Source organism: Cheilinus undulatus, linkage group 21 (genome assembly GCF_018320785.1).
Source record: "Cheilinus undulatus linkage group 21, ASM1832078v1, whole genome shotgun sequence".
In the NCBI taxonomy this organism is placed as follows: Eukaryota; Metazoa; Chordata; class Actinopteri; order Labriformes; family Labridae; genus Cheilinus; species Cheilinus undulatus.
In genome coordinates, this window is record NC_054885.1 from 39481182 (window position 1) to 39553270 (window position 72089).

A 72089-nucleotide genomic window follows, 5' to 3' on the forward strand; every position below is an offset into this window, starting at 1 on the left:
AGGGCATCCCTAATCTGTGTGTGTGGATTGTGTACACATAAAAATACTATCATGGTCTTTATATTTGTCAGAGAGTTAGAGCACGTTCTCTTCAGGCACCTCACTAAAGTCCCTCTGATTTCTCTTTGTTCCACAGATGACTGTCTGCATTTAAAGCCTTTAGAGTCCTGCAGCAGATTCTAACGTTTATCATTTACATTACCATGACACACCAGATTTCCTCCTGTTACACCTCTGTTAAAGTTAGCAGCATGCCACCATGCAGGCTGATTCAGTAGCAGTGCAGATCGCCTCCTAGTGTCTGTAAGTGTGCACAGCAGGACAGGAGGGGGCAGGGAGCAGAGCCATGTGAGGTGTGAAGTCTTTGACTCGGTGACAGCACTCAGAGAAGTCAAGAGGCTATCTCCTCACACACACGCTGACCCTCATATCACAGAGTCAGCCTGCAGCCATCAGAGCCACATCCATCCTGACAAACAGCATGACAAACATCAGTGGCACATTTTAAAAAAGCTTCAGCTATGTCCCACATCATTTAGAGGAGTTTTACTCTGTCAAAACTCCAATTTTATACCACCTTAGAAATAATAAATCATGCATTTTTCACACTAAAATCATGCCTGAAATAAAGTTTGCCTTCATCTAAAGTTGCTATTTAAACATGTATTTCTCAGTGTAGAGGCGTGATTGTATTTGCCACCATGGTAACAGCCTTGGTGTCTGTAAAAGGTGATTAATATGATTATGTAATTGTGTAAGTACCTCACACACTTTGCTCTTTTCTGAATTGATTCCTATGGAGTCTATCAAGCCAAGAATGTTCGTGAGTCATGAGTCTCTTTATGCCCCTGACTTTGGTTTACAGAAAAACAGCAGCAGTGTTTGGTCATACCATAGCTGTACATGCACAAGCAGCTATGTCAGGACCATGAGGCCGTGTGCAGGCACCATCCTGCAGCCTGCACACTGCCAGCCTTTAACAGACCTAGGAGACCAAAGACCAATCCTATCACTGATGCAGGCGATGCAGTGTATTTCAGGACGCCGGGTAGAGGATGCATCCATGTACAGAGGCTGTAGACCTCCTGCACTGGTCCCGGGATAGATTCCCAGTCTTGGGTCTGTTTGGTGGATGCCTCTCCCCCTCACACTCCCTCCTCATAATTCTTGTCTGTCTTCAGACATCCTATCCAAATAAAGGCAAAAATTGTCTGTATAATATTTCAGTTTTTCTCAAAGAGCCTGGCGACCACCAGAGATAATCTCACTGCCGTCATGGGGGTCAGGACCAGAGGTTGACAACCACTGCCTTAATCTACATGAATGCTGTTTATAATGTAGTCTTTCTTACTGCAGTGATCACATCCATCTAGACAGTCATTTCTTTTGATTATGTTAGGTTTTTAAATATAATCTAATTTATAAATAAAATACTCAAAATGAAGAAGCGAGTCGTGCTTTTACCCATGCTGAAATTATTCATCTACAGAATCTGTCTGTGAAGGGGAAAATTTAATCTTTATTACTCAATCCTTCAGCTTGTAATTAGTCTATTTATCTTCTGTTTTAAAGTTGTAATTTTTTATCAATATCAGTTAGATTTTTATTTATTTTGACAGTTCCTTTAGCTGCTGTATAAAGCGAACATTTCATAATCCTGAAAATGACATTTTTTATTTTAATTCATAATAAAGTATTTTTAATGTGCTTGGCACATATTCTTTTATCAAAGATGCAGGGAATATTAGTAACATCTAACTTCTGGTGGCATCCAGAGGAATTTAAAAATAAAATGTCTCTGTTATTCTAATCCTTCTGAGGTACTATAGAAACATTCAAAAAAATCCAAGATGGTGTAGTATTTTATGTCTATTTATAGTTGTTTTTATGTTAATTAAGATAACACAATTTTCTGGATATTAAGATGATAAAACATTAATTCAGATATTCCTTTTTATTCATATTAAGTTTCAATTTTACCAAATATATACCGCTAAGTGCTATGAGGCTAAATATTACAGAATGCACCTTTAACTAACAGGAATTATGTTGGATGAGCTTTTTACAAAGGTTCATTTCTGTCACTGTTTGAGGAACAATAAAGTTTTCTTGAGTTTTCAAAGAAAGAAAGAAAGAAAGAAAGAAAGAAAGAAAGAAAGAAGAGGTTCAGCCTTATCGATAGAATTCCTCGCTGTCTCACACACTTTAACCACACAGCCACACATACCCCGGGGTCTGTTTCCATGGCAACGCAGTGATGGAGAGAGTGCAGGGCCGATGTCAGGGTCACCGAGAGTGTGAAGAGAGGGAGGAGGAGGAGAGAGGCTGTGAACGGGAGGTTTCTGCTGAGCTGATCTGTCACTACCTCTTTGGAGGCTTTCCAAACACACACAGTGGACCGTCCCAGCGCTCTGAGAGGGTGTGTGCGTGTTTTAGTGTGTTAGTGTGTGTGTTAGTGTGTTTCAGTGTTAGCCGCTGCCATCAGGTTTTCATTAGGAGGTTAGTCAAACTGAGCTAACCTTGGTTTCCCTCCATGAAGAACATCACAGCCGTGTTATCACACCTCATACTGAACATGATCACTGCTGACGTGCTGCAGCTTTAAGACTTTTATGTTTTTATTTCATAATTTCATTGTTTGGATTCATTCAGAAGTTGTAGCAGTGTTATTGTTAATAATAGTAAAGAGTGAAGTAACCGTGTGAGTCTTTAGCTCTTTCATTCACAGACAGAGGAGATGAAGACATGTGAGGAGGAGAGGGAAAACCTTACACGCTGCACTGCCCCCTACTGGCGGACCATGGTATCAAAATCCACTGAGCTGCAGGCGTGCTGCATGCTCATGCATTTTTTTAAACCGCACACACTTCTGATAATCAAAAGGTTTTATCATATAAAAGTTTTTCACACTAACTCGTCATTTCTGTTATTGATAAGGATTCCTGAGGATCATTTTGGTGGTTTTCATCTTATTTTTAGGACTATAATGAAGCCTAACACAAGTCTATCTGTGATGTTTTTGCTGAGCTGTGTTTAACCTTTTCTATTATGTTTAGTACAGGATTCCGATTTAATTTCTCTTCAGTGATTACATGAAGTGATGCCTGGAGAAGATAGTTTACTCCAGCGATGATAACTGCAGAGTGTTGAAGCAAAGAGATGTACATCCATCTTCTATATTAAGTTCACCTAGAACTGGGTCTCTAGTTGTCACTGAACTCCTGCTGCTCTAGGAAGAGAGGCCCATTTTTAAATAAGCCATCAGCACTGACCCTCTGACTGCTTCATGATGATGCACTTTGAGTGAACTATATTCCTCGGCAGTGTGGAGGTTAATGCATTACAAAGCAATGCACTCATGTACTCAGATTACTTTTACCATTCTGGGGGAGTGGGGTTAGAGGTGGGCCTACTCTACAGAGAAGGATAAATGAGTGGTTATCAGGGATATGCTGATACTGACCAGTATCAGGTACTGGTGCAGATCCTCAGATGTGTAGAACACTGCAGGTACTGTACCTGGTATCTGTTTGCAGCATCATGCCAGCCTCTCATCACGTGAGTCTGGAGACAGCACAGCTAGATCATCAGGAGGAGGGTCGAGGACCATCTGGAAAAAAGAAAACATATTTTTAAGAGCTTAAACGGTGTTTGTATGAAGGAAGCATCAGTTTGAGATCTTATTGACCCTGCAGACAAACTGGCAAAATATGAGCAGATATCAGCAGCCAATGTTAATCTGTTGTGTCCATCAGATTTTCTCCTGCCATCTGGAATATCTAGCAGCTGAAACAATAAGAGATATCTTACAGAGCAGAGGGAGTGACCAGTCTGACCTGTTTCTGTAGAGTCTTACACCAAAACAAGAGACGAAATAAAAACCATCAGTATCTGCATCGGCCTAGACTCACAGTCATTTCATCTCTGATTTATATTTGTACCCAGCAGAGGTGACAACCTAAATGTAAGCACCTGTAAGAATAAAACTTGTATGGGAGCATAGTGAGTGTATGCTAGGGCTGGGAAATTAATCAAAAATTAGATTATATCGCAAATTTCCTACTGAAATTTTCAAACCCCAGTGGATGCAATATTTCTTTGACCATGTGTCTAAATACCAGATTAATACATTTTTGATGAAGACATGTAAATGCTCTATGAATCATGCAAACATTCAAGTGTCTGATTTTAGAATAGTTTGCCAAAAAAAATCACATTTTCCTTGACTGATAAAATGAAAAAGTCATCATTCAAAAAAGATTACAAAAAGATTGTTCAGCCTCAGTTTAATCTATCAAATACTGTCTTTGTTAGCACCTAGAATGGTTTATTGGTTGCATGTTGAGAAATACATAAAGAAAGGAACTTAAACACCTCTGATGTCTGATGGACATCTCTGGTTCTATGTGGAAAAGAGGAAGGAACTGACAAGGAGCAGATCTACCAACCTTTCCACATGCTGCTGGTGTTTGTGTCCAGACAGAGTTCTCTCTCTCTGACTGAAGCTCAGGAAGTTTGTGTACTTTCTGATACCACGGATCATTAAAATAAGGGAGATTTGATCATTTTGAAACACATGATATTTAAGAGGACAGAAACCTTTGACAACCTCATCATACTGAAACATCACTGGTGGTTTTGCATTTAGAAACTTAAGACAATGTGCAGGAGCTCATCTGCAATGTTGATGATTAAAAAAGAGCAATGTTCCCATATTGGGTTTCTGGGACTTCTTGTTTTTTTTCTGAAGTGTGAAATCGTTGTTAATGTGCTTCACATTTTTACATGTGGCGTAACACCTTTACTGTCCATACATTTTGTCTCATCTGGTAAATGTTTCAGTATTAGTTGTTGTATACTGGCCGCATGTAAAAAGGGAAACTGAAATCTTGTTTGGAATGACTTAAATGCCATTAAATATCTGTACAAAGTAGAATAATGTCCCTCTAACTCAGGGGTGTCAAACTCAATCACAGCAGGGGCCGGATTCTGGATTCAGGTCTAATCTGAGGGCCTACCAGGGTCAACATTTAACCAAAACTGTCATCCTCATTTTCACCAGTAATAAAATATTAAGACATATATATTATATATTAATTTAAAAAAACAGCACTGATGATAAATCATTTGGAAATTCAAAAAAGTTAAAATGATAAGTTTAAAGGCTCAAATCTGAGATTAAAAGTACAATTTATTAGTTCAAAAAATCAGAACACGATACAAAAAATAGAGAAATAATGTTTTTAAAGGGCAAATATATGAGAAGAAAGTTGAAATCATAAGTTTGAAAGGTGAAAATATGAAATAAATTTTGAAATCATGAGTTTAAGAGTCAAAATATGACTTGAAATATTAAATTGTGAGTCTGATAGTTCAAAATATGGGATTAAAAAGCCAAAAATTAGGAGTCAAAAAAGTCAAAATATGAGCTTGAATTCAAAATGATGACTTAAAAAATTAAAAGTCTGAATTAAATTCAAAACTAGGAGTGTAAAATGTCAAAATACAAAATAAAAGTAACATTTAGTAGTTGAAAATGTCAAAATATTAGAAAAAAAATTGAAATCATGTTTTTAAAGTCAAAATATGGGATTAAAAAGCCAAAGTAATGAGTTGAAAATGTAAAAAGATGATTTAAAGTTTAAAATTGGGAATCTAAAAGATAAACATGTGAAATAAAAATTTCAAATTATGAGCTGAAAAGGTCAAAGCATGAAATGGAAAGTCAAAATCATAATCTTAATCATCATAATCCGTCGTAATCTTGAGATACAAAATTAAAAATATGAAATAAAACACAAATTAATTTCTTTCCCCACATTCTTGACTTTTTATGAAATCTTTCTTACTCTATACTTTCTCAGATTTTTATGGCTTAACAAGAATATTTTAAATTATCAAGTTGAAGTTTACATTTTTATACTGGGGGAAATCAGCAGACCTCATACTGGTGGGACAGTTATGATACAAATATGATATGATCTTGTGGGCTGGATTTAATTGTTCCATGGGCCGGATTTGGCCCCCAGACCTTGAATTTGACACCTGTGCTCTAAATGGACTGACTGTGAGAGTCTTTGCAGAGGAAACCATGCACGGTCTCTCCAGTTGCAGCGGTGTGAACTTCAGTATGTCACAGAGCGGCCCGCTGCAAGCAGATGCAAGCTTGTGAACATCATGTTGCAAATCTTTGTTCTGAACTGGGACTGAAGAAGTGTGTAGCTGATGTGCAGTAGGTCTGTTGATCCGCCTAAAACTCCACTAACTTATTCATGCCAACATTTACAGCCCATAGATCAGCTGTGGTGCATCAGGAGAAATGTTCACACACACCCACATCATCCTGATAAAACTGTGCATCCCTACTTCTAACCAGAATCATTAAAATGTTTTAATCCTGGTATTTTAACATCCATTTGTCATTTCTTTACAGAAAACCCCCCGGATAAACTGTGTATCATCATTCTGCTTAAAAATATGGATATGTAATAAATATATTATGCTCTCTTTGATGCCTGTTTGTTCCCCGTTTAACAAAATCATCCCAAACGTGAAACCAGCGGCGTATTCACACAACAGAACTCTCCAAACACAGTTAGAGAACTGGGCGTGCAGGTGAAGACAGACGGGGATTTGTCCTCACGTACACAAAGTTTGAAGGTTTATTTAACTGCCTCTTGAAAAGAAAAGCAAACGATCACACCCTCCTTCTGTCTTTCATTCCCACAGTTTTTATTCTCTTTCTCCGTCTCTCATCGCTGTGATAACGAGGCCGTAAGAGCTCGTTAACCTCACACACACACACCACGGATCGACCCCAAACCACAGAGGCTCCTCGTGCCCCCCCTCTCTGTTTCTGTCAGCACCTGATTTGAAAATACTTAAGATGAAGTAATATTTGCCTGCAGACATTTGTGAGTGTTTGTGCAGGAGAGAGAGAGATGATTTCACGTTTGACTGTTTGACTCAGACCGGCTCGCTCTGTTTCCATTGGTCGGTTACATGTCAGAAAGTCAGCGACCAGGTGTAAAATGTTGCTTCCTCGGCAACGCTGTAACCAGGAAGAGACAAACACAGGCCGCAGCCAATCAGAGAGAGGCAGCGGTATCGCCTGAGTGTCAAATATTAAGCACACTCACACACTTTGACCTCATACATCTGTGAATATGTAAGAGGTCGTTTTGGTAAAATCTGCTTCCTGTGAGCTCTGAAATGATGTCCAACTCTGTTGGTCCCCTTTAGGACGTCCAGCTCTGATAGTAAAAGGAGTCACATTCTTTTTTGAATGTGCCAGAGAGGCAGTCTTCTTCTGTTCTGCAGCCAGTGCCTACATGTCCCAAGATGCATTGTACACAAACAGCCCTCAGAGTAGAACTCAGCAGTGTGGTTCCAGAGGTAAAAGTCACCTTCATGTTCTTCTACCTGAGTGTGAAACAACAGTACGTGCTACAGTAGAAGCTTGTGTGATATCAACCTCAACCTTGCTTTCTCTGCTGAAGAAACTACAGTACCCACAATCTTAGAGTGCCATAGAGACATCTCTGATTGGTGGAGCCTGCTGAAACCTCGGAAATGTTGTGAATGTCAGCTGTCAGCTGTTGATGACAATGCATGCTGCCATATACAAAGTCTGCAAAATATGTGTAAACTACAACATGTGAGAACTTTATTATTGAGAAATGACACACCAGATAGACTGTTTCATAGCTCTTTTGCATGGATCTATTTCACATTCATGCGGGAAAGCTCCCATTCATTTTCATTTGGGAAGGGCAGGACGTTTCAAGAAATTCTTGTTGGTGATTGGACGAGCATTCTGTCACATTCATGACGGGCCAATCAGAGCAAAACACAACATGAGGTAGTAGACGTGCAGCTCCAAAGGTACCCTGAGCTCTGCAGGGTCGTCGTTTATGAAAAGCAGAGCTTTTCAGTGGCTCAAATTCATGCTCAGGACTGGGAGACGTGCAAAAACATCTCAGTGTGGCTCTTCGCTCTTGTTTAAATAAAGAAATGTGGCCGAGGTCTGATTAAGCTGCCACTACACCACAGCTACCTCTGAGCTAATCGCTACAATAGTGGCTGCCATTGCTACCAGCCTCCAGTACAACTAAACCCCGCCTCTACTGCCTCGCTCTCCTCAGATGACGCTGATTGGTCCGAGATTGTTTTCAGTGTAGATTGGAGCGTTGCAAGATGGATTTACCTGACAGACCTGGACCCTGTGCAAACACTACAATAAGGATTAATTTAGAAAAAGGGTTCTTTTACGCTTTGGAAGTTTGATAAAGGTATCGCTGACACTAATTTAGGGGAATTGCAATGGATTGTGGGATGTGTAGTTCTTTTACTGTCATAGAGAATAAGCACACAACCTTGTGCCTTTGTGTTTTTCTCTGTTTTTAAAGCACCATATTAAATGTTTTATATTCACTAGCATTCATGTGGCTGGTTGGCTTGGTTCCTCTTATCAACATCAAGATTCTGCAAAAAGAGTGGAATGTAGAGGACTGATGAAGAAGAGTGTATGTTCTTCCTCTAACATGATCAGAGAATGGGAACAATTACTGATGAAGAAGGCAGGGTGAAGGTCAACTCTTTCCACTACAGAGCTCTGGGGGTTAAAGACTGCACAGTGAGTCTGACTGAGGCTGAGTAAGTCTTTTCAGGCTGAAAATAAATCACATTTCTGATGATTTTCCTCTTTAAGAGTTGAAACAAATGATGGAGGTTAAAGCCGAGGCCTGCAGGCTGAAGTCTGTCCATATTTCACCCAAACCGACATGTTCACACGTTTAAAAAACAGAAATATGATTCTTTCTGCTCCATGGATCATCTTCCATCAGCCTGAGGGCCGAACATCCCCGGACCAGGCTGCCCCTAGTGGCTGCCTCTCTGTGAGTCTGCTCGTACGTCTTCTGCTGCCACTGCTGGGGGTTTTTGGACGAATCGATCCATCTCATTTCTGAGTCTGGAGGGAGAGAGAACAGGCCCAGGGACGATTTATGACACACTCATGGTTTATCACACTGCAGCGCCTCCTTCAGGTCAAACACAGGAACTTCTACACATCACATCTGTTCTCTCTTCTTCCTTCTGACTGGTTGCTTCCTCTCCCAGCAGCCAATCAGGAGCCAGCATCATCCATGAGTCATGTATTTTTAGCCGTCTGCGGTGTGCTGCAGCTCTCCCATGCATCTGGTCGGGCTCTTGGACTGAAACGGGACCGGTTAGGGCCCGAGGTGGACGTGATTGTGTGTTTATGACTCACACCTTTGGAATTGGGTGGGGTGCTGCTCACTTAACCATGAAGGAGAGTGTGTATTTGTGTGTATTTGTGTGTGATTGACAGGTGAATGGGACTGTGAGTTTACCTTCTCCCTCTCTTCATTTTCCCACTCCCTTTTTACCCGACCCCCCACTTCTTTCTGCGTCTTATTCCTTTTCAGTCATGGGTTCCATTTCTGATCTCATCCTCAGCAAACTCCTGAGTACATTTCTGAAAATTTGGCTGAATAAATGTGATTGTGTGTTTTTCTGTCTCCAGCATCTGCTGCATGCAGAAATGCACACAGAAAATGCCCTCATGTATTCTTCTCTATATTGTTGAAACACTGACTAAACATTTAGCTGTTGAAGAAATGCATCCTGCAGCTCATTCATACAGTGATGTTTATTTTTAAGACCTTTAAATGCTTCATGGCGGCGGCTGGCAGCCTGGAGGGAAACATGCAGATTCCCTCTTAAAGATGTCTAATGAATTATAAAAAAGATGAAAACGTGGAAAAAATCTGCCATGAAAACATGAAAATCAGACGTTTTGCCACAATAGTAACTTTGATTTCTGGCACATGAAATTAGAAATACAATTGTTTTGTGACGATTTGTCATGAGGCGTTACTAAATGCTTTAGAAAAAAATTGAAATTTAAGTGAAATATATTTTAAAAACATGAAAATACTGCGCTTCTTGCACATTCAGATGGTGCTGAGAAATTCTTTCACTCTGGCTGTTTGTGACCAAAAGTGTCAGCTTAAAAAAAATAAAAAAAATAATATACATCAGTATTTTTTTAAACCTCTTTTGCATTACTTTTTTAATCAATATCAGACCTGATCATAAACATTAACCCCTTAAAGCCTGTTGCATCATATTTGATACAGACTTTTATGATACTTCTATCTAATCAATATGATCATGAATTACTAAAAAAACTTCTGAATACAATCTGATAAATGATAAAAATGCCCTCAAGTGGATTATCAGTTACCAAAAACACCTAATGTATCAAATGTTATACAAAAATATATGTAACAATATATAAAATATAAAATATATGTGAAATTTTATGTAAATTTGGATTTTTTGGGATTTCAGTAGAAAGTGAAATAAACAATTCAGTTCATAAAAAAAAACAAAATAGAATTTTTATGCTATAATTCATGTTTTCAGGCTTTAATGGGTTAAACATTGGTACATTTTGGGGGAATTTAACCCTTTCAATGCCAGTTTACCTGCATACTCCCTGATTTTTATAATGTCCAATAAAACAAATAAATACATATATATATATATATATTTATTTATATATTTCATACATGCAAACTAAAATTCCTTAAAGGGGATTATTACAGCCTTTAACATGTTAATAATGAGGAGCAACTTTATGTTTATTTATCATTATTTTCTTTTAATTTTCAGATTTTAATAATATTCTTACAAAAATAAAAAATACCAAAAATATTGATACATTTTGGGGAATGTAACCTTTTAAATGTCAGATTTTTGTCCTGTTTAAAAAAAAACTTAATAAATATTTCTAACTACATGCAAACTTAATTTCCTTTAAGGGGATTATTACAGCCTTTAACATGTTAATTTGAGCAACAACTTTGAATTTTATTCATCAATATTTTATATTTTAATTTGAAGATTTTAATCATATTCTTACACTCAGGATGGAAGAGACCAAAAATCATAAATTGCAATAAAAATACCACACTTTTTTCTTCTTTTAATCCACTGTTTTACATTATCTTTTAGTCAAGATCAGAACCGCCCATAAATATTTAATATTTGTACGTTTGAGGAACTTAACCCTTTACATTTCAGATTTTTGTCCTGTTTAAATAAAATATATATATTTTTAAAAACATGCAAATTGAATTTCCTTAAAGGGGATGACCACGGCCTTGAATGTGTTAATAATCAGTAACAACTTTGATTTTATTTCATCATTTTTTTCTTTTGATTTCAAGATTTTAATATTGTTTAAGAATTTAATATTGTTACAGTCAGGGTGGAAGTGACCAAAAATACATGAAATTTTAATAAAAATGCCACACTTTATTTTATTTATTTTTTAAATCCACTGTTTTGCATTATTTTTTTTAGACAAGATCAAAACCAACCATAAATATCAAATACTGGTAAATTTTGTAGAATTTAACCCTTTAAATGTCAGATTTTGTCATTTTTTTAAAAAACACTTTATGTATATATATATATATATATATATATATATATATATATATATATATATATATATGTATAATTTTTTAACAACCTGCAATTGAATTTCCTTAAAGGGGATGACCACAGCCTTGAATGTGTTAATAATCAGTAACAACTTCGATTATATATATATATATATAATTTTTTGTTATAAATTGTTACAACAATGCCCCTACAGGAAACCAGGAAAATAACATGTCATTTCCTCTCATGTCAAAAATGGAAAATGGCTGAAACTCGCTGACTAACATGAAAAACTACAAATTTATGGTGAGGACTCAGAATGAGGCCTTTTATCATAAATACATGTTTTTACTGTGGTGGCTGGAGGATCACAAATTGTGGTTTTCATGAGTTTCTGGTCACATTTTCGGTCACCAACAGTGAGTGGTACTAAAAGTCTACAGAAGTGGCCACTGACCAATTACAGGTTCTGATATTAACATCTAAAAATCATATTGAACAAATCCTACCCTCCATAATTTATGTTGTTGGTCAGAATAATCAAAAAATGACCAAAAAAGCCACAAAATGACCTGAACATGCTCTAAGGGTTAAAGATTGTGTAACCTAAGGTAAAAGATTGTGTGGGTCTTTAAATGATGGTATCTTAATAAATCTGAAAATGAAATAAAAACATTAGAGGAGTGTTTGTGTCACACTTTGCAGAAAGGACACACGCAGGCCTCCCCAGAATTAGGGATGTGTTTGGCTAGTGGGCTAAACTAAAGCTAGATCCCTCAGTAGTCAGGACCAGAACAACCAGTCAGCTTACCCAGTGATGATGCGTTCAGGCCCACAGTCCAATTCTCCTCCTAGACGATAACACAGCCACCCACCACTAGGAGGCACTGTAGCTGCTCTAAATAATGCTCTCTGATCAGATGTAAACAACGGTGACCTGACAGCATCGATAGCATCACATGAACATCAGACATCAGCTCTATAATGATCCAGAAAATGGGGATAAAGTTGTACAAAACTTCATGTTCTTAAATAAATAGAGCTTCATTCTGACTGTAGTCTGGACCTTGGTCCAGACTACAGTCAGAATGAGAAAGCCAAGAAAGCCTTCTTAAAATGAGTTCAAATATTGTTATAAACAAAAACAAAATGGGTTAAATAGGCTAGAATAGGTTAATAATGGCAAAAAATTGTGAAAAAGGTGGTGAAATTGGATTTTAAAAGTAGCAGAAACTGGTTAGAAGTGGAAAAAAATAAATAAAATTTGCAAAAAAATAAGCAAAAAGTGGCAAAAATTGGTTGAAGTGGCAAAAACGGTCAGAGATAGTGGTAAGAGGCATGAAAAAGTGGCTGAAATGACTTTAAATTGGCATTAATTGTTGGAAATCTTGGTGAAATGGGATGAAAAATTGATATAAACTGGAAAAAGGGTTAACTTAGAAAAATAGGCAGAAATTGGCAGAAATGGGTTTGACTTAGGGCTGGGCGATATATTGAGTACACTCGATGTATCGCGGCTTTGGCCACGATGTATAAAATGACTATATCGCAAACATCGAGTATAAATCATGTGGATAATGCTGCCGCCTCCAACTGAGCTGTTTCCCCCATGATCACCCAGGAGAGTTTCTTGAATAAGACACTCTCATGTCATGAACTCGTCAGGAACTTGTCCAGTGTTTATCAGCGCAGATACAGGAATAATGTAATCAAAGCTCTGAGCCTGAATGGTGGACTAGACTGTGGCCATCGGCTGCATGCAGGATTGGTGAGTTTGTGTAGGTTTGCTTCACCCTTAATGAGGAAAACAATCATTTTATAAACAGCAATAATAAACATAACAGAAGACATTTCAGGACTGTCCATACACTGTAAAAGACAGAGTATTTCACAATTTATGTATTTTTGATTTATTAGTAAAAGAAAATGAAGTCTTTTTTAAAATAAATCAGTGTGCTAAATTTGACTTTATATTGATTTTTACCCTTTCTGCATACTATTTAAAACAAAAATCCAATAAAATGGTCTATTTTAATCACCATACTGGTGTTATTTAAGGCTGAATTAAAAGTTATACAGCCACTTAGAGGATGTTTCAAAATATTGCAATTATATATCGTGTATCGGGATATAGCAAAAATATATTGGGATATCAATTTTAGGCAATATCGCCCAGGCCTAGTTTGACTGACAAAAATGAGCATATCAAAGAGTGAAATGTGGTTGAAATGGGTGTAAAATGAGGTAGAAGTGGTTAATAGAGGCAATAACGGGTCAACAGAGGCAACAATTGGTGTAAAGTGGCAAGACTTGGTTTAGAAGTGGCAAAAACAGGCCCCAAAAAAAAGTGGTGGAAAGGGTTTGAAATGGGATAAAAATGGGTAAAAAGTTGCAAAAATGTGTTAAAATTTAGCAAAACTGGTGTAAAGTGGTAACAGTGTAATTTAGAAAATATTTTTAGTTTTTTCAGGACATCTTGCGACCTCCTCTCAGTGTCTCACGACCCCCATGAGGGTCCTGATCCCAAGGTTGAGAACCGCTGGACTAATGGATGCCACAGGTACTGTTTAATAATCAGTAAATACAGTGGTATCAGTCCAAACTTCAACATGATCAAACATCTCTTTGACTTTATCTGACTCACAGTCTAAGAGCTGCTTCACTCTGTCAGAATAGATTTTCACATTTATTTTAAAATGAAACATAAATGCAGTTGATTATAATTTACAAAGTCCAAAAATGAGTCTTATTCTAACGAGAACTACTGCCTGTCGGTTTTCTACCAGACGGGGATGCACAGAAGAACAAATGTTATAAGCAAGGGATAACATGAGAAGCAATGACCTTGACCTTTGACCTTCAAAACCTGAATATATCATCACTGAGTCAACATTTTCCCAAAACTATTGAAGCATTTTTTATATATGGTGTTCACAAGAATGGCCTGGATGGACGAAAACCTCTGACCCTTTGTCCGTCTCCATGCAGACGATCGTCAGGGACGGGTTTGTCATATTTTCATCTCTATTGGACACTTGAGGGTGTTTTTCAACCTTTGCACAAATTTCCACTCTGACTCAAGGGTTAAACGATCTCGGAGGTCAACCGTCCAGCTCACTGGGCCTCATGTTCATGCATTTGAATGGAATATCTCAGAAACACTTGGAGTGATTTTCCTTAACTTTTGCACAAATGTCCCTTCTTGCATTCCTTAGACAGGTGTATGAGCGCCACGCAGCAGCTATCGTCTTCAATCAAACGTTTCCCTCATAAAGACAGAGCTCACTCCAGCCCACAGAGGACTCATTCATAGAAACTTGGCAGCTCTTTCTCCAGACTTTCCTGTTTCACTAACTTCATCATCCCTCATCTCATCCTCTCCTGTACATGCTCTCCTGCTTTCCCTCTCTTTTTCCCCTCCTTCCTCTCCACATGAATCCCCCGTACCTCTGAGTGTTTGCTCTCTAAACACGCCGCCGCCTGATTGGTAGAGAAACTCACTTTAACCACATTTTCCTTCCTGCCGCTGTGAACGCCGCCACCCTTACCTGCTGACACCAGAGAGGAGCGTTAATAGAGACCCAAACACACTTTCTATGTTAATGCGAGCGCTGACAGGCTTATGTTGTGTCAGCTAAATGAAGGCGTTAAAGCTGTTAGCTTTAGCTGCAGTAGATGCATAATGATTCCTGAGGAAATTAGCTGTTACACTGGCTTCTGCTAAGGTGAATGGAGTCGCTTTCTCTCCCTGTACCTCCTGATAGAGTTGAGAGGTTAAGATATCTTTAGGATTTAAGGAAGAAAAACACTTGAGGGTAAAAAAATCTCAAGGACTGCCGTTCTAATGTGCACTTCACCCCGTTTGGACGAGGCGTTTACAGTGATTTACATATGATTTGGGCATTCAGATACCAAGTGGCAATCTTTAATGGAAGACAGTCTGACAGCTCAGACTGCACACAGAGGTGGTCTGGGATTCCTTCATCAGTATTACTAGTACTGGATGTGATCTTCTTTATCCATGTCCATCCAGCCTTCCTTGGAGTGAAAACAGATCTTTGCAGATGACGTCAGAGATTCCCCTCTGGAGGCGAGAAGTGATTTCTGTTAACCCTATAGAACCCAGCGCTACGATTAGCATATTCATTTTTGATTGGCGGTAGATTTGAAAGCGGATAAGATAGATCGATCATTCTTTTTGCATATAAAATCTGGGGAATTAGACTAACATTTCACACGTTCACCATGTTTCAGAGCGCTTTTTTGCTGCAGTGATGGGTTTGTAGAAAGCGCACACGTCAAAAATCTATATAAACGAGCCCACGGTATTTGCAGCACTTCCTACATTGACATAAACGTCATCACATTGCGGACATGACCTGTCACATGATTCTTATGTGTCCCTACCTGATAGCCCCCCCCCCCCAACAACAGGAAGTGGCATTTTTTCCCAGGAATTGTACTTTTTTCTGCAAAATACACCGAAGAACAAAGCCTGCACACATACTCACCCTCACTCTCGTTTCACCCCTACTTTTTTACAAAAACACTCAGACACCCAACCCACACACACCAGACATCCATCACACACACCTTTGACACACTCTCACACATATGTAGTTATGAAGCCGCAAAAACCTGGTCACACCAAATGGTTTTACAGCCGGCACATAGCTTTCAGACTAATTACAGCATCAGATGAAGAGTCCGACTACTCATCTGCCTCAGTTTTACACAGGTTACAAAATTAACTATATCTCAGAAAGAAAGTTATGTACAGACTCCAAATAAAATCCCTGTGATTCCACGGGATATTGTGCAACTTTTTTAAATTTACAAATTTGAGGGATACAGTTGTGCAATTTCTCAATTTTTAAATATACGTGGAAAAAACAAAACAGTTTTCTTTTTTTAAGTTTATTGCACTTCTAAGCAATTTATCGTAGTAGTTAAGATATAAGTCAATACATATTACTAGATCAAATTTGCAATTTCAGCTGAAATTGCAAATTTGCAAATGAAAAAAGCTGAAAATAGTGGAAAAATAGCTGAAAATAGCATAAAAGCTGAAGAATGCAATAATAATAATAATAATAATGATAATAATAATAATGATTTGTGAAGAATGTGAAATATTGCTCAAAATATAGAATTTAGTAAACAAAAAAAATGTTTTAGAGGATTTAAAAAGCTGGCCCATCTGAAATAATGTTATTTTAGTTTTAGAAAAATAGTTTTTAAAAAAGTAAACAGCTGAAAAGATAGCCGAAAGTAAATATCTGAAAAGAGCACAAAAAGCTGAAGAGTATGATAGCATAATAGTGAAAATAACCCAAAGAATACCGACGTCATGAGGAGCTGAAGAAAGTGCAGATTTGTGAAATTTTGCCAGTCGTTTTATACTGTTAAAAAAAGTTAAATATTTTTAAAATTACAAAAGTTAGAAATGAGAAAAGATAAAGCAATCAAATGACGAAGAAACTGAATTTTTTAAAGTTTAAACGGTGTTGATACGTCAAAGTATGAAGGAGGAGATAGCCAGTGCGGAAGAAGAAGAAGAATAAACAAAATGGACGACGCAAATATCAACAATGTGGATGCTTACTCAGCATCCCCACTAATTAAAACTTGGGATATAAGGGTTATATTGATGTAAAGCAAATAAAAACACTCCCAAAAATTACACTACAGTATGTAAAAATGTAAGAATATGTCCTGGCAGACTTGCACAATGGTGGTTTTTAAAGAGTTAAAGGGGCTCAGCTTGTCTCTGGACTCTGGTCTCCCTTTATCTGACTAGACAAGGCTAGTCATAGGAGGTCTGCAGGACTGAGTAATTTGCAACATTATTAATCCCCTCCATGCCAGGTAAATCTTTTAAACTGTGGAAGAATATCCCTTTTTTGGGAAGTCGGTGTTTGTGGAAATGTTGTGATGATGGCTGCAGCGTACAGGTCCATTTAGAGCTGTATAGTACTAACTTTCCACTATTCCCATTCATTGCTAATGGCCGCCCCCACTTCCTGAAACCCAACAGATATTCTTGATCACATGATTGCAACTGTGACCCCTCTGTGAACTCTCTCTGACCCCGCTGTGACATCGACCCCGTCATGACCCATCTCCTTCTGAAATCACAGTGGATTAAAACACCCTCAACAAAAGCTCTTTTTTTAGTCCATGTCTGGCCACTCCCACTGTGGCCTACTGTCCAATCAGGAGCCTCGTTTATCATAATTGGTGCGCTGAGCGTTGGGACCGGCGGGTCTTTGATCTGAGCTCACTTCCTCCCAGCATTTCCTCCTTCCTCCACCTATGACCTCCTCCACACCTGCACTGTGAGCTCACTGCTTCCTCTGCTTTTTGATCCTGTTCTGATGAGTCATGTGACCTCGCCCTCGCCTCAGGGGCGGGAACACCGCCAGGTTTCCCACAAAGAAACTTATACTATGGCCCTAATGCTGTAAAAATATTCAGTCCTCAGATAATCATCAGAACTTTAACCAAATCTAAGTGAGGGGCTGCTGCACAAAAATATTCCAGTATGAAAAGGTTTCCAACATATTTGTGTTGCTGACTGCAGTTTTGAAGGATTGAAAGAAATCTATATGATATCACCATCAGCACTTAAAGAACCAAACATTATGCATGCAGAGTGTGAGTGTTTACTGCATGTCCACTGGGGATACAGCTGCCCTCACAGATACACCAGCATGATGCTCCAGGCAGACGCTCATTTCTAACAGTTTTTAATGCAGCTGATGCTGTTGATATTATTCTGCATGCATCCACAACAACACTCCTCACACAGGTCAGCTGTTGAAGCCATCTTTGAATGCAGACGGACACATCTGAAATCATAATCTCTGTTATGAACGACATTTACGGTTAAACGTGAGAGCAGGCACAGGTAAAGAGGAGCTGTAGGACGCAGAGCAGAGGTGCAGCTCATCATTGGTGTGAGCTTTGGCCCACTTTACAAAGCAAACAGAGGGGAAATACAGTGATTACTCACTGAATCATCTGAATCAGAACAAAGTAAACGAGCTGCAGGTGTGAAAGCACCTTAAACTCTGGACTCATGATGATCCTGTGAGTCTGTGCTGAGGGCTGTCAGGCTGTGGGAACCAAACGGCCATCACTGCTACCTGTACTTGCATGAACAGGCTCCACCCACCGCCTTTCTATAGATCCCAGAGCACAGTGTGTGTCTATGAAATGTGTGCTGGGGTGGATTTGTGTTTCTATACGTGTGTGTGCTCTGCTACGGTTGAGTGTGTCTGAAAGCTGCGGCGTCGTGGCATTCATGTGTCTGTCTGTTAGCCAATAGGGCGGTGTCTTCTTAACGGGATTATGGTTGCCATAGCATCTCTCTGTGTGGATGTATATGCGTCACGGCTCCATCAAACCGCCACGCCCCTCCCATCGCCAACCTGTCGCCACGTGAACACCGAAAGAGCCGACCAATGGGATGGCTTGGTTCCCTCTGGTTCACGCCATCCTTTAAGAAAACGCGGTGGGAGGGGTCTCCCAGGCTCCTGCCACTCCCTCTCCTGAACTTTCATCGTCTTGCTGGGCCCTCCTGCTCGTCTCAACACTGCCCCCTGGTGTCTGCTCTGCTCCTCCTCCTCTCCTTTGTTCTCCTCCGTCCTGTCATCGATCAACGTGAGCTTCCTCCTCTCTCGCCTGTTTCTCCCCCGCTCCCTTTGTCTGCCATGCTTCTTCTTCTTCTTCTTCCTCCTCCTCTTCCTCGTCCTCTCAGCGGTCACATAGAGGTCAGAGTTTGTTTTGAGTTCATCGTCTCCCCTCGACCAATGACGGATCACTTCCTATTTAGACCATGGAGACTAATGAGCGCCGTGTGCATGTGTGCATGTGAGCGCTGGAGTGTTTCTGTGGTGGAGAGCAGGCAGGTGATTGTGTCTGTGTGAAAAACAGAATAATGGGAGAGCAAAAAACGGAGGAAATCTAGGAAACAAGGCCAAAAAGATTAGAAAAGAACAAAGGTTACAAAATATTTTCCTTCTATCAATCATGACCCGATAAATAAACAAATGCTGCTAAAGAATGCTGAGTTGAAATCAAGGTGGTGGACTGATTTAGGATCAGCTTTGTGAATGATCAAAAATGCAAAACTGAAAGCTTAAAAATAGGAAGAAAAAATTACAAATCTGTGCTTTTAGCAGGGACAAACATTAATATTGAGTTATAATGAATAAAAAGCTTATTAAAGCATCATCTAGAGTCTAAATCATATCATAAATCAAATATGGAATAGCTCAGCAGAACCACAGCATGCATCTCAGTCCGTTTTAGCTCCATAATGATGCTTTCGTTTTTCTAATGTGGGCTTTTAATCTAAAATAAAGGGAACAGTCAATAAAAGCTCTCTCTATATTTAATATTAACCAATGGCTGCAGAGTTTGAATGCTAGAAAAAAGCTTTAATATTCTAGAAATAAGGAATTCAATTAACAGCTTTATTAAATTTAAATATGCATGTTTGATTGATTTGAATTAACTGTTTATGTTTTAAATCTTTATTTTGACTTTTATCGGAAGCATCAAATGTAGTTTTTTTTCATCATATTTTATGCGCACGTCCTAAATGTGCACCCTCGGTCTCTCACTCAATAGGACACGGATCGAGGCGTAGCTCTCTTTAAAAGCACCGCAATTCAACTCTTTTTATTGGATCATAACGATCACATTTACAGTTTAATGCCATAATCCCCCAATTCATCTTTTAGCAATAAAGATGCAGTTCATACTTTTGTGGTTTTATTAAAATACTGAATTTATTCTGAGCTATGTTCCAGTAATTTACTGGAATCACAATTAAGAAATTCCACGGGGTTATAGGGCGACACTGACCAAAAATCAGGCCTGGATATTTTTCAATCAATCAATCAAATTTATTTATAAAGCAGATTTTAAACAGCAACGGCTGACCAAAGAGCTGTAGGAGACAGGGAGTCTCACAGAAAAGTCAAGATGCACACACATAAAACTACAGACAGAGAGGATTATTTCAATGACGAAACAAACAAAACAAAAAGTAAAAAAATAAAATAAAATAAGAAATAGATTAAAAAAAAAGATTTGAAATTAATTTTAGTTTTTATTTTGTTGAATAAATATAAATGATATTATCTGGATTCTTTAGTTTAAAAAAATAACAAATAGCTGATGAATAGCAGAATAAAACACTTTGATAAAATTTAAGTAAAATCAGTCATTGACAGCCAATAATGGGAAATTAATTAATTAATTTTAATGTCCAAAAGCTGCAGAAAAACAAAGCTGAAGATTATAAATGTCCTGATTGATTGGGAAACAATAATAATCAATTAATGTTTAACCAATTAAAGCCTGAAAACACAAATTATAGCCAGAAAATTCTCATTTTTTTAACTGAAATTTTTTCAGATTGTATTCAGAAGTTTTTTTTTTGGTAACTTATGATCATATTGATTAGATAGAGGTATCATAAAAGTATGTATCAAATATCATACAACAGGCTTTAAGGGGTTAATAGAAATATGGCACACCAATTATGGAGTAATTTTATAACGATCAGAAATTCTAAATTTGTCTAAATTATGCAAAACACCGGCACGTTTCTGTAAATGGAGTAAAATTTGTATTCTCCCTTTAAATCTCTGTGTTTCAGAACGATGAAATCTCAATCATTATTTTGTGCAGTTTAGACATTCCTCTGTTTTCACTGAAGTCTGACTGAAGATCATGAATTTCTGCTCTTTTGGAGATCTGAAACACACGGGAGTTCATGGAAATGTTTGTGTGTAATTTAGACAGCATGCAGGAGTTTAGCTGCAACGTTTTTATTATTAGTGAGAATAAATCTGCCACTATGGGACTCCTACTTTTGTTGCTGCTAGACAAAAGATGTTTTAATATTGTTTAATTTTTAATTCTAATAAAATGTTACTAAAATAAATGAATACAATAATATTTTTATTTTTACACAGTTGTTGAATGGAGCATTTTTCCTAACATTGATTTATTTTCATAAACATTTAGGTATAAAGGGTATTGTCAGGATCTTGTCAAACACATACATATTTATTATAATAAACCTTAAAAACTGGAGGTATTGCCCGGCCCTAAATCAGAGCTCTGAATAAAAATAATCATTTAAAAAAAACACAATCGACACATTTCCCATCACAGAGCACAAACACTCCAAAGACGCCGGCGTCTGACGGCCTTTTTTCTTCTTCTGTGAAATAATAGGAGAGATTTTTCACCCTCACACACAGACAGGTGAGTTTTATAACAATGGTCACACACTCACAACCACATAATGTGGACCAGCACAGCCAGTGTGTGTTTACTGGTGTGTGGCGGGGCGGGCAGACCCCCGCTGACCTCTTTATGACCCAGTCAGCGGTTCAAGTTCAGTTCAGGGGTTCACGGCGTGTTCATCGTATGTTAGCCTGTATTTATCACCACAGACACAAACATGAAGAATTAAAACACAGCAGCAAATACTCCTTTCTTTGTTTTAAATACCGTAAAACTCCTAATAAAAGCTCATCCACTTCTAAGAGCCGCTCTCTCCTCCTGGCCTGATGCTGCTGCAGGTCTGAACAAATAAAGACGGCTCTCTGTCAGAGGCCCTCAGAGGAATTTAGCATAAAATAAGTTATGGAGAAAAAGCAGCAAGATTAGAAAATTTTGAGACATTTTAATTATATAATATCGTCCTGAAAAAGGCTCTTTTTCAAAATCTTCACCAAAACCTCCTGAGAACTGTCCCAATAAAAAATAAACATTAGAAACACGAGGACCAGACGCTGAAGGTGGAGGAGTTAAAAAACAGGAAGAACCTGATTTACCAGTGAGAAAAACAAAAATGTAAATGTAGAATTATAATGAAAGAGAAGAAATCTCTGGAGAAATAAAGAAAATGTACAAAAAATATGTATAAAATAACAGTGTTTTAAAGTTGTCAGTAATTAAATAATCAAAACAAATCTAATGATCAGAATTATTACAACAACAAATAACAGACAAAAAAGAGGGCAAAAATATTTCTATTGTTTGTTTACATGCTTTTTATTTGTTTGTATCTGAATTAATAATTAGAATTTATATTAAAAATAAATAAATAAAAAATTAAAAACACATTTCAGCACTTAAACTATATTATTTCAAAAAGGTAACAAATTATTCTATTTTATTTTAACTCTTGATAAAAATGTTTCACATAAATGACCTATGATTTGTGATGCACGTATATTTTCTATTTTATTTACAATAATATTTCATCAAAGAAAGGAGAATTATTAAAGATGTAAATGTGTGTTAGAAAGAACTGTCCAAACATTAAATGGATAAAACAATTATATCATTAGTATTACTTTTTATCATTTCATTGTAATATTTATTTCGTTAGGGAGATTTAATTTTCATGCTCATATATGTTTTAAACACATTTGTTCGATAAATTTATGTCTTTGAACTAAAATCATCAGGTTTTTATTTGGAATAAATCCAATATATTTCAATCATTTACAGCTACATAATCTAAGAGTCAAGTTTTTTTATTATCAATGCTATTATTGTTATTATTATTATTATTATTATGGTAATAATAAGAGTAGTGAAAATAGTAGTATCAGTATATTTTTTCAATCCCTTTAAAATCATTTCCTTTTTGTTCTATTTGAATTACAAATATTAAAATAATAATTTTATTATCAAAAATAATTACTTTAAATAATTAATTCACAAAAACAGAGGTAAAAAATAGAGAAATAAATAATTAAATAGATAAATAATTTGGATGAACAGTAGAAATATATAGAATATCTTATTTAATGAATCTTTATGTTATCTCAAACCTTTTAATTATCTAAAGTATCCAAAATAGAAATATTCTGTTTTTTCAGACTGGATTTGTAAATTTACCTGTTTCAGGTAAACAAATTTTTCATGAAGACTCAAAATAATAAGAACTTTACTTAATCATCCCTGCATCGACTAAAGCAATGATTCAGCACGGGGGGGGCAGAAGGAAACAAATGAAGGTGTCAGAAACAGGAAGAGAGAGAGAGAGGAAGGAGGAACGCAACAATAAAGGCCGAACGAAGGACAACAGAGAGAGAGAGAGAGAGAGGGTTAAACACAGTTCAAGGGTTCAGTTTATGTTCACACACACACACACACACACCCACACACACACTAATTCAAACATGATCTAATGTCATTAAACGATGTTAAATAACCAGTTTGTGGTCGAGTTTTTCCTGCTCAGAATACGTGTATAAAGTGTGTGTAGGTGTGTGTGTTATATGTGCAGTGTGTGTTATGAGTGTGTGTGTGTGCTGAGAGCTTGGCTAGGATTGTCTGATGTGTGTATTCACACTTTAACCCTGGGAGGTTGCAGCTCTTGTTGCTCTGCTTTATTCTAATAATGACTCCCGTGTGTGTGGTGTGTGTGTGTGTGTGTGTGTGTGTGTGTGTGGTGTGTGTACTGAGCCAATACCAGCTCCATCTGTTGGCTCGCTGGGTTACAGATTTGGTGTCAGTGCCCCGGTGGAGTCAGACTGGAACCTCAGACTCTGAGGTCTGTATGCTAATGTGAACTCTGTTTCACCCTAAAACTCAGCGTCTGACCTGACCGTGTACCCCTCCTCGCTCCCTCGCTCTGTCTCCATCGTCACCTCCTTACCTCCTCGTCTTTCTCCCTGGTTCTCCTCTGTGAAAAACCTCCTTAACCTCTGCTCTGCTCTGCTCCGGGCTGGTCCTGGTTTTGTCTGAAACAAAGAGACACGTTTAAATGTAAAATAAAAACCAGAGACAGGGTCTGTGTGCAGCGTCAGGCCCAGCTTCTGTCTCATGGTGACAGGATCCTGTTAGAGGACGGACAGGTCACAGATATAAATATTGTTCCTCTCCACCGTTCCCATCAGCTCTTATTTCTCTCTCTAACTCTGGACGAAGGTCAGCAATCAAACTGGGAAACTGCTGCTCTGATTTAGAGTCTGGGTTTCAATATCTGAATTAACTTGAAAAAAATCAAGGTGAAATCAAAGGTTTCATAGGTTATAATGCAATCCTAGCTCCAGACGGTGGTTGTAGGTCGTCTAAATGCTGTTTCTAGCTGCCATTAAACAACCACAGAAGAAGAAAGCATCACAACCAGGATACTAGGAAGCTAATTTTGCTTCTCTAAGGAAATCCTCTCTTTTACTAAACACTGTAAAATGAACTTAAGTCAAAATTACAGCAGATGAAATGCTGTTAGCCTGTTAATGTCAGCTTTAGGGTCGTTGAAAGATTAGATTTTAAATAGTGAATTATCTCAGAATTTCAGTAGTCAGTCTAATTGTTTGCATGCTTTAACTGCAGTTAAAATTCCCACAAATTTCATTCTGAACTAATTTGTGTCATTTTGGAGTTTTCTCTTTTTAACAGACCGGCTCTAATCAGTAAATCTAAGATGATGACGTGAACTTAACCTCAGAAAGAGGAGCTTGTTATGGACTGAAAAGGAAATAAGGGGGCAGTAAAAATGTAAATGTTTGATATCACATGGTTCAGATGACCTTTGACCTGTCTGTGAGGCTTTAAGGAGCAGAGGTGGGATTATTCTACATCGCTGTGGCTGCAGGGAAACACTGATGTGGCTCAAGTCTGCTGAAGAGGACGATAAATCATGATATTAAAGCTTTGATGAAATTTAACGCACTGATTGCGGACCTTGGATGCAGGATAATGGATTTTTGCTGATATCTGAAATTTCTAAACTCATTTCAGTCGATACTCAAACTGACATAAACACTGTTTCTGATTCAGAAATATTCCAGGTGTCTCCTGTCAAAGAGAGGCTGAGAGAGGAGAGGGAGGGTAGACAGTCCGGTAGTTGTTTAACAGTAGCGATGCACCGTCTTACTGGCATGATATCGGTGTTATTTCAGTGATATTTAGGACTATTTTGGCTGTAAATATCGGCCAAACAAATACGACTGTGGAGTTTTAGGCTGAACCAACAGACCTACACTGGAAAAAAGGCCGCTCCTAAAATAAGTTAAAAAGATTAAAACATTAGACCCTGAGACGGGGTCTCCAGATGCCCTAAAAAACTGGGGAGATTTTTCAAATCACACTGTCGCCAATTTTCACCAATCTTGCCACATTTCAACCCCTTTTCATCATTTTTTCCCATGTATTTTAACCATTTTTTATTATTTTAACCCTTTCCACCCCCTTTTTTCTGCCTGTTTTTGCCACTTGTAAACCAACCCCAGCCACCGAAGCCTAATGTCGCCTGTGTTGACCCATGATTGCCACTCTTTCCACTTTTTACGCCCAATTTACCCACATTTCACGATCTGATACGTCCATAGTTGCCGGTTTAACACGTTTATTCTTTCTGAGTTAACACTTTTTTGTCAGTTTATATCAATTTTTCATCCCATTTCACCAAATTTCCACCAATTTTTGCCAATTTAAAGCCACTTTAGCCACTTTTTAACCCCTTTTCACCACTATTTTTGTCCATTTTTTGCCCTCCTTAAATAATTACCACTAATGCATTAATGCTGATGTTTACTTTGGGGTAATTTATGCACATTTGAAGAGTTTATTCCTATTTTTCCTGGAAATATATTGTCCTGATGGTGTGTCCCATTACTCGTGTTGGTGCCATCTCCTGCCCTGGAGGGCTCACACACTCACACACTCACCCACTCACACACTTGATGCAGTAGAGTCCATGAGGGTTCAGTTCTTAGGCTCTAGGGTGGAGACTGGGTCTGGGCCTGACTTTAGATCAGCCTAAAAACAGACAGAGGCAAAGCTGAGGCGGGTCCTGTTTGTCATATCAGCCACACCTCTAATTCTGAAAAATTCCTTTAAATCCAAACAGATGAGTTCTAAAAACTTCAGCCCCCCCACAGTGTGCCCATAAAGATAAACTATTTTGACCCAAACCCTCTCTGAACCAGGCTGTAAACATGTTTATCGCCGCTGTAAAGATGGCCGTTTTAGAATAGGGCTAGCTGGGACTTCTGCCAGCATAGAGGAGCTCACTGTTCTGACTCATTATTCCTGACTGAATCCATGAACACGTCTTTATGAACTATTTTGCATCAATCTCAGAGTATTTTCCTCGTATGTATTTTGTCCCTAAATTCACCTCTTTCTGCATTTGACTGTTCTCTTCAACCAGAACGCTCACAAAGCAATCTTTTGCTAAGTGTCATGCAAACTGAACAATAGGTGCCAAATGCAAATCTGCAGTCTGCTGATTTGACTGGTCAGTGTGAACAGCCAGTGAGCTCTGAACTGCTGTAGAAACACTGATTTGAATGGAGCCGTGTTTGTCCTCGCCTTCTTCTGCAGCTGCTGCACTCTCAGAGACAGAGACAGAGTTACAGAATCAGACACGTAAAACAGTTTTAAACAGACATAAAACAAACAAAAACAGGAGAGTAGCAGACCAACAAGCACCGGCTGCATGTCGCCACAAGAGCAGCGCCGACTCGAGTTTGCCTCAAACTTAAGCTTAACTTTTCTAAGTTACAGGACTGAGAGGAAGGGGCGAAGGATTGGTATTTAGCCAGACTCTACCAGCATTAAGCACAGATAAGTTAGGCCAAAAATCTTTTTAAGGCAGGCTGCACCAGGGCTGGGCAATTAATCGCAAATTAGATTAAATCACAACATCGCCTGCTGCAATTCACAAATCACACAAGTTGCAATATTTCTTTAACATGAAATGTGTCAAAATACCAGTTTAATAAATCACATTTTTGCAGCTGCAGAGATTTTATGCACATGGTGGAAACATTCAAGTGTCACATTTTTTATAATGGTTTACAAAAATCCTCCTTTTCGAGTTTTATGTATGTTTTTCTTAATCTAAACAAGCGACATAAAAATGATAACTCCCTTCAATAAAGCAAATGACATCAAATTTGCAATTTGAGCAAAAATAAATAGTTCATGATGAAGCTTAGTGTTAGTTCACTAAAGTCATACCCCAGCTGTGATCAGCTGATAGCCAGCCTCACCTCCTCCACCCCAGCCGCCTCCTTTATAGCTTAAAGCTTGTTGCACCCTCTTACTCAGATTTGTGCTGCTATGGATTAATGGCTTCTGAATAATTTCATTGTTTTCAACACACATTGTCATAAATACATCTATCTGTATGGGAGTTTCCAGCCATGTGTTTCCTGCAAAGTCAAAGCAGCTGCAGACTAACCCAGGGAGCTTCTTTAGAGCAGAGCCTTCTCTGTAGTAGATCCATTTTGCAGTAAAATGGTTACATGTATGATGACTGTTCCTGGCTGAGTGTGGGCTAAAATATGGAATGATTGATTGCTTGAATTTGTTGGAAAATATATAAGATGAGGAACCCAAGAATAATTGCATATTAAATTGCGATTGCAATATTGGGGAAAAAAATTGCAATTAGATTATTTTTGCAAATCGTACAGCCCTAGGCTGCATGCTGCATAGATCTGAGGACAGTTTCAGCTGATTTTTAACTCTGTATTCCTCTGAACTCACACTAGACCAGGGGTTCTAAACTGGTCAGGCATCAGGACCCACTACCAGTGTTGGGGGTAACATGTTACAAAGTAATCCATTAGAGTACTCAGATTACTTTTTTGTTGTAACGAGTAACGTAACGCATTAGTTTTACAATTCTAGTTCTCCCGTTATTAGTTACATTTTCATAAAAGTAATCTGTTACTGAAAGAAAAATCCCAAATTTCCTCTTTCCTCTGTAACTTCAAAAAAGAGAGAAAGAAAAAAGGAAGCTCCTTGAAGCATCTGCTGTGTTTGTCCTTCTCTCTTCCTGTAGTCACGTTGGCACTGCTGTTTGTAGAAACAGTAAAACAGAGAAGACTTCACAGACATGAGATCTTACAGAAACTCGCAAGATCAAACGAGACTTTATAAGAAAACAAACATGGAGGACCATGGAAATCCTCCGCTAACTGTCCTGGCCCGTGTTTAGATACACGTTAAAAAGAGGAGAAGACTACGGTTGTGCTGTTAGCGTGCCGGTTCTTTAAACTGAGCTCCAGACAGCGAGAAGATACCTGAATGAAACTCAAAGTTTAATCACACATGAAGACACTAAGACAAGCACAGAGTCTTTAATGTTTAAATCAGCGGCTCTAAACTGGTCTAGTCAGGGACCTAACGCCACCTCTTTAACCCTTAGAGGTCCTCTGGCTATTTTGCCATTTTGTTCATTTTCTTTTGACGAATAAACCACTCAGAAATATAGACCATGCTCATGTTTGCTATAATCTTTCTCAGCACTACCTCAGCTTTATAAAATTGAGAACTATATTTTTTAAGTTTAATTTACTGTATGGCCTCCAAAAACACAACACCCCACAAAAAAAAAACTGATTTTTAAAAATTGTTATTTAAAATAATATACTGTCATTTTTAAAAAGAAATTACAAAATGCTGAAATTATGAAAAAATACCAGTGCTAGTCCTGCAGGGCATGGAGCACCGTCCTCTATTTGTAACATTAATTTTTATATCAAATCAAAATGATCATATTTTCTGTTTTACTCGGCCTATTGACATTAAACAAAAAACTGAAAGAACGCTTAAAGATCATGCTTTCCACACAAAATGTGGCTTCATTTCCATGCTGTCATGTGACAAAAGTAGCACATGATGAATTCATGCCGGCGTGATCATGCACCCCTAAGGCCTACCATGAAATCACTTCCCAAATTTCCAAAAATGTTTAACAACTAAAAAGCATTTAATAAAAATGATAAACATATAACTGAACAAAGACACACATGATACACGCAAACATGTCATTTTGCTCTGTTTTACCATGATAATTTCGATTTAGAGACATGAAGACATTATCATGGGGAAACCAACTTTGTTGATGATATTTCTGTCCATGATAACAGGATGAACAAGCCAGAGTCTCAAGAAAATAACAAGAATTTACTCCTTGTCTAGCAAAATAGAGTGAAGTACAATAAACAGAAATAAAACTGCCTAGAGTCTCCATACATCCATTTCTTTTTTTTACGAGGCACCAATTCGTGACCTAATGAAAGCAGCCTAGCGACCCACCTTTGGGTCCCAACCCACCAGCTGAGAACCCCTGATTTAAATCATACATCTCCAATGTCAACTTCTACCTTTTTTCATTTGCTCTGCAATAATTCAGCCCTGACACTTCACATCAATCTGTCTGATAGCGCTGGTAGACGAGTCTCTGGCTTTGACTACAGGTGAACTGATTGACCCGGGCATGCAAATCATGATGTCTGAATATCAGCAGCATGTTAGCATAGCAGTGATTGCTAACATAAAGACAGTATCAACATGAGAGCTTAATGATGCATAACAGTCCCACGAACAAACAGACATCAGCTGTTTCAGGATCATAACAGGATGAACCTGTGAGGCTCCTCATGATGATTTTATCAACAGACAGAAACACGACAGAGTGCTCATGTCTCAGAGTCTGCTCAGCTTTTATAAAATGTCTTTAAACCACCTAGGTTAGATTATCTATGGTTCTAACTCTCCAACAACACAGGTGGAACACTGACAGTACTGAGTTTATATGTCTGAAGGAGTTCAAGGCTTCAGAGATGGGAGAGACTCTGCAGACAACAACTGTTGGCCGGGTTCTTCACCAGTCAGAGCTTTATGGGAGAGTGACAAAGAGAAAGACACTGCTGAAGAAAACTCAGATTCAACCTGGACTAGAGTTCACCAAAAGGACTGTGGGAGACTCCATGGTCAAGAGGAAGAAAGTTCTTTGGTCTGATGAGACCAGAATGGAGCTTTGAGACCATCAGACAAGATGCCAAACACTGACATCACCACAAACACACCATCCCCACTGTGGAGCACGCTGGTGGCAGCATCATGCTGTGGGGATGCATCTCAGCAGCATCAAGCTGTGGGGATGCTTCTCAGCAGCATCATGCTGTGGGGATGCTTCTCAGCAGCATCATGCTGTGGGGATGCTTCTCAGCAGCATCACGCTGTGGGGATGCTTCTCAGCAGCATCACACTGTGGGGATGCTTCTCAGCATCATCATGCTGTGGGGATGCTTCTCAGCAGCATCACGCTGTGGGGATGCTTCTCAGCAGCCAGCCCTGGAAGGCTTGTAAAGGCAAAGGAATAAACTTAGGCTGCTTAGACCAACACAAGCTAGAGAGGAACAACAAAAACCAGCACAGCACCTTTATTATATCTTATAAAACTCATCATCCATGGACCGCCTGGGATCCACAAAACTCCCTTTCACAATTGATAAAGGGAGGAAGAGAGAGCTCAAAGTGATGTCACAGTGAACTTTGACCTCTGCTGTGTGTGGTTAAAGAGATGCTGAGCCAGACAAAATAAAGACTCAGTGATAGAGAAAAGGAAGAGTCTGCTGACCAGTGGCTGACCTCTGTCCGGCTGATCCTGGTGGTCACCGTGGTGATGGACACTGGGGTCATACTCTCAGACATACACACACAAACACACACACACACACACTCACTAGGGCAGCTTGATTATGGAAATATTCATAGTTTAAGTCATTTTAATTGATTTTGAGATCCCAACTATTAAAGATGAATGATTTTACAACATCAGCATTAATATTAAAATAATACATGAAATTGATAAACGGAAGTAAATTAACCACGTTTAATTTCAGCTAGCTTATTTTCATGATTGTGGCACACTAAGACTGAACCTGAGAGTGAAACCCAGCACTGACCCAGACTTTGCTCAGTGTTGTTGTCGTCTCAGGTGATCCTGATGGACACGCTGCTGCTTGTTACTCTGTATGTGTGGTCGATGCTGTGTGAGCTAATGATGGACAAGCTGCAGACTACGACACACACTTTCACTTCCTCTTTACTCTATCATTGATAGAAAGAAAGGATGGACCAGAATTAGAAACCTAAATCATTATTATTAATGGATTGTTGGTCAGAATGGTGTGTGAGTACAGCTCACTGTCCCTGGTTCACCTGAAACTTTTACCTAATGGTCGTTTTGGCGCCAAAGTGGGAGCCGTAACAATTACACAACTCTATTACCAGCATAAACATCAATTAGAGCTCTGAACAGGCAGCCAGGAATGTGCTGCTCTCACACACACAACCACAGAGTTAGACGCATCCACAACTCTCGGGTTTACAGGACAGGGGAGCTAATTGGATTAAATGGATGAGGGCCACAAAAACACACAAGCAGAGGGAGGAGACTGGATTATGCTATTCAGAGCACTGTAAGTGCCAACCTCATTTCACTAGTAATAAAATATGAAAAAAAAACTTTACAGTGATGATAAATGATTTTGAGGTTAAAGAAGTTAAAAAGTTTAAAGGCTCAAAATCTGAGAAAGTACATTTATTAGTTCAAAAAGCCCAAAACATGAAATTGAAATTGAAAATTTATGTTTTCTAATGGCAAATATATTAGAAAGAAAGTCAAAATCATGAATTTAAAAGGTCAAAATATGAAATAAAATTTGTTATCATGAAATTAAAAGTCAAAATATGATTCAAATCTTAAAATTGTGGGCCTAAAAGGTCAAACTATGGGATTATGAAATCAAAGTAAGGAGTCGAAAATATGAGATAAAATACAAAATAATTGGTTGAAAAGGTCAAAACATGACTTAAAGTTTTAAATCATTAATCTTAAAGCTCAAAATATTACATAAGAAGTCAAAATTCTGAACTGAAATGCCCAAAGTACGAAATAAAAAGTCAAAATCCCAAGTTTGAGTCCTTAATGTGAGATGCTAATTGAAAATATTTCCTACATGCCTGACTTTTTATCTCATTATTTTTACTTCTTACTTTTCAGATTTGTTGACTCTGAATGGATATCTTAAATCATCAAGGATTAGTTGACATTTTTATACTCGAGGAACTCTGCATACTGATGGAGCAGTTATAACAGAAATATCACATGATCTTGTGGGCCAGATTTTACTGTTCCACAGGCCGGATTTGGCCCTCAGACCTTGAGTTTGACACCCCTGATCTAGATCATCAACTTTGTAATGTTAGCATTTCCACAGAAAGCCAGAAAAGAAACGAGGCTTTCTGAAATCAAATATGTCAATTCAACAGAAAATCTGACATCACACTGGGTATAAAGTGCAAAGCTTCAACTGTCTTGACCTGTTACATTTGCCCATCTACAAATATGTGGTATTAAGTCCCTTTATCATCAGATTAAAATGCAGATGTTAGCGTTAGTGTTTGTCAGAGCAGAGGAGGGGAAAGATCATGCCTCCTGGCATTTAAAAGACCCAAGCTGCAGGCTCTTTTCTCACATCACCTCAGCATATCACTGGAGCTGGAACTGATCCCAACAATGGCAGATAAAGATCACAACGACAAGACACAACAACAAGACACAACAACAAGACACAACAAGACACAACGACAAGACACAACAACAACACACAACAACAAGACACAACAAGACACAACGACAAGACACAACGACAAGACACAACAAGACACAACGACAAGACACAACAACAACACACAACAACAAGACACAACAAGACACAACGACAAGACACAACGACAAGACACAACAAGACACAACGACAAGACACAACAACAACACACAACAACAACACACAACAACAAGACACGACAAGACACAACGAGAAGACACAACAACAAGACACAAAGACAAGACACAACAACAAGACACGACAAGACACAACGACAAGACCCAACGACAAGACAAAACAACAACACACAACAACAAGACACGACAAGACACAACGACAAGACCCAACGACAAGACACAACAAGACACAACAACAAGACACGACAAGACACAACGATCAGATACAACAACAAGACACAAAGACAAGACACAACAACAAGACAACAAGACACAACGAGAAGACACAACAACAAGACACAACAAGACACAACGACAAGACACAACAAGACACAACGACAAGACACAACAACAAGACACAACAAGACACAACGACAAGACACAACAAGACACAACGACAAGACACAACAACAAGACACAACAAGACACAACGACAAGACACAACAAGACACAACGACAAGAAACAACAACAAGACACATAGACAAGACACAACAACAAGACACAACAAGACACAACGATCAGATACAACAAGACACAACGACAACACACAACAACAACACACAACAAGACACAACAAGACACAAAGAGAAGACACAACAACAAGACACAAAGACAAGACACAACAACAAGACACAACAAGACAAAAAAACACACATAACAACATCACAGTGCAACAAGACACAACGACAAGAAACAATAACAACACAACAAGACACAACAAGACACAACATGACACAACAACAACACACGACAACAAGACACAACGACAAGACACAACGAGAAGACACAACAACAAGACACAACGACAAGACACAACAAGACACAACGACAAGAAACAACAACAAGACACATAGACAAGACACAACAACAAGACACAACAAGACACAACGATCAGATACAACAAGACACAACGACAACACACAACAACAACACACAACAAGACACAACAAGACACAAAGAGAAGACACAACAACAAGACACAAAGACAAGACACAACAACAAGACACAACAAGACAAAAAACACACATAACAACATCACAGTGCAACAAGACACAACGACAAGAAACAATAACAACACAACAAGACACAACAAGACACAACATGACACAACAACAACACACGACAACAAGACACAACGACAAGACACAACGACAAGACACAACAAGACACAACGAGATGACACAACAACAAGACAAAACGACAAGACACAACAACAACACACAAAAAGACACGAGAAGACACAAAGACAAGACACAACAACAACACACAACAACAACACACAATGACAAGACACAACAACAACACAACAAGACACAACAACAAGACACAACAACTACACACCAACAAGACACAACAACAACACACAAGGACAAGACACAACAACAACACACAACGACAAGACACAACAACAAGACACAATGACAAAACGCAACAACAAGACAAAACAAGACCCAACGACAAGACACAAAGACAAGACACAACAACAAGACACAAAGAGAAGACACAACAACAAGACACAACGACAAGACACAACAACAAGACACAACAACAAGACACAACAAGACACAACGAGAAGACACAACGACAAGACACAACAACAAGACACAACAAGACATAACAATAAGAAACAACAACAAGACACAACGAGAAAACACAACAACAAGACACAAAGACACGACACAACAACAAGACACAACAAGACACAATGACAAGACACAACAAGACACAACGACAAGACACAATGACAAGACACAACAACAAGACAAAACAAGACCCAACGACAAGACACAACGACAAGACACAAAGACAAGACACAACAACAAGACACAATGACAAGACACAATGACAAGACACAACAACAAGACAAAACAAGACCCAACGACAAGACACAACGACAAGACACAAAGACAAGACACAACAACAAGACACAACAACAAGACACAACGACAAGACACAACGACAAGACACAACAAGACACAACGACAAGACACAACAACAAGACACAACGACAAGACACAACAACAAGACACAACGACAAGACACAACAACAAGACACAACAACAAGACACAATAACAAGACACAACAACAAGACACAACGAGAAAACACAACAACAAGACACAAAGACATGACACAACGACAAGACACAACAAGACACAACCTCAAGTAACAACGACAAGACACAACAACAAGACACAACAACAAGACACAACGACAAGACACAACAAGACACAACATAACACAACAAGACACAACAACAAGACACAAAGACAAGACAAAATGACAAGACACAACGACATGACACAACAACAAGACACAACAAGACACAACAAGACACAACAAGACACAGCAAAACACAACAACAAAACACAACAAGACACAATGACAAGACACAACAACGAGACACGACAAGACCCAACAACAAGACACAACGACAAGACACAAAGACAAGACACAATGACAAGACACAACAACAAGACACAACAACATGACACAACAACAAGACACAAAGACATGACACAAAGACAAGACACAACAAGACACAACAACAACACACGACGACAAGGCACAACGACAAGACACAACGAGATGACACAACAACAAGACACAACGACAAGACACAACAAGACACAACGAGAAGACACAACGACAAGACACAAAGACAAGACACAACGACAAGACACAACAACAACAACACACAACAACAACACGACAAGACAAGACACAACACCAACACAACAAGACACAACAGCAAGACACAACAACCACACACCAACAAGACACAACAACAAGACACAACGACAAGACACAACAACAACACACAACAACAACACACAACAAGACACAATGACAAGACACAACAAGACCCAACGACAAGACACAACGACAAGACACAAAGACAAGACACAACAAGAAGACACAACGACAAGACACAACGACAAGACACAACAAGACACAACAACAAGACACAACAACAAGACACAACAAGACACAACGACAAGACACAACAACAAGACACAACGACAAGACACAACAACAAGACACAACAACAAGACACAACGAGAAGACACAACAACAAGACACAACAAGACACAAAGAGAAGACACAACAACACAGTGCAAGACACAACGACAAGACACAATGACAAGACACAACAACAAGACAACGACAAGACACAACAACAAGACACAACAAGTCACAACAAGACACAACATAACATGACAAGACACAACAACAAAACACAACAACAAGACACAAAGACATGACACAACGACAAGACACAACAAGACACAATGACAAGACACAACAACAAGACACAACAACAAGACACAACAAGTCACAACAAGACACAACATAACACGACAAGACACAACAACAAGACACAAAGACATGACACAACAACAAGACACAACGACACCAAATTTCCACCTATTTTTGCCACTTCTGAATCCCCTTTTACCACTAAATATGCCCATTCTTGGCCATTTGGGTTATTTTTTTGCCACTTTTATCTATTTTTTGGCATTTCTAACCCGTTTCTACTTCTAAAATCGATATTCACCACCTTTTCCAACATGTTTTGCCAATTTCTTTTTTTTTAAGATTTATTTTTGGGCCTTTTCATGCCTTTATTTGATAGAGGAAGGACAGTGGAAAGACTCGGAAACAGGGAAGAGAGTGGGGAGAGACATGCGGTAAAGGGCCTCAGGACGGAGTCAAACCCGGGCCGCCCGCGTACATGGGTAGCAACTTAAACCACTCAACCATCTGCGCTCCCTTGTCTTTGCCATTATTAACCAATTTTAGCTATTGTAAATGTGTTTTAATTCTGTTTTTAACAAAATGATTTACATTTTTCAGAGGGCTACCTACTACAAAAATGAATTAAAATGTGTTTCTTTAATAAGAGTGGTTATTATTCAGGTTAAATATAAAATACCACAGCTTCACTTTACAGTGGACCATGATTTTGCTGGCCTCCAGGTTGGTTGGGCCCTGGGGGACCCTGGTCACTGACACCTTTATTTTGGGGGTCGTGGGCTGAAAAATTTGAGAACCCTGGCATTAAATCATGCAAACTGCACACAGGAACGCCCTAGGATTCAAACCAGCAACCTCCTGTCTCTGAGCCCATGTGTGCATGAGTGACAGAGTATATTCAGAGAAATGCAAACATCTACAGCAGTAATACTCACTGTTTGCTCTGAATAACTTTGATGCATTTGAAATCATTGAGAGCGCATGTTTGTGTGTTTGCACACATGAGTGTCTGATGAGAAAATGAAGGAAATAAATACAACAAACCAGAGAGAGGAAATAAAGTTTATATTTATACTCTCTCTGAGGATCTTTTAATAATTCAGATTACAAACATGATTTTATTTCTGCTGCATGTGTAATTATGTTACTGTGTGAGGAAATGTGAGCTACAAATAATCCAACACAGATATGAGAACAGGAAACTCAGTTATCAAAATAAAATACAAACGCAGCCAGAGGCTGTTTATTAGCCTCCATAAAATATCCGGAAGTTACTTTATTAAAGATATTCTTATAATCAAGTTACATAAAAACTGATTCTGAATGACGAAAATAACACATCCATACATGAAGCTTTAAAGTCAAACAGGAAAATTATCAGGAAGTAAAACACACCAGCAGCATGCTGTAAATTATAACTCTGTATGCACAGATTGGCTGAGTGTGTTACTAATTTACAGCCTCTGACACATCAGGATGAGGAGGAAACTGAAGTCTAAGACCAGAAACCATCAATCCACACCCACAGAGCAGCTGTTGCTCTAATTAGCTCCACCATGCCGAACACACTAATCACCGCTCCCTCGCTCTGTCTGCTAATTCAAAGATCAATTTAATTTTATGGATTCTTTATTGGAATTATAACTCACTAAGCCCCGCCTCCTCACCATGATTGACAGGTTTTACCACCTGTTAGTGGTCTGCAAATTTCAGTCTCAATCATGTATTTGTCAGTTATGGTTTTTAGGGTTTTATGTGAGGAAGGGCTCACTGATATTTCATCAAATTTCACTTTTTCTGATGTTTTGATTTCTTTATCTAAAAGTTGAGATGACATTTATTCAAGTTTACCTATAATCTGATTTAGCAGTTACATGTTATGTTTGCTCTGCATTATGAAGGGATGCACCAGCGCATCAGCTCCACATCAGTACTGACAATATCAGCCCTGGTGACAAACATCAGCACACGAGCAAATACCACAGCATGGAGAGGTGTCATTAGCCGATGTTTAACTGTTGTGTATGGCGCCATGGACTGCACATAACTGCTGGTTTAGAGAAGAAGTGAGCCATTCTGTTTTTCAGGTAACATTAGAGCAAATGCCAGGGATGCACAGTAATGGATTTTTGCTGATATGTCAACATTTCCAAAGTCATTTTAGCCAATACAGATATATTCACACCTTTTATATTCTTAAGAAGACTGAGAGGAGTAAAACAGAGCTGGGAGAGGAGCATGGAAGTAGACTGCCTGGTAGTTGTTTTATGTTTGAGGCTTTATTCAAAGTGTCCCGGGCTCATGGTGGGCCTCCTTTAGCCCTAGGCAACCAGCGATGTCTGATGGCAGTTGTGTCTTATTTTACCTATATTTAAGGCTGATATGTAATTTGCAATGCTAATAATAATAATAATGTTATACTGCTAATATGTCCTGCCAAAACATCAGGTGTAAATTTGCCAGTGCTGATGTCTAACTTTTCACCAATATCATGACAATAATATTGTGTATCCATATATTTGGGAAGAGCTACACCCACAGAAGTGATGGAAAACAGCAGCATCAGCCCTGATCTTTAAACACGCCTCTTTGCTGTTTTTTATTATTATTTTATTTAGGTTGTTTCCATGTGAGTTGCTGCAACATGTTAAAGGGGACATATTTTAACCTTTAAGACAAGTTTATATCGGTCTCAGAGGTCCCAAAACATGCCTGTGAGGTCTGTTGCTAAAAACACTCCAGTATTGTATCTCTGCATGTCTAAAACCCCTCTGTTTCAGCCCTGCTCAGAACCAGCTGTTTCTGTGTCTGTGGCTTTAAATGCTAATGAGCTGTCTGACTCCGCCCCTGACCCCACCCCATTCCAGAAATGGATGTAGCTCCCTTGATCTTCATCTCAGCTGGTAGCTGAGAAGAGGATCAGGAGAGGAGGGTAGCACTTTCTTCCAATCAGGGAGGGCCAACCAAACCTGGGGGCGGGGCTAACTCCCCACATGACATCATGAGGGGAAGATCTGAGATCGGGTTGTTTCAGCATTGACCTGTTTGGTATTGTGCATAAGAACAGTACTCCCGTATCCCTTGGGGACAAAACTTGCCCATTTAAACCCATTATAACTGCTTATTTTGACTGCAAATTTGCAATACCCTGCATCACTGTTACCGCCATTCTCTGCGATGCAATTTTGAATGGGAACCTTAGACTTGCAAGTTTTACTACTAACCACTAGATGGCGCTGTTATCCTTTTTGGGTCAAGCATGTATCCATAGGGCACTTAAAAGACACACTTACAGTGGGATTTATTATCGCCCTGTGAAAAAAGGCATAAAAAAATGAAGTAAAAATGTCTGTGGGCGCTGATATGAATATAAACTTGGGTTTTACATGTTAGATATGAGAGCTGTCACTTCAGGCTTACTTGTGAAAATGAAGCTGTGACTCACTGTCAATGAGGCACTTTCAGTTAAATAAATTGGTTAAACAATTAATGATTTATTAAAATCCTGGAAATTACAAGGGGTGTAACGATTCATCGATCTGGATCGATATATCGATAGTTTGAGCAATGATTCAGTCAAATCGATTTAAAGTATAAACATCAATATTAATCGCCATTTTTACCTTACGCTTTTAATTTGAAAGTCTCGCCACATGCTTGGCTATGACAGTTTCCGCCCATCCACAAGTCACAACAGCGTAAGACGCGAATAGCAGGTAATGGCTAGCAGCCGTGAGAGTATCAATATTGTGTTTTTTTCCTTTATGTGAAAAGTAACAGATGGCGGTAAATGGGTTCACAATATCGTCTGATATCGATCGCAGGCCGCTAAATCGACTCGAATCGAAATCGAATTGTGGCAGACATGACATCGACCAAAGATTTGCTATGTCATGATTAAGGGCCGGGTATTGCTAAGAACCTCATGATTCAGTTCGATATCGATTCTTTAGGCTTTGATTCAATTCGATATCGATTCTTTAGGTTTTGATTTAATTCGATATCGATTCGGTATTGCTTTAAATGCTTTGATGTTGATTCAGTAAGAAGTAGAAATACACAAATGACCTGTTGACAATTTACAATAATTATTTTCATGCCCATGTGAACATATGTTGTGGGTCACCTTACATTTTTTAGCAATAAAACATCTAAAAATAAAAATTTGCACAACAATAACTTATTTGTGCATAAAGAGTACAAAAGTAAAAAACATGCCAGTTCTGTATAAACACTGAAAAAGTAAAGTGCATGTAAACTTTAATAATATTTCTTTCCTCTTGGAAATTGTGATAAACCTCACATAACATGGGTATGGTTGGTTGTTGTTCGGTCGAGTGCGGCCTCCGTCCATACAACGCGAATCACACACACAGCGACCCCCACTGGCCAGGAGGTGAATCAATTCAGAGGATTTGCTAAATTGATATTGAATTGAGGGGGGAGATATTGCGATGCACTGATTGATCGATATTTTTACCCACCCCTAGTCATGGTCAGAGCTGGAAGTGATAACAAGAAATAAAACCAAAAAAGAAACTGAAAATAATACAAATGATGATGTCTATCATTTTAAAGTAGGTACAGAAAATGTCCCCAAGGGATATATATGTGTAGTCGTTTAAAGGGAGTCCTAAGGGTTAAATACGGTCACTCTCAGCTCCAAATGTGAAGAAGTCAAAACAAAAGTCTGAAAGTGCATGATCTAACTATTCCATGGTCAGGAACCTGATTTGGATTCATGGTATGTTCAAGCAGAGCTAAGCATAGGAATGGTGAGGGAGAAAAAGCCGAGTTGAAAAGTTCAGCGGGCTCCCTGCGGGCATTAAACGGCTGGTACTGACACTGATTCTTTATCATATATTCATCTGCTCACTCGCTCTGTTTCCATTTAGAGCAGAGCGGCTCGCTTTCTGCCTCAAATTCACCCGCTTCACTTTATTCTCCTTTTTCTTTCCCTCCTTCTCCCTGTTCTGCTTCTTTCTGTCTTCCTTTCCTTCTTTTGTAGGAGCGCTCCCGCTCCCACAGCCTCTCTCAGAGCTCCCTCCATCTGTGCAGCAGCAGCAGATTAAAAAGAGCTGGATCCATTAAACACACATCACCTTCACGCTGCTGTGTGTGTCGTCATGTTCATACATACTGTATGTTTTATAGCACCTCCATGTGTGGGTGTGTGTGTGTGTGGTGGTGGTGGTGGTGGTGGGGGGGGGGGGGTGCAGCGATCAGAGGCTGGTTCATCAGGAGGTCACACACACTCACACACGCTGAGCGGCTGCAGAGAGAGATGGATGGCGGTCTGAGGCTCCCTGCTGCTTTGGTAGGGAAATGTACGGCACTGAGGTCGCTATGGCGACATGCACACACACTTACGTACAGTACACACACATGCACACACACACACTGGTGCTGCTTTTCCTAACGAGTGTAATGATTCATTTAAAACTGTTTAACACACTGCATAAACACACACACACACATGCAGATGATTCTCCTCCAACACTTTGATGGAAAATACATTTACATACAGCTCAGATATGTGCCCTTCTCCAGCTGATATCATATTATAAATATTACAGTCAAACTGCAGGGAACTGTGTATTTATCCTTCTGCCATGAAGCGTTTCTACTCTCTGATCAGCAGCACAAACATTCATTCTAATCTGTTTCAAAATGAAATCAGCAGTGAAGCTTTGGTGCTGCAGGCGTAAGCGTGCATGCATGTTTCTGCAGAAATGACACCAGGCTCTGATAGAAAATACCAGAACATATCAGTACAGGTCAGCAAGAGAGAGCATGAAAGTCATGTCTCAAGGGAAGAAAAAGGCAGAGCTGGTTCAAGCGGCTTTACAAATACAGACAAACATAATAGAAAATGCTCTAAAGTTGTATTTATCTGACACTAAATGGGGATCACCTGAGTGCAGTGAATGTGTCTCAAAGACACCTGAGTCTGGAAGGTCCAGTTCCAAGTCTCTGAACATCCCCCAGAGTTCAGTTAAATCCATAACGAAGAAATGGGGGAATATGTCACATGTGTAAATCTGCCTAGATCAGGCCATCCTCACAAACTGAGTGGGCGTGCAAGAAGGAGACTAGTGAGAGAGGACACCAAGACACCTATGACTACTCTGAAGGAGTTCCAAGCTTCAGCAGCTGAGATGGAGAGACTCTGCAGACAACAACTGTTGGCCGGGTTCTTCACCAGTCAGAGCTTTATTGGAGAGTGGCAAAGAGAAAGACACTGTTGAAGAAAACCAGATTCAATCTGGACTAGAGTTCACCAGAAGGACTGTGGGAGACTCCATGGTCAAGAGGAAGAAAGCTCTTTGGTCTGATGAGACCAGAATGGAGCTTTGAGACCATCAGACAAGACGCCAAACACTGACATCACCACAAACACACCCTCCCCACTGTGGAGCACGCTGGTGGCAGCATCATGCAGTGGGGATGCTTCTCAGCAGCCGGCCCTGGAAGGCTTGTAAAGGTGGAGGGTAAAATGAATCCTAGAGGGCAATCTTATTCAGTCCGACAGAGAACTATGGCTTAGGAGAAGATTTATTTTCCGGTAAAACAATGAGCCAAAGAAAGCTACACAGAAAGAGTTTAAAGACAACAAGGGGAGTGTTTTGGAGTGGCCGAGTCAAAAACCAGACCTCAATGTAACAGAGAATTTGTGGCTGGAATTGAAAAGGGCTGTTCACTCCTGATCCCTGATCAACCTGACAGAGCTTGAGCAGTTTTTCAAAGAAGAATGGAGTAAAATTCCAGAGTCCAGATGTTTGAACCTGACTGAGACCTATCCACAGACTCAGAGCTGAGACTGCAGACAAAGGAGACTCTAAATACTGACTAGAAGGAGGGGAAGTATTTATGCAGTCTCTGTTTTTCCATGATATATGTATATTAGTGCTGCCAAACGATTAAAATTTTTAATTAGATTAATCACAGGGTTAGTGTGAATGAATTTCGATTAATCATGAATATATATTTATTTTTAATCTATATTAATCCGTTTTATTTTGCAAGCTTGGCGACACATTAGCCAAAGTGCTAGCAGAATCCCCAACAATGCTCCGCGTTAATGTGGTATTATAAGCAGGAAGTGCTTCGGTGAAAAGAAAACTCCTGCCTGTAGAATGTGCATAATACTTTATGTCAGTCGACTGTTATGTCTTGGGGTTTTTTTGTACTAAAATTTCCCATCGAGAGAGCGATGCTGTTTAGCGTCTAACACATCGAGTTGGTTGGTCACTTCCAGATCAACGGCCCATTTGCGTGTGCGTGGCTGCATGCTCGACGGTAACCCACTTGGACAAATTGCCTGAAAAGCATTGCCAGAGATTTTTCAGGGATTTTGAGTTAATCTGCACTGTAGATGGGTTAATTGCATTAAAATTTTTAATCAGATTAATCATGATGGATTAATCCGCATTAACACATTAATTTTGACAGCCCTAATGTGTGTATATATATATATATATATATATATGCATATTTAATTGACATTACTTTGCAGAAATCTTTTGCCCTTTGACAGTAAAGAGGGTTTTTGTAAACCAAAAAAAAAAGTTGAAAAAAGCCAAATTATATACAAGACTGATAAAAGGGTAAGACATCCAACACTTTTTATACGTATGTTCAAGGAGTGGTTCTGCAAACCAGTGACCTAAAGGTCACATATTATGCAAAAATCACTTTTTCAGGCTTTTCTAACAAAAATATGTGCCCTTGGCCTGTCCACAATGCCCCAAGTACCAGCCCCCCCCCCCAGAAAATGTGTGCTAAAACAAGCCTTTCTCAGATTTTCCCCTCATGACGTCATGTGGGGAGTTAGCCCCGCCCCCAGGTTCAGAGAGAGAGGGAGAAAGATGGTGAATGTGCAGGCCACAACTTGTCCACGACAGCGTTTTGGAGTTGTTGGATTGTGGATTTGATGAGTTTGATGAGAGAAAGCCGGAATAACATCTGCTCACATTGAGTTGGCACAGCAGGTCCGAACTCTGCAGCGGTGATCTAAAAATAGCTTGCACCGACAACTGAAGGTAATGAATCTATTACTAAGACTATAGGAATTATGGCAATGGGCGAATTTGCCAAAATGTTGAAGTATCCCTTTAAGGCAAATGTAACTTGGCTTGTATTCTTAGGGTATTTTAGAGTTTTATTATCTTTATAAACTGAGCTCTGATAAGCTCCAGAGTGCAGACAGTGCTATTGACCATCAGTCTGAGCTGATCAGATGTCACTATTGATGACTGATGTTAATATTATTTCATCTCTGATAAAGAATCATCATCAGTATCCTCCTTGAGTGTCTCCATGTTTGTAGTTTCTATCCCATCAGGAAGTCCCCTGAGCGCGCTGGTGTGCCCTCTAGTGGTGTCCTCCAGTAACATACATCATGTTCTGCTCATGATTAAGGTGGTTCTGTACACAAACACATGGTTAAATAGAAAATACTGCATTTGTAACTGTAAGGACAGGGCTGATCTCCCTGTGATGGTTGAATCACTGTGATTTCACTGAAGTGATCTGGAAGAATCTAAAACTTTGTCTGTCGTTTAGAACCTAAAACATGTAAAATTGTTCTCATGTATTCAGGCGTCATCATCATCATCATCGTGGCGCTGTGTAATGTCTCGGCTCCTTCTCTCTTTGACAGTCAGTGACCTCGGGCTGATCTCTGCCCTCGATGTGACCGCGGCCTCACAGATTGACCTCGGGCTGATTCCTGACCCCGACTCCCCCAGGACCCCGTGCTCATACAGTAGGTGTGTATTGATCGGTACTGTAGCTGAGGATCAATAAGCTGCTGCGTGTTTGGTGTGTGTCCCTGAACGCAGCTCGTTTCCTGTCCAACATCTGCAGCGTATAAACACCCCGACATGTGTGTGTGAGCCTCCCTCCTTTGATTGTGAGTGTATATCCAGCTCTCAGTGTGGATTACTCCCCATACATCATCCTACGTTTCTGTTTGAGTTTCTCTTCCTTCTGCACGTGAATACGACACTCTAAGCTCCATAACCTCACAAACACCAGGTGATGACAGAGCGTCTCTTATTCTATTTTTAAAGTCCTGTAACTGACAGGTGTGTGAGGTAGGGCTGGGAAACACTGACCAAAAAATATGCAAAATAAAAAGCAACACAGAAATGGAGGGCCTAATACATGAAACAATAAAAGAAATGCATCATAAAAAGCTCATTTAAATATGTGAATTTTAGAGCAATCATCATATCTATAACTGATGCAGTGTGCTGCATGCATTTTTAGTAAAACACCAGAGCAGTGTGCAAAATCCTGACTCATATTTGTCAGTGAGGGCTTCAGACAAACTCAGATCAACAAGAGATTGGACATTACAATAGAGCTGGAGCATAAATACAGGCTTGTAGCCTGTGTTTTCTACTTCTACAGGCCTGTGCTTAGCCTTTAAAATATAACAGCAACGGTAATATCATCAGCCCTTTCTGCTTTCACATCTGAAGGCTTTTTAAAAACAGCGCAGAGATGAGGAGGAGGAAAGCCAGTTCTATCTACAGGAGCAGACTTTTCTTCTTCGTGTGTTTTGTTTCGTGGTCTTCTTCCTCTTCTTTGCTGGTTTTTTAACAGCAAACACAAACACTACTGCCACCTGGATTGGTGGTAAATACAGTCATATTTGTTTTATTCTTCCCCCCTTTATTTAAACCTTAGAGGTCCACTGGCTATTTTTCCATTTCCTTAATTCTCTTTTGACAAAATAAACCACTCAGAAAAAATACACCACGCTCATGTTTGCTATAATCTTTCTCTGCACTACCTCACATTTATAAAATGAGAACTATATTTTTTAAGTTTAATTTACTGTATGGCCTCCAAAAACACAACAGCCCAGAGTCAAAAGTTTATGACGACAACAAACTCAAAAACAAACATGGCGACTGTGGAGGAGGTATCATTAATGTACCTCTTGCATAAAAGACAAAAACGGAGACAGCATTTCTAATCAACTCACACAACTTTTCCTCAAAAAGTTTCGCCATTGTTATTTCTTCTTCGTGTCTCACTAGAGTTACGTATCAGGTAGTGACAACAACACTGCCCCCACGGTTTCCGGTGGTACTGCTTCGTTTGGCCTGTATCCGTAAGCTTTATGGAAACGTGCAGAAATACGGCTGAAATGAACGCGGAGCATGCTCAGAAGGCTCCGACCGTATCCGGATTCATATTTAACGTCGAGAACAAATGGGCCTTAAGGGTCAACAGTGCTGACGCGTTCGTCACCAAACAGTGACCCCTGAATCATCGCTGTTAGCAATAGATAAAAATACTGTTACACATTTGGGCTGCATGGTGGTGCAGGGGTTAGCGCTGTTGTCTCACAGCAAGAAGGTCCCTGGTTCGCTTCCCAGTCAGGGCCTTTCTGCGTGGAGTTTGCATGTTCTCCCTGTGCATGCGTTGGTTCTCTCCGGGTACTCCGGCTTCCTCCCACCACCAAAAACATGTTCGTTAGGTTCATTTCTGACTCTAAATTGCCCGTAGGTGTGAGTGTGAGCTGCCTGTCTCTATATGCATGCCCTGTGATTGACTGCCGACCAGTCCAGGGTGAACCCCGCCTCTTGCCCAATGACAGCTGGGGTAGGATGCAGCCCCCTGAGACCCCGAACAGGATAAGCGGTATAGAAAATGGATGGATGTTACACTCCTACTAGTTATAATATGGTAGTCTGGTTCTTAGCCTGCAGACTCACAGCTCTCTGTCGTCCCCTGTTGTCCTCACTAAGAAATGTTCTCAGTCAAACCAGCAATGCAGCGGTTTATTAACTCAATGCTACATTCTCTGTTTTCTTTAAATGCGCAGTTTTGACATGATGAGGGGGGAAAAGCTGTTAAAAAGTGGTGCCAACTATGATTGGCGTGGTCTGGGTCGTTATGTATTCCAGCACAATCAGAGCTGTGTAGGCCGCTGGCAGCACAATAAAAATGTGGATGAGTTTTCAAATGCTAAGGTCTCCTATAGTCAGAGAGGGTGGCGTCTGCAGCGCTAATAATAATTACACTGCGTGTATCAGCACTTATAGTGGTATTTAAACCACAGCCAACTTTTTAGATGGAAAACTGGTATTAAAAGTGCCGCTTAAATGCTCAATTTTACAAGTCCCTCTGTCATATTTAAATGTAATTATAGGTGTTACTGTGTTATACAGTCAGATAGAGAGCAAAGGGGAGAGACAGAGATGTCTCCTGGTTCTCCAAAGTTTTATTTATTTCACCTCTTTAAATGCATGCTGGTACATATCCTATAAGTTACACAGTGTGGGCTGGAAAGAGACAGTCCTACTAAAAGATATTAATATAAATCAAGGTTAAAAACAAACACATGAAATTATGTTACATAAAACTAAAGTGATCTCTGAAATACTAAAAATATAGTATGCTGGTCAGCTCTTATTTCAGTCCAACATAATGAAATATTTGATTTTTAAGTTTATTTGGACTACCAGTAGGGGGCAACGAGGAACTTCTCACTGATCAGATCAACATCTAGATAGCATGCATTATTCGGACCCTCTGATTGGTCGGTGCGTTGGTGTAACTCTGTTAAAAACTGGTTGTGTTGCCCAGCCCTAGGGTGTGTGTCTTTGTGGTGTGCATTAGTGTGTCTTTGTTGAGAGTGTGTCTGTTGCGCGTGTGTGGTATGTGTCTTTTGTGTTTGTGCGAGCTGCTCGCCGCTCACTCATCGTCTCCTTCAACATTCCTGCTGAGCGGAGCAGAGGTCACTGCCAGGACACGCCACGCTGTGACTGTGCGAGCTGGGCCTCCTCTGTCCAGGATGAAGGATGGAGCGGGGAGGTGAAGGAGAGGTGAGCGGCTGACGGGGAGGAGGTCACCCCACGGTCAAATACAAACGCCGTCTCTCACCCTCCTCTTCCTCTCCACTCCATCTCCTCCTCCTCCTCATCTCTTTTTCCTCCTCTTCCTCCCGTCTAACTCGTCCTGATCAGGCGTGAAGAAATGTTGGAGCTATTTTTAGTCAGAGAAAAAGGAGATGGAGACCAGCTCGGTAGAACGGGTCTGATTGGGTTATCTGCTCGTGTTTGTTTCTCACTCACACAGTCGTGACCCAGAATGTGACCCTGAGCAGTAATGGATAAAAAATGAGGGTGACCTTTGACCTCCCCTCCTCCTCCTACAGTATTCCCCTCCATCTCCTCTGTCGTTCTTTCTTTCTTTCCTCCTCTTTATGTGTGATCTATCTTCATTCACATGCATTTGTATTAAAAGAACCAGGCTTTAAGGAAATATGGAACCGATTTTTAAAGATTATGCTAAAGTTTGGGGTTACTGTGAGAAAAGTCAATCAGAGATGAAGAAGGCTCAACGAGACCTGACAAACAGAAATGTTCTTGTTTTAAAAGCATGCATTTGTTATTGGTTACATTCAGTATTTTTTGTTGGTTTTGTGGCATTTTTATGGATCTTTCCCTGTTTTTCCTTTTGTGAGACTGAATGCACCTGAAAATGTGCAGTAGTGTAGTAGTATAACCACAAAAGAATAGGCCTGGGCTATATTTCATTTAAATCAGTAAATCATCTCCTGAAAATCTAGAAAATGAAATTTTCTCTGCAGCTCCTCCTGGTCTTTACCCAGCTAAGAACTGGAGCTCCAGTCAGAAACAAAGCATCAGGATGAGAAACATTTGGATGTTTGCACACGGCCTCATTGAGCTGTTTAAAGTTATTTTAGAGAAGCATGATAGATATTTGCCAATATCTGATATGTTAATATTTACAAAGTCATTTTAGAATGATGTATAAATGTGGTTCAGACATCCTGATAGCACTTTAAAGTCTAAGGATGAACACAGAAATAAAAGCCTTGCCTAAAACTCCACTTACATATTCATACAGGCTGCTGGTATGGTTGTAAATATTAACAGATTTAGAAGTAAATATCTGCTCATACCCATCTGCCAATAATATCATACATTCCTAAGTTGTTTTTTTTGTAAACATTAAAATACATTTTAGAGCAGGGGTGTCAAACTCAATCACAGAAAGGGCCGGATTCTGATTAAGGTCTAACATGAGGGCCTAACAGGGTCCACATTTAACCAAACTGTCAACCTCATTTTCACCACTAATAAACAATGGGGGAAAAAATAGCACTGATGATAAATGACTTTGAGATTTAACAAGTCAAAATGACAAAGTTACAAGGCATAAAATCTGAAATAAAAAGTCACTTATTAGTTTGAAAGGCCAAAACGTAAAAACAGATGTTAAAATGATGCTTTTAAAAGGCAAATAAATAAAAAAAGACAGTCACAGTCATGTTTTTACAGCAAAAAAATTATTTAGAAGTAAAAATGCTGCATCTAAAATGTCAAAATATGAGCTAAAGGTTGAAATAATAAATTGAAAACGTCAAAATATGAGGTAACAGTCAAAATAATAAATTGAAAAGGTCCAAATATGAGATAAAAATTCAAAATTATAAATTGAAAAAGCTAAAATTATTAGATAAGGTCAAAACTTAAAGTTGAAAAGGTCAAAATATGAGACAAAAAGTCAAAATATTAAATGTAAAAGTTCAAAATATGAAATAAAAGCCCAAATAATCAACTCAAGTCATAATTGTGCAATCCAAAATTGAAAATATGAAATGAAAACACAAATTAATTTCTTTACCCACATTTCTTTTTGTCTAATTTTTTTGACTCTTTATTTTTTCACATTTTTCTGACTTTAGGATATTTGATATCATCAAGGTTAGGTTTACATTGGAGGAAATCTGCAGACCTCATATTTTTGGGCCAGTTATAATAAGAATATGATAAGATCTAGCGGGCCGGGTGTAACTGTACCACGAGCCGGATTTGGCCCCCAGGCCTTGAGTTTGACACCCCTGGTTTAGAGAATAAGAAAATAAGAAATCTCACCTATATTAGTATTGTCGGCTATCTTAACCACGACTGTACCTTATTGGCTAAAGAAAGCTGTGTTTCCACAACCATTAGAAATGTGCAAATCTAAATAGTGCAATAAAAAACCGGTAATGTAAATGCCTGAATTTCAAAAAAACTCTCAAATATTGCTAAAAAGTTTTTACACTCTCATGAGGAGGTTTTTCAGATGTTTTGATAAAAAGAAATATATCGCAAAAGTGTAATAAAAACACTTTTTCTGCATTTACACATCGGTGCAGGGGTTAGCGCTGTTGCCTCACAGCAAGAAGGTCCCTGGTTCACTTCCCAGTCAGGGCCTTTCTGTGCAGAGTTTGCACCACCACCAAAAACATGCTCGTTAGGTTAAGTGGTGACTCTAAATTGCCCGTAGGTGTGAGTGTGAGCGTGTCTCTATATGACAGCTGGGATTGACAACCTAGTCGATGTGTTAGTCACCACAGCACCGACATTTTACCTTTAACCGCTAAAATCCGATACTTCGTCCAACATGTGACCTCTACTAACCAATCAGAAACTCAGATTCAGAGGATTCTTTCCTCATTTGCCAGCTTTAAATCGACGCCACAGATAAACATCAGCTGCTGACGTTCCTCATCACTTCACTACTGAACTGATGGGCGATGTTTGTTATCAGAGCTGATGTACATGAATGCCTCCCTGCTCAGAATAAAGCAGAAATATACAACAACAAAAATCTTATAAAAACAGAGTTGGTTCAGTCTGATGTGGGCAAAAAGCTGTAAACAGATGTTTGGATTTTAAAGTTGGAGTAATAAGAACAATGTGAAACTTCAGGTGTTCTGATGGTGCTTTGAATGAAACGGACATGATGAGAGGAAATGTAGAGAAAATGAGTGACAGACTGACGGTTAAGCTGCACCTGAGAATCACATCAGAATATATATAAAATATAGAGGAAACTTTATTTATTTATTTTAGACACACAAACTCTCTGTGTTCTTCAAATGTTCCATCATGACTGCTAAAGTTAAAATAATCCACCTCTTTTTTTATTTTATTAGTCACTTTATCCTCCATTTATCATGCTCTTGTGCTGTCGTGTATGTGTGTGTGTGTGTGTGTGTGTGTGTGTATGTGCGTGTTGTGTGTGATCTCATAATTAACTGTTAATAAATTAAATATTCCAGTGGGAGTTTTTGATGTTTATGCTCACCAACAGAAGGAAAAATCATCTTTCTAGATTTCATTCACTGCATACGTTCAGAAACACTAGTTTTTATAGTTTTTAAAATGTTTTTTTTATATATATCTGCAGGATTCAAAGCAGAAAACTATTCTAAAGTTGTTGCATGTATTTACGTGTTTTATTATTGCAAAGCAGCTGGTATAAATAAATAACACATGTTTGGAGGGAGTTTATTTTCATATTTAGATTGTCTGGAATATTTTTGTCTTTTATTTATGCCTAAAACACGTAACAATATTTATAATAATAATTAAGATACATTTAATTATCAACCAGCTTTTCATCTGAAATTTCTCAAAGTGCCTTTGCACAGTTGATCATTTTAATTTTTTTATTAAATGGATCTACGATTTTTCTTTAATTATCAAAAAATAAAGTGCAGATTAAAGGACGGCTGCACTGCTGACTGGTGATTAAACACTTAAAAAATAATTTCTATTTATCGACACATTTCTTTTTTCAAAATAAAATTAAACATTACAATCCCTCTTTTTTATTTCAGATTACTTTGATTTTAATTCTGATCATTTTGCATCCTTTAAAATTAAATCAGCTTCAGCCCGTCATATTTAAATCACAGTAAATCTGCATGTAAACGTCCTGTGACAGACAGTAATAGTTCATGTCTTTATTGAACGGATCACAGTGCAGGAATGAGCTACAGCGATCACTCTGTTAGCGATTACTCTGGCCTTAAGCCTTCAGAAATGTTTATTTTGTTTAAGAATTTCATATTAAAACATTTTAATTCAAACTCAAAATGTAATTATTTTCTGGACCGATGTTATCGTGGTTTTGTTCAGCAGTAATGATCCATCACAGCATTTTTGTTCTGTGAAAAATGAAACGGCATGGGCCCTGAAGTACATCAAGGTTTAATTTAAGGAAGAATTTTTTGTATTTTATTTTCCAAACAAGTAAATCAGAAGTTAAACCAATATATTCTTCACTTTGTAATTATGCTGTAAACCCACTGGTCTTTGCCTTTTTTTAGTGCTTGGTAGTGAATGAAAATAAGACATCCACATCTCAGGACTCTTTTATTTTTTTAAATCTTAAGAACTAAAATAAGAGGAGCGCTGCTGGCTCAGTGGTTTGGTCTGCTCAGGTCTGACTAGTACGTCCTTTCCTACATGTCATCTTTCACTCTCTCTCTCCTTTATTACCTGCTCTGTTCACTCCTATGGAAAAGGCAAGAAACCAAATAAATGTGTGAAATAATTCTAACAACAGTCATATTTCATGCTGTACTTTATCTAAACTGTTTGGGTCAAGACTAAAACAATTTTTAAATCAATATTTTAAAATCAGCTGATTATTTAAATAAACATTTAACTTAAAAGAATATTGAATTAACATTAAGAAATAACCAAACAGTAAGACTTTTTAAATCAAGACAATATTTAAAATGTGTAAAATAAGACTTGATTTTCTTTTTGACTGTATTTCCAGCTGCTGTGCTGACCACTTCAACACAGAGAAAGGATTTAATATTTCATTCCTAGACTGATTTTATTTGTGTATTTTATCAGTTACATATCTTTGTCTCTTTAAAGACCACAAAAAGAAAATAGTAAGAACATGTACCTGCTGTTCCTTCTCTTAGTGTACAGCCTGAGGCTCAGGAGCAGCAGACCTCATGGCCGACTGCAGGCCTTACGCTGTGCGCCACCTGCTGGTTAAAACAACAAACACATGTTTCTGTCAGAGATGATGAGAGATGAAATTCATAGAGGAGAAATTTCTGAACAATCAGAACATTTATAAATAGAGAGGAATAGAAGGATGATTTAAACTGGATTATTTCAGACAAAATGATTCACATTCATTCATTCACAAGTTAAAAAAAAGTCTTGATTTAAATATTTTTCATTCTAACACTTTGTTTTAATTTTTGAATTTTGGTATTTATGGTGCATTATAAACAAAGACTAAAACAGAGCCACATAAATATGAGCTGTCCTTTACCGAAGTGGCTGAAACAAGAAATTTACTCTTAGAAAAGTCAAATGTACTTATGTTAATATCATTTCATTCTGCAGAGAAATAAAACCCAAATTAAACATCTGTTTTTGTCTTGTTTGATATCTCACACACCTTACATGTCTGACCAGTGACATAAATATCGTTAAACTGTTATCTATGGGAGCAGATTTCTTCCTGCAGATTTGTTGCTGTTTAACTCAGTCCTGCAAAAATAAATCCCTCCAGCTGAAGCTTCAAATGAACCAGAAACTATCAGCGTCTGACTTCAATGATGCTCTGTTGATCCGTCTATTATTGATTATTAGCATCAACTTATTTACTGGTATTAAATGTGGACATTAATGTACTTCAGAGCGCTGCTACCCTAGAGAGCTTGTTAAATAACCAGCTAAAATGCCCGTCTCTACCCCACAGGCTTTTATTGTGAAGTTCTGCTTTACACACAGGAAGTTACTCATTTCTGGAGCTCCACTAGAATGAGTAAAAAAGTCTGTTATGAGATTTAAGTCAATCAGTTGGATGTAGAAAAAGTCTGAACCAGAAGAATCAAGAACACGTTGAAGTTAACTTCTGCTCGTCTTGAACACAACTGGACTAATCCCAGTCCCCTCGCCTCTCCCACTTAGCCCTACCCCTACAGTGTGTGTTCGGTGTCCTGACTCTCGGTAGGGTGAAGAAGTCGGGACATGACCCTCAGATGGAGATCTTCAAAGACACTCAGAAATCATCAGCAACTATAAACTCTAACAAAAGTTAGACTCCACACTTCAATGTTGTTTTAAAGCATTATGGGCCTTCTGAATTGGAAGAAGCACTTTTGAAAGAATCGCTTGGACTACAAATGTCTGGCATTCTCATGGTGTCTGTTTCCATAACGGGCCGTCCCGTTACAGGAGCAGATTTCACCTTTAAAGACCCTGCATGTAAATACAAGAACATTTCATTTTGCCTTTTTCTACAACAGAGTAATGATTCTGCTGTTAGATTTTTTTAACAAAACTGGCAGGAATGCCAACTGAAGTTTAAGAAATTAGTTTGAAATGTTGGGAGAATTTGCTATGGAATGTTCAGGAATTTTAAGATAAAATTTTAGGGAATATTTTTGGATATTTTGGGGAAATTCTGAAGTATTTTCATGGAAATTCTGGGGATATGTTTGCATAATTTTGGAGCATTTTATTGGAGGTTTAGGGGAAGATTTGCTTTAATTTTTTTGGTATATTCATGGGAAGTTGGGATACTTGACTGTACATTTGGAGCATTTAAAAAAGAAAAAATAAATGCATTTATAATTTTGAGGGATGCTTTAAAATTAAGGTGTTTTCATAGAAATTTGGGGGATTTGTCAACTTTTTTTGGATATTATTTGGGATTTTTAAGGGGTTGCTGTTTGAAATTTTCAATAATTGAAACAGAAATTTGGGTGAATTTTTCCTTTTATTTTCATGGGATTTGGTGGAATATATTTTTTCTTTGTAAATACATTTAAGGAAGAATTTGCTTTGAAGTTCTAGAGAATTTCCTGACTTTTTTTCAATAACTTAAATTGATTTTTGGTGTGAAATTTTTTCTGAAATGTTACGGCTTTATGATAAAGTATATCTAAAACATTTGGAGAATATTTTCAGGTTCACACTTTTGTAAGGAATGCTTAACTAAAGATGTCAATGTTTTTGAAAATGATAAATAAAGTTGTAAAAAATCATTTGGGGAATATTTTAAGAATTTTCAGGTACTTTTTTGGGAGATAGTTAAAAAAAAATATGTTTCAGAATTTTCACTGATATTTTAGGTAATTTGTTTGGATTTTGTAAAGAACGTTTCTGAGAATTTCTCAGCTTTTAGTGAAATGCTGATGTTTGGCCTTTACCAGTCCTTGTGGTCCGTCATGAAAATGTCTCCCCCATCCCTCCATTTCTGACTGAAGACCCCCAGCTGACCAACTGGACGACCCTCAGCCCAAGCATCTGCCATAAAACCGATCCAGGTCTGTATTTTCTGCAGAAACAGGACCTTCAGGAGATTTGTAGACAACGTTTTTGTTTGAAACTACTTCCTGTCCAAAGACAAGGCTGAGCTTTTAAACTGATCCTAAAGACGTGGGAGGAACTGAAAATATACCAGAAACAAAAGCCCAACTTTCAGAAGGTTAACATTCAAGAGGGCACTAGAAATTGAGGGCCTGAGTCTGAACAGATTAACTGCTGTCAACATTAACATTATGGATATTGGCATAATGTCGGTATTGGCAGCTATGAACATTTCTGCCCATATTCCAGCCACACATATCAGCAAGTTCCACAGAAGCATGTGTGCAGCCTAACGCAAAACTGACGGCCTGGCCTCAGCTTCAGTTTGTCTCTTTTTTGTTCTCATTTCTTAAAGAAATTAAACCTAAGGCTACTTTAAATTTTTATTTTAAGCACTCTAATCACTATGCAAAGCTGCTGCAGAATTAGGAGGATTCTTTTAAACAGCAGGGCAGTTCTACTACAGGAAAGACTTTGGGCTATTCGCAGTAAAATTATGAGTGGGTGCAATATTTCTTTGACCTGAAATTTGTGTCAAAACACCAGTTTTAAACTTTTTTTGCAGCAGATTTTATGTATGACATATCATGCAATCATTTAGGTGCCATTTCTGTTAAAACAGTCTAAAAAAATCCTACCTTCTTCATTTTTGTCATTAAATATAAGAATGACAAAAACCCTTCAATGCAACAATTCATATCCAATGTGCAGTACGAGTCAAAATCATCAGAATTAGACACTTTTAAAGAATTGTTCAGCCCTTGTTTAGGAATAAAAGAAAGGTAAGGAATAATCACATATAGAAACATAATTGCAATATTGGGGGGAAAATCGCAACTAGATTATTCTCCAAAATCATTCAGCCTTAACTTTAAGTATATAATCATGTCGACTAAGACGAGTTTGGAAATATTGGCAAATATCTAATATTGTGCATCCCTAACTACGGGGATAAACTGTGTCCACCTCCAAAATGGAATCAGATCTCTGCAGGATCTTTGTAGACGTGTCCACAAACTTTTGGCCATGATCCCTGATTGACTTGATCAGTGAAAGTTAGAGATGATCACAATCCTGGCGTCTGTTTCCATCTGGAGTCTGCGTGCTCATCACTCATCCATATTTCAGAGACGCTCTCTCATCCATCACTGTGTCGGCCCTCGTTAGCTCCTCATCCAATTAGACTGATCTTAGCCATCTCTCCTTCTGTCTCACTGACTGAGGTTTTAATTCTACAAAGTTATAAATCAAAAGTTTGTCTATTATCAAAAGATGAGGAGGGAAAGCTGTTGGTATCAATTAAAGAGAATAGTTATCTTGCCTGCCAACAACAAGAGGAGCAACATCAGGCAAAGGTGTGAACAGGCCTCCTCCTGTTTCCTCTCTGTGTTTGCTCACTGTGCAGGAAAATCACAACACACTCCAACATACAGACACGTTTGCATGAAAGATTGGTCAGGTCCCAACATGCAGCTGCAAACTCAAACACTGCTGCTATCATACATGTTCATATTGGTGTTTGTTGGCCAATAATAATGTGCACGTTATATTTCTACGAACCACTGAACTTTCTTCTTTGTTCAGGCCCTGATATCTAAGGTTCTGCAGAGCTGGAGTCTTCAGGATGCATGATAGAAACGTAAAAAACTACAGCTGTCAGGGCTGAGTGGAACACAAACACATAAATGAGGTGTAAAACAATGCCCCTACTTTAACTTCCAAACCTCTGTTTGCTGCTGTTTGGAGATCTGCATGGTTTTGTACTGGTAGCAGGGCGACACCTGCTGTCTCAAAAGTGAACTGCAGCCTCCAGTCTGCTCATGCTGCACAGCACTGCTCTGTTATGTAATATTAAAAGCAAAGTAATGCACAGAATATTCCTTAAGTTTAAAAGTTGTAGGGTTGGAGGCACAAATATGTTGGAAACATGCAGAAAGGTGAGTGGAGCTGCTGAGAAGCAAGGGTGGAAGAGGATTTGTGTAATTTGTTAAACTAAATTTAGAAAATGCTACCACTTTTAGGTGTTTAGGACTCTCATTTTTCATTTTAACTCATAATAAAAATGCTATACACATTAATAAAATAAATAAAAGAATAATTCCCCATTTAGTCTGAACATTTCTAATGAAATATCTTGTGGCCAATAAGCAGATTCCCATCCATCAATCTTAATTTTAAACTATTTTTCACTCAGCATTAGGCCAAACAAACATTTACGACACTGTCCTCTCCTAAAGCCTGTTTGAAGATTTAGTAATGTAAAATCAAACCTTTAGAATTATGATCAGAAAAGAACAATATAATAAAAACTACAAACCCTGGAGGATTAGGAAAGAGTTTTGGACCTGACAGCCCTAAAATGTAAATCTTTGAGCGGTCTGAATATAAGATGTAGAGGCTGCTCAGCCTTCAGCTGAAGGTAACGTGTCGATCTGAACATGTTTCTCTTCCTTCACACTGGGAAGTGACCTCGCCCGGTCCTTCACCGAGGAACTGTCGACAGAAAAAAAAAAAAAGATTTGACAGATGGAGAGAGAACGTTTCACAGCATCATTCAGATCGATCACTCCCCGTCAGCGCTGCAGCGTTTGAGTGCTGCAGGAGATCTGATTTTAGGGAGAAAATCCTCAGAGGATTGGACATCAGAGAGTCAGGGAGACGAGGTTAAAGCTAACAGAGGTTAACCTGCTGCAGGGCAGAGCTGGGGCACTAGGTAAAAGATCTGAGAGGAACAGGACAGAGCTGCAGGCGGGACGGCCAAACCACTGACATCAGCAGAGAGAAGTCTTTTAAATGTTTGCACTGAATTAAAGTTCATTCTAGGGAGGCACAATAATATACACATGACTGCAGCCTATATTAGCTTATTTAACTATGGTAGATTCATGTTGGCCGGATAGAAAAACATGTTTGTGGAGATTTAAGCAGGCCTTTTCCTTTCTTCATCCTTAAGCTGTAGAGTGTTTCAGGACTGAAGTTTAAGGTCCAACTAGTGCTGCACTATTTGGTAATAATGTGCATTTGTGATTTTGCTGGACAATACTGTAATTTCCAATGCAATTATAATAAAATCCACAGATAGAGTGAATCCACTTGCTGGGTTAATAAAGGGAAATGCAGAGAATAATGAGAGTGTAGAAGAGTCTACCTCTTGACTCAGAGCACAGAAATATAAAACAGAAAATAAAAAACCTGAAGTTTTTTACAGTGCTGCTTTCAAAATATTTCAAACATTTTAAAATAATTTTGAAAAGTTTTTCCTTCTTTGAAAATAATAGTACTTCTAAAATTAACGTAGTGGTTCTATTGTAGAGCTGAACGATTAGCAAAAATAATCAAATTGCGATTTTTTTTCTCAACATTGTTATTGCGATTTAATATGCAATTATTATTAGGTTCCTCATCTTATGAGGATTTTAAAAAATATACAGTGCTTAACAAATTTATTAGACCACCCTAACCCTAGCCAAAGTAAGGTTTATGCCACAGCTGCCCTAAATTAACAGCATTGGTAATTACCCAAATCATTTTTGATGTTTCTGCAATGGTTAATACACCAATATGTAGAAGCTCTTTAACTCAAATGATATTTTCAATGCTAAAATAGAATTATTATTGTTATCCATGAATTTTCAGATTTACTGATTTACAAAAAAAACTGAAAAAAATAGTAAAGCACATTATTATTTCTTGATTAATATGTCAAATTATAGTTATTTACTCGCATTCCTGAACAGAAAAATGAGGTTTAGTGGTTGAATGTTATGCTTGAGTCATTTCTGACTTCTCAGAGAAGCCCAGCGAGCCGGCTCAAATTTGGGTGAATTCAGTTTGAAATTCCTCATTCCTGTTCAAAATGGTAAAACGTGGAGAGCTGACTGAAAATGAAAGAGTCCGCATTAAAGCACTTCATGATGCTGGATGGTCTCTGAGACAGATATGACAGGTGGTCTAATAGATTTGTTAAGCACTGTAATTGCAATTGATTTCACTCTTACTGCAAATTTGATATCAATTGTTTTATTGAACAGTTATTATCAATTTATGTCTTTCTTGTTTTGATTGAGAAAAACATGCATAAACCCAAAAAGAAGGATTTTTGTTCACCATTCTAAAAAAAAACTAAAACTGGAATGTTTGCAAAATGTGCAAAAAAATTCTGCTCCTGCAACAAAAAAAAGAATGCATTAAACTGGTATTCTGACATATTTCAAGTTAAAGAAATATTGCACCTTCTGGGATTTGTAAATTGCACTAGGCCATATTGTAATTTAATCTAATTTGCGATTACTTGCCCAGCCCTATTCTGTTGTAAACATAAAGGCCTTTCTGCAGACATTTTTGTAAACCTTTCCAGAAATACTGAATATAAAAATCTTTGCACAGGCTTTGCAATTGCAATTATATTAATTGTGCTACATTACCTGAACCACATTAAAATATCTGTATAAATATAAGTATTTGCTAAAATTTATCTGTAAATATTGCCATACAGAAAATTTGAAAAAAAAACAACAACAATATTGCGCCACCCTAAGTTCATTGCTGTTTATACTGAGAAAATCTTGTTAATTTATCTGAATTTATTACATATAATAATAAATTATAATACCATAAATAAAAATTGGTATGAGCTTCCAGTGTGGATTGTGTTTGTTGCTTTTTTTATTGACTCTTCTGTAGAGGCAGAAAAACTGAACAGCAGGAAATAAAAAAGGAAAATAAGTGGATCTGAATTCATTTCTAATGCTTTAAATTAACTTTCACTCAAGTTTTGTTGTATTTGTTAATATTATACAAAGACTGATTTGCTTAAAGATTATTTTATTAACTATATTTTACATTTAAATTCATTTTTTGTCATGTTGGTTTATTTCAGAAGCGCCGGTAATGTCTATAATTTCCTTACAGTGAAGCCTTTAAAGCCTTTTTTGTGTTATAAAAACTGTAGAATAAAAAGCCTTCATGACTACTGTTGCCTTGTTAAAAGGTAAACATGATAAATACTGTAGGTTAGATTTATTTCCAATTATTCCCCCCAATTCTCCTTTCCTTTTTTCTACCCAAACTGTCTAAAAAATCAACAATTTTACACATTTTTCAATATTTAAAAATAGAAGATAACAGAGATTAAACGATTACTCTGCTGCATGCTGTTACTTTGCCTCAGACACAATTATTCTATATTTATTTATTACTGTAATTATTTGGAAATATTTATATTTTTATTTCTTTACTGTCATTTTTTAGTGTTCAGCTCTATAAATGAATGTAGCACAGGTCTGATAAATATATGATCATGTTAAACATCATTGTCTCATATCATAATAATCCAGCAGCCTTTACAAACACACGCCAACAAACTTCCCACAGCGTGACCTCGGCCTGACCCTGGAAGCGGGTGAGACGATGTAGAGAGGTCAAAGGTCAGATAGTGAAAGACAGAGAAAAGTGTGATGAGACGGCCAACATTACTGATTAATCCTTATGAAGTTAGATTAAAGTTTGATAGCTTTAGATCCAAACTTAAAGGAGGATTGCGTCTTTCTTTAACACGCCACTTTAAACACACTGCAGTCGCCCCCTGTGTACACACAGACCAATCAGGCCCTGTTGTTTACTTCCTGTCTTCTCCTGCAGCCGTCACCATGACGACAGGCAGACTGTGACCTCTTGATGACCCAAGTGGGGTGAATCTGAGGCTGTGACCGCAGTCAGAGGTCATGGCGAGGTCAGAGGAAGAACGGGCTGATTCTCAGATTTATCCTGTCTAAACGCTGTTATTGGCTCTTTAGCATTTATTTATTTATTTATTAGACCAACTAAAACAATCCATACATTTTAATATCTCTGATATAACTCTGAGTACAACGTAAGAGAGGACCTGTGCTCTGTTTTTACAGAGTCGAAGTCTCGATGACTTTTAGATAAAAATGAGATGGTCAGTAGCCTTTTTGGATGTCTCACTGTCCACACTGATCTTTAAACTGGCAGGATGCGTACGGCGGTGAGCTGACTCTGTGTTGACACAGAGTCAGAACAGATCAAACTTCTTCCTAATGTCACTCCTCTTTCTGTGCTTTCTGTCTCTGTTGCTTTGAGGTCACCCTAGCATGGTGCTCAGGGTCCATAAGAGCTCAGTCTTATATTGTTTGATGACATTGGTGCTTTTCTCTCCTTTATTAAAGTTTGATCACAGTTCATCCTGTTGGGCTGACACTGAGAGTTTAATGTCTTGTGGGTCTGAGTGACCCCCAACAATAACAGCAGTAATATCTCTGCAGGATAAAGCACTGTCCACATCTCTGAGAGCGAATGTAGAGCTCATGAACCAGTAAATGACTCTTATATCAACCAAACAGCTTTGTAAGAAAAATTTAACATAGAAAGGGGCTAAAATGATGGACTATGGACCAGAATTTTAAACTTCACCAGTAAAAAATTAAACAAAGTTATAATCTATTTTAACATCCAACAAGCCCAAGACCTCGACACCGTCCTCGTACAAAGTACAAATGATCCGGCTGGTGACGCTGCCCCGTCTGCTCGCTCTCATTGGTTGTTGTGGGTGCTCCGTCAGAGGCACTACGACCTAGAATCATAAATATCAAACATGTTTCTATATACAATTCGGGTTTTGGTGGCTACGATGCAAATTGGGGCGGTAAAATAATCATATTGACGCCAAACACATGAGGATTAGTCAGACAAATTATTGTTTGTGACGAGGCAGTACTCAGGACACGCCCCTACGATCATCAGGGGAGGCAAATCTTGCCCAAATCAGGCTCAAAATTCTGTAGAGTGTGCCCGGCCTTAGACTACAACCTCCTCAGGTAACAAGTGCAAACTCATCAATGTGAAAAAGAAGACCTCAGTCTCAACTACAACTCCTGGCTAGCTTCAAAGCTAACAACAACTGCCAGTAACTGCCACAGAACACCGCCTGATCAACAGGAGACTACTGAATGCTACCTACTGATGTAGCATGGGGCGACGCGTACGAACGCAGCGGTCCGGCACTCCATCACTAGCAGCAAAACAAAACCCCACACTCACACCAGAACATCTTTCACGACGGAGATTATCTGGAGCACAGGAGCTCGGAGAGTGAAAGGAGAAGGACGCAGAGCAGCACAACACCTAAAGCCGGCAGCGAGGAGGCAGAGATGGTATTGTGTGAGAAGGCAAGCCGGGCTACAGGCTAGGCTAAGAGCAGCCCCACACAAACCTGCCGTACTGAGCATCGTTCTCCCGGGTGTCTGCTCCCTCGCCAACAGGATGGATGACCTGAGGACGCAGATTTCTTACCACCGCTTAAATGACTGTGTTTGCTGCTACAGAGGAGACTGCCAAACGTAATTTTGTTGTGTTTTTACAATGTAATGACAATAAACTACTATCTATCTATCTATCCATCCATCTATCCATCTATCTATCTTAGATATTTTTCAATAAATGCAAGCAATACATTTCTATATTTTAACCTTCACAATATTATATAAAATATACTAGGGCAAAACAATTTAAACTAAATAGCTAATTGGGATTTTTTGGCTCATATTGCAAATTTGATATCTATTGCTGTATTGAAGGGATGATCATTTTTATGTCATCTCAATTTAAAGACGTAAAACAGGAATTTTTATCCTAAAAAAGCTTGAATGTTTGCATGATGTGCATAAAATATCTCCTGCAAAAAAAAGTATTACTCTGGTATTTTGACACATTCCAGGTTTAAGAAATATTGAACTGCACAAACATTGTAGACTGGAGCTTTTCAAGCTGGATTACAGTACAGGTCAGAGGATAAGATGGGCCTGTGCGAGGTTTGTATTTAAGGTTTTTACCTTTTTTCCTAAACATTTTACTGTTTTCAGGACAAAAAGAAGTTTAAGAATTAAGAATGTTTTTACTTGAATTTAAACCACTGATCATCAACTGGCGGCCTGGGGGGCCATATCAGGCCTCCCAAAGCTTTCTGCCTGGCCCCCAGAAGATCATTAAGTTCAGAAAAGCAGGAAAATAAAATGTTGTTGTTTTAAGAGCATCTTTTGGCTTTAAATGTCTGCAGCTGTTAAATCCAGCCCAAAAACAACTACTGATAATCAAATAGTTTTGGAATGCCCTCACATTTGATCTGTTATTCACTGGTCAGACATTATTAGTAAATATCAAAAAATGAGTTAAAACTGGTAAAAAACAACTGGATAAAATGGTAAAAATGGGTTAAAGAGTGGCAAAAATGGGCGATAAGCATCCAGATGGGCTGTAGAGTGGCACAAAGGGACAAAAACTTGCAGGAAAAGTGGTGAAAAGAGGTTAAAATGTGGCAAAACATTAGTATAAAAGGGAAAAAAGGGGGCAATAATATATAAAAAAATGGGTTGAAAGTGGCAAAACTGGTGAAAAAGTAATTGAAGTGGCAAAAATAGACAAAAAAAAGCAAAAATGGATGAAGGAGTGGAAAAAAGGGATAAGAGAAGCAAGAAAAGTGATTTAAATGAGTTAAAGAATGTCAAAACATTAGGTTAAAGAGGCAAAAAATATCAAAAATGGGTTAAAAGTGGAATAAACGACTGGATAAAATGGTAAAAATGGGTTAAAGAGTAGCAAAAATGGGCGATAAGCATCCAGATGGGCTGTAGAGTGGCACAAAGGGACAAAAACTTGCAGGAAAAGTGGTGAAAAGAGGTTAAAATGTGGCAAAACATTAGTATAAAAGGGAAGAAAGGGGCAATAGTATATCAAAAATAGGTTGAAAGTGGCAAAAATGGTGTAAAAGTTATGAAAATTGGAAAAAACAAATAAAAAGTAGCAAAAATGGTTAAAGAAGTATAACAAAAAGGGATAAAACAACAAGAAAATTTGTTTAAATGAGTTAAAGAATGTCAAAACATTAGGTTAAAGAGACAAAAAGTATCAAAAATGGGTTAAAACTGGAATAAATTGGTAAAAATGGGTTAAAGAGTGGCAAAAATGGGCGATAAGCATCCAAATGGGCTGTAGAGTGGTACAAAGGGACAAAAACTTTTTTAGCCATCAAAAATGGGTTAAAGTGACAAAAATGGTGAAAAAAAGTAATGAAAAGTGGCAAAAATAGAAAGCAGCAAAATTTGATAAAGGAGTGGAACAAAAGGGATAAGCAAGAAAAGTGGTCTAAATGAGTTAAAGAATGTCAAAACATTGGGCTAAAGAGGCAGAAAAGGGCACAAAAGATAAAAAATGGGTTAAAAGTGGCAAAAATGGGGAAAAAGTAGTGAAAAGTTGCAAAAATATACAAATAGTAGCAAAAAATGGATACGACAAGGGAGTGATACAATTGTAAAAAGAAAAAAATGGGTTAAGAAATGGCAGAACGAAGCAGTGAAGCAGTGAAAAGTGTGAAACATGAGTTCATATTGGTGCTAAATCACAATTGTTGAGGGCTCCTTCTCTGGGAGTTTCAGGAGCCCGGCCAATCCTGTGGGCATGCCTGTCTCATTGTGGTCTAGATAGGGATAGATTTCACTGGTAATGCCTAAAAATGTCCTGCATTTTGAAAGAAAATACAAATAATAATAAAACAATATGTTAATCAGGGCAAAATATTGATTTAATTTTTCTTTATTTGGAAGTCCGGGCCCCTGAGACTCTACTAGACTAAATCTGGCCCTTGTGCGGATGAACTTGATGACCCCTAATTCAAACGTTTGGCACAGTCATAAACTGCTCAGTCCCTCTATACAGACATCCTGAGGCTACTGGCCCATCAGAAGCTCTCAGCTGCTGTGTGAGGTCATCTGCAGAGAACCTACACTCCTGATTAAACAAAGGTTAAAATCAGACATTAAATTCTATGAAGGGCCTTTTTAGCTTAACCTTAAAGCAACAAGACAAAGGACTGTGAACAGCAGACACAACAGGAAAGCAGGCTTGGCCTCCTGGGAATAAAACATGTTTCTGGGATCCTCAATGGGCTGCTGTGTACTTAATTATTGTCTTAATTATGGTAAATAAAGCAAATTTGAATAATACAGACAAATTAAATCAAAATGAACTTTCTGTCTCTGTCTTTGTTCTCTTGTTCTCTGTGGGATAATCGAGCTGAGTAGTCCGACATCTGCCATTACCTCACACAAACACACACTTATGAGCACACTCATAAACACACGTGTGATGACGAGCAGCTTGTAACTTCACGCTTGCTCCCTCTCAGTCGGGCTGCATGAACACAGACGCTGGGATATTTATGAGCTTTTGTTTCCTTTGTTAGAGACCGGGCTGAACTGATCTAACTCACCCTTACTCCCTCACCCTCTCTCTCTCCCAGGTTGTTACCATGGAAATGGAGCATCATCCTGAGGTTCACCTTCAGCACAAACACATGCACGCAGTCAGACAGCTGTGAGGCGGCCCGGGCGCTCTACAGTCGGGGAGTTAAATGTGTGAATGGAGGGCCGTAAATTCACCATGGAGAGATTTACAACTCACACAAACACAAACAGGCAGAGGCGAGGAGGAGGGATTGGACGGGTGGAGTAAACTGGAGCGGTGTGATGGGAGCGTTTTCATCCGGCTCTATTTCGCTCAGGAATTTAAATAAGCTTTAAAGGAGCAGTCTGACATTTTATTAATACATTTATACTAGAAGATTTCAACAAAACGACCGTTTCTACATCTTACATCTCACAATATAACAAAATACACTGCCTGGCCAAAAAAAAAGGCGCCACAAAAAAAAGGTCACACTCTAATATTTCGTTGGACCGCCTTTAGCTTTGATTACAGCACGCATTCGCTGTGGCATTGTTTGGATAAGCTTCTGCAATGTCACAAGATTTATTTCTATCCAGTGTTGCATTAATTTTTCACCAAGATCTTGTATTGATGATGGGAGAGTCTGACCACTGCGCAAAGCCTTCTCCAGCACATCCCAAAGATTCTCAATGGGGTTAAGGTCTGGACTCTGTGGTGGCCAATCCATGTGTGAAAATGATGTCTCATGCTCCCTGAACCACTCTTTCACTATTTGAGCCCGATGAATCCTGCCATTGTCATCTTGGAATATGCCCGTGCCATTAGGGAAGAAAAAATCCATTGATGGAATAACCTGGTCATTCAGTGTATTCAGGTAGTCAGCTGACCTCATTCTTTAGGCACATAATGTTGCTGAACCTAGACCTGACAAACTGCAGCAACCCCAGATCATAGCACCGCCCCCACAGGCTTGTACAGTAGGCACTAGGCATGATGGGTGCATCACTTCACCTGCCTCTCTTCTTACCCTGATGCACCCATCACAGGAACAGGGTACATCTGGACTCATCAGACCACATGACCTTCTTCCATTCCTCCAGAGTCCAATCTTTATGCTCCCGAGCAAACTGAAGCCTTTGTTTTCCGATTAGCCTTACTGATTAGTGGTTTTGACCCTTCTTAAACAGACCATCATCTTTTCCACGACCACAGGATGTGTCTTTCGACATGGTTGTTTAAGAAATGAGAAGTTACTCATTGCATCAGCTGGAGTTAAATAACTTGTTGTCCGCTGAAAGATAATCGCCCATGCAGTAATTATCCAATAGGAGGCTCGTACCTATTTGCTTAGTTAAATCCAGGTGGCGATGTTTTTTTTTGGCCAGGCAGTGTATCTATAGCCGTTTATTGTTGTGTGCTCTGTTATTTTGCACTATTGCATTTTGTATGTTTTCAGACTACAGCAGCAGAAAGAAAACACATGGCAACAGGGGCATACCTAAGGATTTAGGGCCCTTAGAAAGAATATTACACAGGGCCCCCTTTAGCCGGCTAGCCAAGCAACAAATTTTGCATTTTTACAAATATGTATGAATTTTCATGTATTCTTTAACATGAATTTCCAAATTTACGAGCTTTTTTTTTACTATGGCTAAATTAAATTTACTTGCATTATTTTGCAGTGCTGGACCACACTATCTTTTAAGAGAGCCCCCCCAGAATTGGATTTTACTCTAATACAAATTTCAGTCTGTTGACTGATTCATGTAGTCTCTTTTGATACAATAATGACACTAATTATTAAGAAAATTTAAATAAAAACACACTGTTCATTGTAGGCATATGGAAGCCCATTTCTGCCACTTGAAAAGAAAAAAATGTGAGGTAAGGAAATAAAAAAAAAGAATCCAAAGTTAAAATTATGAGATTAAAAAATCATAATTAAAAGAAACAAAGTTGAAATTATGAGATTAAAAAGTCATTTAGTCAATTATAATTTTTTTTCATAATTTTGACTTTTTAACTCATAATCTTGACTTTGTATCTCATTATTACTACTTTTTAACTCATAATTGTGACTTTTTATCTCAAACTCATAATGTTTTTATCTTATAATTATGACCTTTTATTTCATAGTTATGACTTAAAATATTTTCCAAGAATTGCTGTACTTTCACTTGTTTTTCTTTTTTATTTGACCCAAATGGGCCTCCATACAAGCATCCCTACTGTGGGCTAGAGATGGGATTTATGGCTCTTTGAAGGGAGCCGGATCTTGTGGATCCGTTCAGAGGCTAGCCAGGGGGTAAATTATTTTATCCAGGAAATAATCACTGGAAGGAATGATAGGGGATGACTTGGGTCAGAATCATTCAAACACAGACATCACACAAATATGCAAATTTGCTTAACAAATGTATTAGGCCACTTGTCATATTTGTCTCAGAGACCATCCAGCATCATGAAGTGCTTTAATGCGGACTCGTTCGTTTTCAGTCAGCTCTCCACGTTCTCGCATGCGAGCAGGTTAAGGTTTCGAGAGCAGAAGAGCATTGACAGTAGTTGTGCGTTCTCTCAGATTCTGAGTGCGCTCAAGGCATGATTTTGCTCTCTCGGGCCACAGTATTGCTCGCGTTGGTAGAGATACCCTGTGCATGAGCGCTGTGAAAGCTCTCGCAAAAGTAATTTGCACACGTGAATGTTTGACTCGCGCGCGCAGCTCCTCCGCAGCCGTGCGCACAGATCCCATATTTGCGCGCGTGGATCTAATATTCACGCTCGAATTTTGACAGCATTATGCCACCATAGTGGAGTAACAGAGGACGAGATTGTGTGTGCATCTGTGTGAAACATAAGGATTAAAAAAAAAAAATGACCAGCTCACAACTGTGAATCGGTTCCTGTCGTTCATGTTAGAGAGCTGTTCAAAAGATTCGGATCGTTCGTGAGCGTCACATCTCTACTGTGGGCCAGGGGAGTCAGTACCCCCCACCCCCCACCCCCATGAGCACCACTGAAGATATTTATGACAGAACAAGCACTGATGTGAGTGCATGTGAGTCTGGCTGTTACAGAAAATGCCATTTATCACTTTCAGCTTATAATAACATCAAGCTGGGTGCCTGACTTTAAAAAAGGGCAGAAATGACAAAACTGAGAATTTATTTCTGTAAAAATAAGCGCAGTCGTCTGAGTCACTGTTGTAAATCAATGTTTACGCTTTTATCATTACGGTACCGGAAGTTCATCCACATTCATACCAACAGTTGACCCCAGGAATAAGGTGAACATTTTAATTTATTGTTTTCACTTCGTGCTATGTCTTTTATTGGTCTTCATATTTTAAACGCCTTGTTTTTACTCTCTAAAAAATTGAATCGCTGTATGAATGAATTAGGCTCTATAATACTGATGCTATAACCAACAACAAACATAACATACAGGCACAAAACTTATATTACCCAGAATAGAGCTGAAACGACCGCTAAACAACAAAGTAGCAGTAACTCCGTTTAAAATGCCTTTAACCTGTAACAACAAAAACCAGAGACCGTAACAAATGGACCACATTTACCTCAGAAACACCTGGATTCACCAGTCACCTCAGGCGCCATGCTAGCGGGATAGCTCCCGCTAGCTAGATGTGGTAGCTAACGTTAGCTAGAGAGCTACATAGCAAACAACAGGATAAGCTCATTTCAGCTCAGTGTTTTACTTACAGCATCAACAAACCACCACCAGACAGTCTTCTTCACCCTCTTCCTCCTCCTGGAATCCACCATGTCGGGGTAACGAAGTCCTTTAGCATGTTAGCGTTTAGCATCTTCGGCTAGTATTAGCAGCCCATAAACTCCCGTTCTCTCTCGTTTTGTCACCATTATAAAGTTAAACGCTGCTAGTTAGCTTTGATAAACTAAGGTAAAGCAACAAGGTGTGTTTTACTCCATTGACTCGTCTCTTGTAATTGTAAGAAAAAGTTCTCTTGGCAGCTTGTAGTCGTTTCTATACTCTCCTGATGTGAAATGTTTAATGTCAGAGCTTTGACTGTAGAGGAGGATTTTCACCATGTGGGACAAACACTTCAAGATTTTAACTCAAACCTGGTTTTAATGATGTTAACAGTATTTAACTGGTTATATTTTAATCTTTTTCATTCATTCCTCTTCTTGTTTTTCACAGAATAGAGTGAGTGAAGATGTTTCTCCTTTATGTGAGAAATAAAAATCTAGACTCAGTGAAGCCTGTTTGGTGACTGAAAGCATTCAGAGCAGTTTCAGGTGGAGGAGTTAAACACGTGGAGGAACAATACAGAACACGAGGAGGACCAGAAATATTCAAATAGAATTCAGACAGGTATTGTCAGTACTAAAGATTTCTTTATGCTTTATTTTTTAGCATAATTCTCATTATTCATCATGGACATCAGTGCTGGCATCATGAGGATGGAGGCTCGCTCAGCTGCAGGAGGTGTTGGCTGGCGTCTGCAGCTTCATCTCTCTCTGGTTCTCCTCTCCTACTCCTGCAGGACGTCTGCTCGTCTCTGATGAAGAAATCAGTCTTCATTTGGTGAAATCTCCAAAGTTTTCAGGATTTTTTTCCATAGGGATGTTTCTACTGATTGTAATGTTGTTTTAAGTTGTTTTAACTGAACCACATAGGTTTGTTTTTTTAAGTGCCTTTATCTATTTAAAGGCTTTGAAAGTGAGGAAACCTATTATGAAGTCACCAACAGAACCTGCTGCATCAAAATCCTGCTAACATTTGATTCAGTTATGTTGAAATGTTGAAAAGAAAACATTTTAATTCAAATCCTTACTAGTAGGACGTCTAAATGTTTTCTAATCATACTCTCCTGATGTAAAATGTTTAATGTCAGAGCTTTGACTTGTAGTCATGTGGAACAAACACTTGAACTCATCTTAAAGATTTTAATTCAAACCTGGATGTAATGCTGCTAACAGCATCCGATTGGTCATATTCTAATCTATTTCCCTCATTCCTCTTTTTTCTCCTTTATGTGAGGAATAAAAATCTAGACACAGTGAAGCCTGTTTGGTGACTGAAAGCATCCAGAACAGCTTCAGGCAGACGAGTTAAACATGTGGAGGAACAATACAGAACAAACAGAACCAGAAATGCTGATAGAGAAATGAAACAGGTTGTGTCGTATTTTTTTTAGGTTTATTCTTATGCTTTATTTTTGGATGAATATCTGTCATGGATATCAGTGCTGACATCCTGAGGATGGAGGCTCGCTCAGCTGCAGGAGGAGGTGTAGGAGGAGGTGCTGGACGTGTGTCTGCACGTTCAGCTCTCTCTGGTCCTCCTCCTGCAGGGCGTCTGCCCCTCTCTGATGAAGACCTCGATCTTCCATGTTGTTAAATCTCCAAAGTTTTTCAGGATTTTTCTTCCAGGGATGTTTTCACTGTTGTTTGCGATCTGGAGTTCTCTCTCCATCTTATGAATGGCTGCTTTCTTGTTATAGTCACCATAAATATCACAACTAGGTCACATGTGGACCTGCTGGCGGTCCTCGATGTTTTCTGTGATCTGCTGCTGATCAGTTCTTTAAACCCCAGTTCATAGTGAAATAACAGAGTATCAGCTCACTTCAAACTGGAGCAGATTTTAGTGGAAGTGATCACTGAGACTTTCAGAGAGCCAGATTACAGACAGTAGCATTTTAGCACCTTTCTGGTGTTTTACACTCCCACTTCAGGTGACATGACTACGTCCTGATTTCTTGACCCCAAGACAGAAGACGTGCTGCATTGTAGCTGCACACTTAAGTTAACAGAATTAAAAAAATACAGTACTGCCTGACTGAAAAGGCTGAACATTCCAGATAAAGAATGCAGAACTATGTTAACACAACATGAGAAAATTATCTTTTAATTCATTTTTTCTTTATGTTTTAGGCACAGCTGCAGAGAGCTGTTAAAGAGGCACATGTGCTCCAGATATGCAGGACTCTGACCTCCAAGTTTTTTTTCACTTAAGGAGCCCGAGGATGTTGGTTACGAGGACTTTAGTTTCAGGTTTGGTAGGTTTCACAGGTGAGACTTTGTGTGTGTTTCAACAGCAGCAGTGCATCCCCAACACCTGTAGGAGCCGGATAGAAGGACTCTAACTTCTTAAGTTGTATAGTCAGAGCGATGGACACTTGCCCAGCTGTACAGGTAAGCTTAAAGTGCAAACATGAAGACGATGAAAGTTTGGTTAGGGGATAAAGAGGAAGTGAGCTAAAGCAGGGGGCTTTAAGGAGGCTGTAACATGTTTGAATGAACTATCAGGGA

The 72089-nt window shown here is 38.6% G+C and overlaps 1 long non-coding RNA gene across 1 annotated transcript; it reads right to left on the minus strand.

Moving 5' to 3' along the window:
* Positions 1-3552: 3552 nt before the first annotated feature.
* On the minus strand, positions 3553-53208 carry LOC121529406. The gene is made up of 3 exons (XR_005993575.1): positions 53126-53208; positions 24179-24263; positions 3553-3610 (listed from the first exon to the last, which is right to left on the minus strand). It is a non-coding gene; the product is annotated as an uncharacterized LOC121529406 (long non-coding RNA).
* Between the last annotated feature and the right edge of the window lie 18881 nt (positions 53209-72089).